Source organism: Haliotis rubra, unplaced genomic scaffold, assembly GCF_003918875.1.
Source record: "Haliotis rubra isolate DU_JTF1 unplaced genomic scaffold, ASM391887v1 Scf829, whole genome shotgun sequence".
NCBI classification, from domain to species: domain Eukaryota; kingdom Metazoa; phylum Mollusca; class Gastropoda; order Lepetellida; family Haliotidae; genus Haliotis; species Haliotis rubra.
In genome coordinates, this window is record NW_025767556.1 from 56,139 (window position 1) to 128,227 (window position 72,089).

At 40.7% G+C, this 72,089-nt stretch overlaps 3 protein-coding genes and 2 long non-coding RNA genes across 5 annotated transcripts in view; 4 read left to right on the forward strand and 1 right to left on the reverse strand.

Moving 5' to 3' along the window:
- The window catches only part of LOC124262237, an 11,646-nt gene extending 2,511 nt beyond the window's left edge, over positions 1–9,135 (reverse strand). Inside the window, exons 1-2 of the long non-coding RNA XR_006894528.1 lie at positions 9,041–9,135; positions 5,775–5,953 (exon numbers count right to left, since the gene is read on the reverse strand). This is a non-coding gene — a long non-coding RNA (uncharacterized LOC124262237). The remainder of the gene's footprint in view (positions 1–5,774; positions 5,954–9,040) is intronic.
- A 3,998-nt stretch (positions 9,136–13,133) lies between these two features.
- Positions 13,134–39,436, forward strand: LOC124262235. Its single transcript, XM_046696716.1, has 10 exons — positions 13,134–13,272; positions 22,106–22,134; positions 22,167–22,276; positions 26,574–26,693; positions 27,419–27,629; positions 27,986–28,124; positions 28,994–29,196; positions 34,696–34,858; positions 35,323–36,737; positions 37,208–39,436. Exons 1-10 carry the CDS (start codon positions 13,134–13,136, stop codon positions 37,406–37,408), a joined length of 2,730 nt encoding a protein of 909 aa, XP_046552672.1. The 3' UTR covers positions 37,409–39,436.
- A 1,605-nt stretch (positions 39,437–41,041) lies between these two features.
- LOC124262236 lies at positions 41,042–41,920 on the forward strand. The gene is made up of 2 exons (XR_006894527.1): positions 41,042–41,638; positions 41,675–41,920. It is a non-coding gene; the product is annotated as an uncharacterized LOC124262236 (long non-coding RNA).
- A 4,622-nt stretch (positions 41,921–46,542) lies between these two features.
- LOC124262240 (E3 ubiquitin-protein ligase RNF130-like) lies at positions 46,543–49,592 on the forward strand. Its single transcript, XM_046696722.1, has 2 exons — positions 46,543–46,924; positions 49,264–49,592. Exons 1-2 carry the CDS (start codon positions 46,543–46,545, stop codon positions 49,590–49,592), a joined length of 711 nt encoding a protein of 236 aa, XP_046552678.1.
- A 13,714-nt stretch (positions 49,593–63,306) lies between these two features.
- LOC124262241 (tubulin beta chain-like) overlaps positions 63,307–72,089 on the forward strand; it is a 20,763-nt gene continuing 11,980 nt past the window's right edge. Inside the window, exon 1 of the mRNA XM_046696723.1 lies at positions 63,307–63,443. Coding sequence (XP_046552679.1) covers positions 63,387–63,443 — 57 coding nt within the window. The 5' untranslated portion in view covers positions 63,307–63,386. The remainder of the gene's footprint in view (positions 63,444–72,089) is intronic.

The following is a 72,089-nucleotide window of genomic DNA, read 5'->3' on the forward strand; positions in this document are numbered from 1 at the left end:
GATCCGGGTTCTTCAGCAACCCATGCTTGTCGTAAGAGGCGACTAACAGAATCGAGTGGTCAGGCTCTCTGACTTGTTGACACAAGTCATCATATCCCATTTGCATAGATTGATGTTCATGCTATTGATCACTGGATTGTCTGGTCCAGACACAGTTATTTACAGACCGCTGCCATATAGCTGGAATATTGCAGCGTAAAACAACAAACCAAATCACAGGAAAGATGTTACCTTCGTATGACTGGAGAAAGCAAAGCCAGTCTCTGATATATGCCTTGAGTTGGACGTGTTAGAATCAACAAGGTGTTCAACGATCTTCCCCCACAATGATCTTCGTGCTTCAGCAGGCATGAGTTAATCTTGAGTATGAATTCCCGTCATGTAAGTATGAAGATTGCTTTTTGGACCAAGGCTATTTCTACCAAGCAATTTTACCACTGTAAGTGTTGTAATGAACAGGGCCCTGGATGGTAGGAGGTAATTTGGTGTGGAAACCGGTTAATAATTAGCAGTTCAATGTAGGGATGATCATTTAAGTATAGAGAGTACAAATTGTTTCGACTGTGTTGTTTGCAAACAATTATTTAAAGCCAGTCTGTCTTCCAATTCCATTACTGCTGGGCGTGCATAAATTTTCAACTGGGATTAGGTGATGGAGACAATTGCTAGCTGCTGGGGCCAGTTTATTGAAGGTGGATATGGTTTACTGAAGGAAAGAGGTGGGTTACTGAAATTAGGGGCTGGTTTATTGAAGGTGGATATGGTTTACTGAAGGAAAGGGGTGGGTTACTGAAATTAGAGGCTGGTTTATTGAAGGTAGATATGATTTACTGAAGGAAAGGGGTGGGTTACTGGAATTAGGGGCTGGTTTATTGAAGGTGGATATGGTTTACTGAAGGAAAGGGATGGGTTACTGGAATTAGGGGCTGGTTTATTGAAGGTGGATATGGTTTACTGAAGGAAAGGGATGGGTTACTGGAATTAGGGGCTGAATGAAGGTTGGCGATGAATTTACTCTAGATGGGCGAAGACATTACTCAAGGTTGGGGATGATGTAACTGAAGATGTTGGATGACTTACTGAAGGTCGGGGATGACTTACTGAAGGTAGGGAATGACTTACAGCAGGTGGGGGATGACTTACTGAAGGTTGGGGATGACTTACTGAAGGTAGGGGATGACTTACAGCAGGTGGGGGATGACTTAGTGAAGGTTGGGGATGACTTGCTGAAGGTGGGAAATGACTTACAGAAGGTAGGGAATGACTTACAGCAGGTGGGGGATGACTTACTGAAGGTGGGAAATGACTTACTGAAGGTAGGGAATGACTTACGGCAGGTGGGGGATGACTTACTGAAGGTGGGAAATGACTTACTAAAGGTGTGGGATGACTTACTGAAGATGGGAGATCACTTACTGAAGGTGGGAGATGACTTAATGACTTACTGAAGATGAGAGATGACTTACTGAAGATGGGGGATGACTTACTGAAGGTGGGGGATGACTTACTGAAGATGGGGCATGACTTACTGAAGGTGGGAGATGACTTGCTGAAGGTGGAAGATGACTTGCTGAAGGTGGGAGATGACTTGAAGGTGGGAGATGACTTACTGAAGGTCGGGATGACTTTCTGAAGGTGGGAGATGACTTATTGAAGGTCGGGATGACTTTCTGAAGGTGGGGGATGACTTACTGAAGGTGGGAGATGAAGGTGGGAGATGACTCGCTGAAGGTGGGAGATGACTTGCTGAAGGTGGGAGATGACTTACTGAAGGTGGGAGAACTGGTACTGAAGGTGGGAGATGACTTACTGAAGGTGGGGGATGACTTGCTGAAGGTGGGAGATGACTTACTGAAGGTGGAAGATGACTTGCTGAAGGTCGGGACGACTTGCAGAAGGTGGGAGATGACTTACTGAAGGTGGGAGATGACTTACTGAAGGTGGGAGATGACTTACTGAAGGTCGGGAGGACTTTCTGAAGGTGGGGGATGACTTACTGAAAATGGGAGATGACTTACTGAAGGTGGGGGATGACTTTCTGAAGGTGGGGGAAGACTTACTGAAAGTGGGGGATGACTTACTGAAGGTGGAGGATGACTTACTGAAGGTGGGTGATGACTTACTGAAGGTGGGAGAAGACTTGTTACTTCCAGTATTGATCGTAGAGTAGAGTGGTTATTTCCAGTGTTCACTTGTCACACCAACAGCCCAGGTTTGATTCCTCACATGGCTGCAGTGGCCCATATTCAATTACTGACATGCAACCATGTTGCAGCTGCAACATTGATGACTACAGCTCAAGACAACGAACCAACCAACCATTGCTACAGGAAACTGTTGAGATGGCCCCCAGCTTTGTTGAGATGGATCAGTATTTGTCATGTAGTAAGATGCCACCTTGGTAACTCTACGACATTCCTCAGCTAACCATGTGTTATTCCATACCAGTAATTCCACGCCATGTCATTATATTGTTTTTCAGAAGCAGAATGAGCTTTTACAAATGTTAAAGGTCACATAGGTTTCAGGTTTCTCTGAAATAAATGGTATTGGTGATATGAAAATGGTTATTTTTAATGGAATCCTCAGTTTGAATGGTTTGTCTTTAGGTGTTCAGGCATTTTAACACAGCTGTGCATTTTTTCTTTGTACTTTTGTCATCGCAGTTGGTTTTCCTTTCAGTGGATTTCTGCTGAAAATGTCATGATGCCAGGATGAATAGATTGTTTTTGTTTATTGACTGTTGTGGAAATAAAGAGGTTGTTGTGTAAAGGTGCCTACCACAGGTTGGAAGAGGTAGTGAATGTTTACAAACAAATTGATGAATAATTTGTGTAAGGCAAGGTAATAGTAGTGTTCCGATTAATAGAAATAATAAAAGATTAATAGAAATAATCAAACGACCAAGCAATCTATGACATTTTCTCATAATCGAACACAAACGATTTTGGAACCACTGTAATAGAGTCTGAAATACTTGACGATGGAACATATCTAGGATGTTGTCAGGGCCTGAAAATGTGTTTAATTCTTAGAAAACTCACTTCACTTACTGAAAAGTCATGACTGAATATTTCTTGAGGACTGTTGGAAGTTTTTTTCATGATATACTAGTCATCACTTTAAAGTTGCTTCTTTTCCATCATTTTACATTGGATATGAAATTTGCAAATGCAGTTTGCACGGTTTCTAAATAAAACAAATAACAACCGAGAACCGAATGTTTTTCTTTATACTTATATGCAAAAACAACCTAAAGAGGAAAATTTAAAAAATGACGCTAACTAATTTTGTTTGAAGATTCTTTGTTGGTATTGAACCAGTCATCAACTGTGAGATTTCAGCCTATTCCCAACACTTAGCTAAGTAAAATATTACTGTTGTAAACACGGGCTAACTAGGCTGTTGTGGAGTAGGTCTGAGGTAAGGATAAGCGATGTCTTAGTTAATAATGTCATAGTAAAACAAGTATATGTTGACTGTGACATTGTTGTGGTATTGCTCGGTAGCACTGCGGTGGTGTTGCAGGGATGTAGCTTGCTGTGATGTTGCTGTAATATTGCTAGCTGTGGTATTGCTGTGATATTGCTAGCTGTGGTATTGCTGTGATATTGCTAGCTGTGGTATTGCTGTAATATTGCTAGCTGTGGTACCACTATTGTATTGCTGTACTATCGCTAGCTGTGGTACCGCTGTGATGTTATATTGCTGTCCCCGATGTTGCAATAATATTGCTGACTGTGATGTTGCTGTAAAGATTACCGACTGCTGTGCCTCATTCCGCTCACACCTCACCGTATTCCAGACTCTCTGCGGGGCGGCTTGAATACAAATCTGCTGGACAAGTTGTAAGTGGATAAAGCTTGCATGGATTATGAGTAAGTTAGGAAACTCCACCAGTAGGTCAAGTAACATTAACTGGTGTTCAAATTAGACAAAAGGATAGTCACCTTTATTCCTCACTATCTGGGCGCCAAAATTGTCAATATTTCGGTTATCTCAAAAGGTATCTTGTCAAGTGACATATTCAGTGAAGTGGGACAAATATAGTTGTCTGTATCTACAGTCGAGATCCTTATCACATCCTAGATATGCTAGTCTGGTGTGTTCCTCGCTGGGTCTGAAAACTTGTTGACATGAGGTGTACTTGAATCAGGTAACTTTTTCTTGCTTGTGTGCACCAGTTGTGTAGCTTAGTGGTTAAGGTGTTCGCTCATCATGCCGAAGATCCGGGTTTGATTCCCCACATGGGTACAATTTATGAAGCCTGTTACTGGTGTCCCCTGCTGTGATATTGCTGGAATATTGCTAAAAGCAGTATAAGTCAAAACTCATGCACTCACTCACTATGAAAGTACTATTGTAGAGGAGAAACTTTTTGGGGTTATCCCAATCGATTGAATAGTTAAGCATAGCGAAACAATATTTGACCAACCAGCACTGTAAGCCAAGCTGTGACATTCAATGGATCTTAATCTCAAAATAGGTCAGGTCTGTAACATGTGGTGTGGAGATAAATAAGACACTGTTTAGAAGTAAGCCTGGTTTATGCATCGCAAGTAAATAGCATAAAAGCTTAGATTTGATTTTCCTTGAACCTCTACAGATTTTAACACCTATGTTAAGCATATCTAGCACCTCTATAACTGTAAGGAACTACATGTACTATGACTACAGCTCTGGGCCCAAATTGTATAATATGCTGAAACTTTGCTGCAATAGTATAAACGGAAACAGTTTCTCAAGTTGTATGGTAGCAGTGAATCGGATAATTAAGTAATAAGTTTTCAAAAAATGCAAGTTAATATAGTAATCATACAGGTGGCAGTCAACAGCTAATTAAGATATACAGTGAAAAATAAGTGGTGATATGTTAACATATATATATTTTTCACAGTTAATGTACAATAGTTTCGGTGGTAATGGTTGTTAATGTTTCAGTACAGAAGATAGTGATTGCTAAAGAAAAATGCTACGATGCATAAAGATGTGAGCACTTTGGGTAACAAACCACCCATTCACTTTTGTCACACACCGCAACAAAATAAATACATAGGTTCGAAGAGGCAACTGCCCTTTTCCATTGTCCCTGCAATGATATTGATGGAATATTGCTAAAAACTGTGTGAACTTTCCTCTCTCACTCATTAGGCGAGCTTACCGATCTAGCCCCACCCACTTGAGAAGGAATGCACTCAAGCTCTTTTCAACCAGTTTCATTCAAGGCATTGAACCAATTGGGATTTATCAGATTTGTTCATATGACTGTCATAAATCAGTTATGGCCCTGACAGATTAACCATAGTCATGTAAAAGAGTCAGGTGTTCTCGAAGTTCTGTTAGCTAGTATATTAGTCAATACATCAAATAATTACAGGTCACCAACTGAAATGTGTCTTCAAGTTCCTCCCAGTATAAATGAGAGGTAAATGCATCTATTCTGTGGCAGTATGAATACTACTTGTATGGCGACAGCTGCAAGCAGTGAGTTCCAGGCTCCACACACCTGGACATTCACAATATCCATGTCAGTATTTGAGTTGTATATCAATAGATTGTAGACATTTATGATCTTCATAATAATAATCCCTAAAAAGTATTACTCCCAGATAAAAGCAAATCATTTTTAGCTGAATAGAATCTCATGTCATATTACACTCTGTTTCTCAGTAAATAATAGCATTGAAGAATAATTCCGTCATTCATAGCAAGCGTCACAGATCAGGCCAATGAACTCAATAGGCTAAGAATAGTGTTTACTGCGTGAATACGACCTTAGACACTGTGGGTCCGATCCGCACAGCAAACACTCTCTACAGTCAACTCAGACGAGGAAACGACACTGGTTTGTTGGTGGATGTGTCATGTGATGGACAGGGAGCGTGTAGCTGCTGCTGCTCATCTCATTGACTCCTAAGACCATGTTGATCTCCAGCTTGTGACGGTCATTGATCTGTTGACAAGACAGAGGCAATGATTAGATCTTGTTTGTGACCCCTGGGTCAGTCCAACTGTCACGTGGGCAGTCTGTGGGTAAGGAAGTGGGGAATCGGTAAGCTATGTATGTCAGTTGGGCACTGCAGGGTATGTCAGTTGGGCGCTGCAGGGTATGTCAGACTTTACCGGGATACCTTGGATACCTGTCAAAGACAGACTGTTGATATTACAGTAAGTCAATCACATTGGTACCTGTGTCTTGATCTTGTCAGTGTTAGGTTTTAGGTCATTTCTTTGGGTTTGAGGTTTGTGTCTCTCACATAATTCATCCATTAGAAGGTTTGTTTTTCACATGTATTTTTTCGCATTGTAGTCGTTTTGTTAGGGATACATATGAAAATAACATTTACCGTTGTGTTTGTTAGGCCGAACACACACACACACACACACACACACACACACACACACACACACACACACACACTCACTCACTCACTCACTCACTCACTCACTCACTCACTCATCACTCACTCACTCACTCACTCACTCACTCACTCACTCACTCACTCACTCACTCACCACTCTCACTCACTCACTCACTCACTCACTCACTCACTCACTCACTCACTCACTCACTCACTCACTCACTCACTCACTCACTCACCTCACCACTCACTCACTCACTCACCACACTCACTCACTCACTCACTCACTCACTCACTCCACTCACTCACTCACTCACTCACTCATCACTCACTCACTCACTCACTCACTCACTCACTCACTCACTCACTCACTCACTCACTCACTCACTCACTCACTCACTCACTCACACTGCCAAATGATGTGCTGTCAACCATATTTGGTATTCCAGATACCACTGTGGACCATACCTGAGTGAGAACCCCATAGTAAACAGTATTTATTGGCAATTTATTATGTATTCCGAGTAAGGTAAAGTGGACTCTATGGAACAGAGTTCACAGCAGAGATAACTGTTGGAGGGACACACAACTTTGCTAAAACTAATGTAAACATATATCAAAATGTCATAGGTTTAGTCTTTTAAATATACAATTTGTATTCAAATTTTCAATTATTTCATAAAATAAATAAAATTGATTAAAAACATTCTGTTTACATTATTCCCATCAACCACAATCCTATTGCCACTATTCACACGTAACTAACTAGTTGACAGGGAAAATGGATACGTATCTATACTTATCTCTTTAAATGTCACTTATCTCATAGCTGGATGATCACTGTTTTCGCAATGGAAGTAACAAGATCACACGAAACCACAGAGATGACAGGTCAAATATACATGTTCAAAATGTGTAGGGTAAAACCTGCAATAAAAATATCGTAATGCTAAACTATGTTTCTCTTGATAAAATAATAGTTCATGATGCTATTCTTCCAAAAACTGAGGGGCAAAAACTAGGGTAGCCTAGTGGTTAAAGCGTTGGCTCGTCACGCCGAAGACCCGGGTTCGATTCCCCACATGGGCACAATGTGTTAAGCCCATTTCTGGTGTCCCCCGCCGTGATATTGCTGGAATATTGCTAAAAAGCGGCGTAAAACTAAACTCAGTCAGTCAGTCAGTCCAAAAACTGCATTAAAATTTCTGTTATGCTATTGGGTATGTTTTAAGTAAATACCTATTAGAAGGGGATAAACGCGTGCACAGCTCATTGCTACTTCCGTCTCTGTTTACAAGACAAATACACACGGTAATCTTAATCCCTGCATACGATAAAATGCCTAGAAAAAAAAAATAGCCCTGAAAAGGTAAATCATCATGACTAGACGATGTTTAATTGCAAGTCTGACAGCTTCACTGACAAAGTTATTTTCTCTTCTTCATTCACAAGAAGCGATACGTAGTTATTGTACCACTGGGAAAAAAAGTTTGATGAAAGTGTCAGCTTTAGATAAGCCGACCTCTGTCTACAGAATACTTTTTTAGTCCTTTGGCTTATCTGCAGTCATACATGAACTCTTGTTTCCAGGTTGTGTAACAACAGGGTTAACTTTCCAGATTGGCTGATATTCTATATTTGATGAAGGATCAAGACAAGAAGATATAGGTATTTTGGCTTATATATAGGACATACTATTTTGATACAGATTTAAAGGATCAAGGTAATGCTTTGGCTTAACTATGTAATTGATTTGTCTACAGACATATACGCTTGCACCTACATAAACCTGTGACATGCCGCAGTGTGATAACACTATTGAAAACAGTATTTGCTTGCAAGTTATATCCAGGTCGGGTGGAGATCTCGCCCAGTACACTGAAGTAATAACAAGTGCATTTATTATGAGCTTTTTTCCATCCATTGCGGTTGCTCAGAGCACAGACAATCTGATCATTATGACCCTCGGATAACCCAAGCTGTCTGTGAGGCGATAGAAGATTAATAGTCACATGACTTTTCTCACTGGGTACCCATTTTCTGCTGGGTGAACAGAGACCATTTTGAACATACTCACTTGCCTTAGGTGAGACCACATGTATCACATGTGCTTCTATGATGAGAGATCATTTGTGTTTGTGTACAAGTTGTGAATAGTATGATACCAGAAGGAAAAGATCTGGGTTGGAATTGGTTTTCAGCAACCAATGTAAGAGGCGACTATAGGGATCGGGTAGTCAGGCTCGCTGTCTTGGTTGACACATGTCATCATATCCCAATTGCCTTGATCGATGCTCATGCTGTTGATCACTAGTTTGCCTGGTCCAGACTCGATTATTTACATATTGCTGACCAAACCAGAAGGAAAAACTAGCCCCAGGCAACAGTGTAGACTCTTCTGAGTAAATTAGGCCTACCTTTCCATTTAAAATCATAATTCCTAGGTTATGTAAACAAGAAAGGACTGTTGTCCTTGTCTGGTTGTGTGGATGCCTTGTATAAGAACAGAACTACTGTATAAGCCTGGACTTTACACTCAGTATAGACTTGAGTTGCACATAATTAGGAGATACACCGACTCACAGTGTTTTGAAATTGAAGGTAATATTACAGAATTATAATAGCTGTGAGTTTCATATAATAGTTCAAGCTGTATGTGCTAAACACAGTAGGTTTACCTCCATTCTACCATGACTGCTTTATGAACAATATCAGTTGGAACTCTTTCTTCTTAACATATCAATACTTGATGAGGTCTCGCATTCCAATCTCAAGTGGTATCGCCCGAAATGGGGTGATGGTAGATTAAACCGTCAATAACTCACATCCGGTTCAGTAATAATAAATAACGTTTTCTTTATTCACTGTATTAATCACCCATCATTAACTGAATTTTCAAAAAAACTTGGTGCACAGTTTAAAATTCATACATAAACCATTACTTACGCGAATAATGGCAGCGACTTATGACCTTGACCTAGTTTTGGAAGTAATTGTTTACCGTGACGTGGCAATTGGAAATTTGAAAAGGTGCAACAGGAGAGGTTCTGACAGTTTGTACGAGGGTACCCTGGTGGTATGACTTGAGACATCTGATAATTGGCACCTTGCAAAATTGAAGAATAGAGGCGCTTTTGATGTGATGAGGAGTCTCTGTGGTATGAATTTAGAGGCTGCATTTTTGTGTCCTCTCAACTTTACGATTTCACATGCTTCTTCATCTGCACGCAACAGAAGGTTCACTGTGGTGGCTCTTACACGGTGATTTGTGCTCAAAGTTGATTCTACGGATATCATTTTTCATCATTTTGAAAAGTGTGTTGCGACCTTGTGGCTTCTCAAGGCTTTCCTTCGGTGTTCGATGTTAATGCGTGCTCCGTTACTCGGTCAGGGTCAGTGTCATCACTAATATCTGACAAAACACTTAAATGGAAATTATGTAACAAATAATAGCCTGATCAATTTTGGCATAATATGGAATCAACGTAAACATATTTGTCTTGCTGAATTTTATTTTTGGAAAGCAGAAGATGTTTTAGGATTGTTCAACTGAATATTTGTTTCTATGCTCGAGAAGTAATTTTGTATGTTTTTCACCTGTTTATCTGATTAACACAAGTTTGGGCTCATCATTGTTAAGTCTATCTGCATTAGCAGATGTGTAATTTCTGACAGCAAAATCGCCATAAGCTATCGATGTATCTGTTGTTTGTTTTGTTTCCGCCATGCTGGTGGGCAGACGAAAATAGGGCATCACTGTAAACCATGTATAATTGCACACGGAAAATCAGAGACCTGTATAACGTGATTATATACCTCTGAATGACTTTAATTAGACAATCACAATCAAGTATTTACTTAAGTCATGGTAGAAGTTTACTTGTCACTTTATTTTTATTTTTACAGCCTTTATTTTTTACGGTGACATCAGATATTATAATGAAGGTTATGATGAATGACTAAAAGCTGGCTGAACATTTTGTCGTGACAGTACTTATGAAGCTTCTGATACTAGAATTGGAAAGTTGGTAATAAGTTTTTGAATTTATACTTGAATATGAAATATAATTGTTATTAAATTTGAATGGGATCATTTTTATCTAACTGACAGTGAATTTGTTGCCTGGCTCTATTAAGTCTTATCTCAATTTAAACTTGATGCCAACTTTAGAGCTCTTGCAAGATTGGTGCCACCTTGCGACAGTCAGGAAGTAGATGTGAAGCTGTTTACAATCACAGTATTTCATGTATTGAATTGTGGGGATTGACATTATTGGACTTGTTTCTTTATGTTGTACATGGCCTTGAAATATGTCTGGACTTACAGCTGACAGTTTGCAGGGACGCACCAAGAATGATGGTGGAGTGTGAGTCATCACTGTTCTTGCTACAACTCACTTTTCATAGTATAAAGATGACCAACCACATCCACAGACTTTGATAAATATATGTCTGTCCCTGCTGTTCAGTGTTTGTAAGAAAACTCTAAAATGATATTTACTATTATATTGGCCTGTTAATATGGTTGCTGTTTGCGCTACGACCAGTTTACCATCACACTGATTAAAGAGAATTGGGTTCGGCTGTCCGAGTGTACAGGAGGCTTGTTGTTCATGGCTGATTTATGGACCTGAGGGTGCTATCAGGATGAAATCTTAAAGACAGATGGTGTATCACTCTGTGTAGAAGGAATTTCTCACTGAAGATTATGTGGTCGATGTTGTCGAACTGTTATTGAACAGTTCTGGAAAGATTCATGAACTGTACAGGTTCTTATTTTACTAGCAGGTCATGAAATAATGAACACAAAAAGGTCATGAGAAAATTGTTAACATTGTGAAAATGTTCATAAAAAGTTTTACTGTCAATAGAGTTGGCAAACTCTCCTTTAAATGAACTTAAACACCAAATCAACAAACACTGATTGATATACTTTTTTTCAAAGAGGATGTTCATTTTGACAAATTCAGTGGTTTTTTTACATGTTTATTGAGTGAACCACTGTATGTAATACAACGTGACTTCTTCCCGATCATATAACATCAAGAGTGTATGTGCAAGATCTCATGTGTCTCAAGTGACTCCTTGAGACAGTTGGCAGGAACACCTCCACCTGTCAAATCCTCGGTCCCTTCGACACATCTGGTGTTCTAGGCTGAACACGATAACTGAGGACTGCTCTTGTAAAAATACAGTAAAAGATTAAACATAATCTTTTTTGGGTAACCCATGCAAAAATGCTCATCATTATTTCTTAGAGTGTTTATTATACAACCAACATAGAAAGATCACAGAAAGAAAACGATTCCATTTGTCTTCTCTCTATACACCTTTTGTATTATAGCATTTCCCTTAAACTGTCAATATTCCTCTGTGTCTGCTTCCCACGATTGCTTGTGCAGAAATTTGTTATTATAGATATTTTTGGAGAAGGGTAATAACAGTTTTGTTGTGTTGTTTGTTTTTGTTTTGTTTGTTTGTTGTTTTGTGTGGGGTTTATTTTGGGGGGGGGGTATTCATATATTTTTTAGGTACAAAACCATGACATCAAATAGCAGTCAAATATAACCATGAGTCTGTATACAGAGTATGGCAAGCATATTATAACAAATGACATTGTAGGAAAAAATGGGTTGGTTGTACGTTAGTATCAATCAAAAAATTGATGAAAATCTGACCAAACTCCAACAAATTTGTTGAAATTGCAAGAAGAGATGGCATGTGTTCTCTCGATATTGTAAACTTTACATAGTTCATTTCTGATCATATCAAAAATTGGTGTACAAGTATATGTTCTTATTTTAACGAGAGTAAATTTGACAACTGTTATCAGGAGATTTAAGGACATCGTTCCTTTTTTCAGAGAATCCAAATATGATTTTCTTCTTATCAATATTCAATGTGATATCTGTTTTTGGTTTTATCAAATTAGAAAATTGATTCCATATGTGTCTAGATTTCGGACAGGTTATAAATGTTGTAAGAACTAGTTCCTGATCCTTTTCACTTTGTGAATAAATATGTTTACATGAAACTACCTCTTTGAAATGTGTGGTACCTGAGTCCCATACATGCTTGCAAGATGCCAGTAGGTTGCATCAATTATACATGATGATGAAGAGGAGGAGGATAGACATGTACATTGGACTGCTTTCGTTGTCAGCTGTGTATATTATGAATGTGTGTATAAAACAATTCCTGTTTACGGGCTTGACTGATAGGTAGGTTGTTGGCCATACGAGGCTGCTTGTGCTTATATCATCACTTCAGTTTTTATATATTTTTTGTTCTCATGACAACAACTTTATTGAAAATGAGGGTAGTGCTTGTTCCAGAAGCATTGCTTGGAGACCGTAAAGTATTTCTTGATGAAACTTGCTGTACAGATCAGCCTTCCCTTGAACTGGTGCCATTGGAAGATCATTAGTTTTTAATGAACTGTAGGTATAATTCAATGTGATGTACCAAACGTAGGGTATAAGTATGAATACACGACATGTTTGATGGATAACAACTTCTTTTTTTATTCTTTACACAATGTTTCAGAGCTAATTCTTGCTCCTTCATCAGGTAAATGCTGAGTCAGTACAGTGAGTGAATATATATAGATAAATGCCTTCCAAAAACTTCAGGGTATAAGTAGCCAAGTTCAATTTCCAAATTGCACCAGATAGGGAGGACATGTCCTCTACTGATGACTTTTGTTTGTGAAGACCATGTTCGGGTTGTTTTTTGTCGCTTTTATTTATTAGTGATGTTGTGTTTGGCATCATGAAAATTCATCTGAACAATGACAGCATGGACTACGCCATACAGATGGAAATATGGAAGGGGAACATTGGGGGCGCTCTGCAGATCGCCACAGACAGAGAGGAGCTGTCCGACTGGCTGGTGGGCCTGGCGCCTCTTGGTAAGTTTTGTCTGCTTACTTTCCAGTCCTGGGTTTGGTCTCAAGCTCATTTAGGGCAGTGGGTAGCCTAGTGGTTAAGGCTCGCCATCACACCAAGGACCTGCTAGATTCCCACATGGGGTCAATGCTAAGCCCATTTCTGGTGTTTCGCTTTCTCTCTCTTCCTCTCTCTCTTTCCCCCCCACCTCACACACACACCGTGATATTGCTGGAATATTGCTAGAAGAGGCGTAAACTAAACTTACTCACTCAAGGTCATTAGGGATTCTACTAACTTGATAGATTCAAGAATCCCAGGTCTTGATACTTCACGAACATTCATGAGTAGAATCACTCCTTGACAATTTGTTTTGCTCATGGTATCAACCACTGCTTATGACTTGATTTGTCTTGGGGTGGTGGGCTAGCCTAGTGGTTAAAGCGTTCGCTTGTCGAACCAGGGACCCAGGTTTGATTCCCCACATGGGTACAATGTGTGAAGCCCTCGGTGACCCTTGCTGTGATGTTGTTGGAATATTGCTGAAAGCGGCGTAAAACTAAACTCACTCACTGATTAGTATCACAGCTGTCATTATAAAGCTTGATACTGCTGACCGAGGCATAAGACAATCATTATCCAATTTTTCCAGAAATGAAAAATATAGTTTCTTTATGCCCATTTGTTTTCATTGAATACTGTGCACAGGCATGACATAGGTTCACTGGGATGGACATTACTAGTGCCAGAAGTGTCAGTTGGTCTATTTTCCAATTTTCATATACAATTGTCAGAACATTTTCCACTGAAATAAAGCTCATTGGATTCTATCTCTCAGAATTCCTGGATGCTCCTTTATTCAACTCTGAGCATACAACCTTTGTTAATAAAATCTCAAGAATTTGTCAACAAATTGTTTTGCCCTTGTCAAACCAAAATATGTATCAGTTGTTGTCAACAGTTACTGTGATAAACTGTTGACATCTTGTCATCAATATTTTCACTATTTCAAACTTGTTTTTGACCCTGTCTGATCATGCCATCCATTTGTTTACCTTTCTCTACCAATGTAGGGGGCAGTGGGGAAGCCTAGTGATTAAAGTGTTCGTTCATAACGCCGTCACCTGGGGACAACTTGTGAAGCCCATTTCTGGTGTCCCCTGGCGGGATATTGCTGCATTATTGTTAACAGCGGCGTATAAAACCATACTCACTCATTCACCCACCCTACCAATATGAGACACTGGGGATTCTCACCTGGAATCCTTCAACCCACTTGGAATACTTGCAATCTCAATAATTTGTTAATGAATTGTTTTGGCCTTGCCAAACCATAATATTTATCAGTTGTTGTCAACAGTTAGTTGATACACTGTTGACATCTTGTCATTTCCTATTTCAAACTTGTTTTGGCCTTGTCTGTTTAGTTGACAAGACAGTCAAGTCTGTGTTTTGAGTAGCAGTTGAAGTATATTTGGTGTTTAGCTCAGCACTTTGCACATAGAATTCAACATTATTCCAGTTGTATGACTTCAGTCTGGACCAGACAATCCAGTGATTGATACTGTTATGTGCAACAACCCGAGCCAATGGGACTGGATGTCATGTCATACAAGTGTAGCAACAAATAAACCCATTATAATTGAAAAGGAGCCCCAGTAAGATGTGAAGTTCAGAACCTGAACCTGAGGAAATCTAGACTTGCTTCATTTACAGTCCATTTCATTTCAGTTGAGACCAGTGAAATGCTGACTACCACAAAATCTAATAATTGCAACAAAACCAAATTTTGCACAGTCACATGAAATCGACAGGTACAAATCCAAAATTTGAAGCGAAAGTTTCCTGATATGTTGACAAAGACACAACCAATATTATTGTTTGTATGGGCTTACTTGTATTGTTATGATGTCATGAATCATGAAGAATGAGGGAGAGACTTTAATCTCCAATGCAAGGTTAAACCACATCTCAACTTGAGATAATCAGAATTTTAATAAATTCTCTACTTTAAACACAATAACAATCATGTTTCAGTTTGCCTGCCAAGGGCACTGTGAACACAAATCCTGGTGTTATTATCCACTTTCCCTAGATATTGCCATGTGCACCATGGGATTGTGTGGTGCAGTCTGATTGGTCGTAAAATATTATAGGGGATTTAAAGTTCGTAAACAGTATGACTTTTCTATATGAAATAATTCATTTTGTATCATCTGTTTTGTTCTCGATGCAATTTTTTAAACTTGCATTCCTCATGGCAATCTGAATATTATTTTATGGAAACCTTTCAAATTTGATTTGATTAATATTGATCTGAACATTTTATGGGTTGATTCCCCCTGCCTTCTGTTAACCAGGTACTTCTGTTGTTGTGGGAACATTTTACCTTATTTATTGTATGCTAGGGCGGGGGATGAACCTATTGGCTATAGCGTTCCCACGTCACACTGGAGACCCGGGTTCGATTCCCCACATGGGTACAATGTGTGAAGCCCATTTCTGGTGTCACCTGGTGTGATATTGCTGGAATATTGCTGAAAGCGGCGTAAAACTAAACTCTCTGTTGTATGTTAACTCATTGATGCTGTGGCAAATCAGCAACAATCCAGAGAAGAGAGTCCTGTTACATTTACTGAGGACAGGTTTTGTTCAATGTTTATAGACATTGTTTTCAGATTTGCTTGAGACTTTGGCTGTATGGATATTTAAACATTTGAAATTTCCAAGCTTCAAATGCTCCATCAACCCATGTAAGAGGCAACTAATGGGATCAGATGGTCAGGCTTGCTGACTTGGTTGACACATGTCATCATATCCCTACTGCGTAGATCCATGCTCATGATGTTGATCACTGGATTGTCTGGCCCAGCCTTGATTATGTACAGACCGTCGCCATATAGCTGGAATATTGTTGAGTGCAGCTTTAGACAACAAACAAACAAACAAACAACCCTAAACATGTCATAAAAATATTTGCAAATTAAACTATGTTGAAATTGTAGCTGTTTCAAATGTAAATACAATAATCTGTTACGTAAAGTACAACGAAATGAACAAGACCCATTTATGTTTGTGGTACGTCCGTCACAGAGGATGTAATAGGTATGTACTGGCCTTGAGCCATCTGAAGACTCTGATGAAGTACTTCAATGACCTGTATATTGATTCTGAAGGTCTGATAACATGATGCTCTTGGATGAGTGCATTCAGGAAGATTGTGTCTTTTGAAGCTGTAAACGAGCCTAATACAGATCTAGCCATGCAGTGTACACTTACTGTTTCATTTTCTTAATTCTGCTAATCTGAGGAAGTATCACCGTCTCTTTTCATGATGTCCAGTCCTTTAGCTGGAGTACACAAAGGTGTGTGTTTCGTGAATATGTTTGAAAGAACAAATGAGTACAATGATTGTCAATCAAAGAATATATATGCAGTGATGAACTATAGACATGATTATTTGGTGTTCTTGATTACCCCATATGATACACAATATACAACATGCAAGTCATCAAAAGATTAAACTTTTCTAGAGACTTTTCTAACTTCAAGAAACCCTTTAATTTAAAATACAACACAAGTAAAATATATTAATGACAGTGTGGTGTTTGGTTCTCATTCAGATATCTATTAGACTCACTGCTCAATGTTAAGTTTCTTAAAGTGTGATAATTTCCCAGTCAAGTTTAGAGGTATTGGGGTAGCCGATTGGTTGTACTCTTTGCTCGCCACATCGGAAGGTAGCTGTGGGGTAGCCGATCGAAGGTTGTACTGTTGTCTTTGCTCATCACATCGAAGGGGCTGTGGGTAGCCGAATCGGTTGTACTCTTTGCTCACTCACATCGTAGGGGCGGTGGGGTAGCCGATTGGTTGTACTCTTTTCTCGTCACATCGAAAGGGGCAGTGGGGTAGCCGATTGGTTGTACTCTTTGCTCATCACATCGAAGGGTAGCCGATTGGTTGTACTCTTTGCTCATCACATCGAAGGGGGTGGTGGGGTAGCCGATGGGTTGTACTCTTTGCTCATCATATCGAAGGGGTAGCAGATGGGTTGTACTCTTTGCTCATCACATCGAAGGGGTAGCCGATTGGTTGTACTCTTTGCTCATCACATCGAAGGGGTAGCCGATTAGTTGTACTCTTTGCTCATCACATCGAAGGGGTAGCCGATTGGTTGTACTCTTTGCTCATCACATCGAAGGGGTAGCCGATTGGTTGTACTCTTTGCTCATCACATCGAAGGGGTAGCCGATTGGTTGTACTCTTTGCTCATCACATCAAAGGGGTAGTAGCCTAGTGGTTAAAGAGTTCGCTCGTCATGCAGAAGACATTGGTTCAATTCCCTTCATAAGTGCAATGTATGAAGCCCATGTCAGGTGTCCCCGATGTGATATTGCTTGAATATTGCTAAAAGCTGCATAAAACGATATCTATTTTCTCACTCACTCGTCACATCGAGGACCTGGGGTCGATTCTCCACATGGGTACAATGTGTGTGATACAATGTGTGTGATACACCTGAGATATTGTTGATGATCACCAACATTCACTGGCACACTTCTAGATACATGTTTGCTCTCTCTATTGGATTTGTTTGATAAGTTGGACTTGCAACTAAGGAGAAAGGTGATTGTACCACTTGCTCCTCGTTACACTTGAAGCTGATCGTGAAAATCCGAGTTAGAATTGGTCTTAAGCAACCCCTGCTTGTCGTAAAAGGCGACAAACGGGATCGGGTGGTCAGGCTCATGTAGTTGTATCGTAATTGCATAGATCGATGCTCATGCTGTTGATCACTGGATTATGTACAGATCGCTGCCATTTAGCTGAAATATGGCTGAGTGAGGCGTTAAACAGCAAACCAAAAAGCCAACTTGAAGCTAACAGAACAGTCACACCCCTTTAACACCCTTGCCTTGATCCACCAGTGTGCGGGGCGGTGGGGTAGCCTAATGGTTAAAGCGTTGGCTCATCACGCCAAAGACCCGGGTTCGAATCCTCACATGGGCACAATGCGTGAAGCCCATTTCTGGTGTCCCCCGCCATGATGTTGCTGGAATATTGCTAAAAGTGGCGTAAAACCAAACTCAGTCAGTCAGTCCACCAGTGTGCATTCCTACATCACTTCAGGCTTCACATCACACACACGTTCAAGACTGTTAAATCAGGCTTAAACCTAGCTCACTCACTCACTTCAGAACACAAAACTGAATCAACTCACAAAACATGAAGAACATGAAACAATAACACTTAGAGAGAATCTCATCCCAGAACTGACTAATTCTTGTTCATTCATTCCTCTTTAGGGAGTTTTTGTTCCATCTGACATTCTTCAACAATCCTTTTGTCAATAGTTTCTTGTGCCAACAGGTTTCAAGAACTCCTTTTAAACATCCGCACAGCGTTTGCACATGTGTTGTATTTTAGCTGACTCTATATTCCCATCGTGTGTGTTATACAGAATCAACATGAAATATATTGATATGCTTGTTTGGCTTTGTGTGTGGAAGTAAAACACAGTTTATTGTGTGTGTTTTTAAACATCACACAAAAAGGTGATTGTTGTGAAAATGTATTATTTTTTGCTGTTGCCATGGGAACAGGGAAGAATATAACCTGATATGCACGATAGGCTGATTGTTCTCAAAGAAGAACTCCGTTTGACTTGAAGTATTTACATACATCTCCTGGCATAATGCCTTTGACTTTCAGAAATCTTTAAAATCCATTTTTAGGACAATCAAGCAAACATGTATAAATGTGAACAAAAGCAATCTTTTCCATCACATATCGTATTTTTGTATAAAAATTCCCAAAATTCTTTGTTTAAAAAACTAGAATGTATTTTGAATTTATTTACAATTTTGGCATTGTGTGGGGTTATTAGAAATATTTTGGGAATTTGGGGGATATGGAATGGAAAGTACCCAGATGAATCCTTTGAAATAGGTGAAATTACTAATTTCTAGTATGCAGTCACAGAGATAATACCCCAAGGATTTCATACCATATTAGATTTCCACACACTCTTTTGAGATTATTGACCAGGGTCTGATGTTTTGACAGATTTCATACTGTTAAGTTGTTTTTTCAACAGATCTTGAAGTTTATGGGGCTACCGATGACCACTGGCATTAGTCTCAGTGGACAGCTCCCATTTGTTTTATGGAGTGTTACAGCAATCAGCTTTCCCACTCAGAAGGGATTTGGGGTGATATCAAACTCAATTTAGATAATGAGAAATGTTGAGGAAAGATGGAATTCATCAGAGTGTCACCAAACTGGGCTTGGGGTGGTCCTGGAAGCCAAAGGCACTGGAGTCACCCTTGAAAGTTGTGTCCCTTTGTAGTTTCAGGATAAACTGATCATCAGTCAAGTGGATCCCTTGTTTGTTATCGATATACCTAAGAGTACCCAACAATGTCTGCAGTTGTGTCATCTTACAGGCGCGTAGGTAGCCAATTATTTCGTGTAAGCCCATAGGTTGCAAAGTTTTATATTTAGATATTAATGAGGGCTTGCCCAACCTTTTTAGCAACAATCATGTGTAAGACCTGACTTTTTTTTATAATGGTAGTATGCCTTCCACGGGTACTCAAGTACTCGAGCACAAGTCGGGTTCAGCTGGGTTCGAGTTCATTTTCTAGGACTCGAGGACTCGATTTCCCGGAGGAAATTCTTATGCATCCAAACGTTCTCAAAATGAATATATACACAATTCGCAAAAATATACACAATAATTACATGCACAAAACGAATGCTGGTTACACACATATACACAATAAAACTGACATGATACAATACAGTTAACCACATAGGTAAAGAGGCTGAATAATTCTAGTAGTAATCATGATGATGATTCAAAATTCACGAATATTTGATGGTATGAAAGACTGTCAAACTCTGTTTGTTTTGAGGCAAGGTAATCAAAAGCGTCTAGAAGGAAGTAGTTCAAAATGGTGAGATAAGTTATAAGAAGTATCAAATCTAATTTTAGCTGCCTTTTTGACAATATGGCGCTCATAGGTAAAGGGAATATACTCAAAAGAGTCTCCAGCAATTTTGCTGGCAGTATTAACAATTTTGAAAAAAGGTGTATTTTTCGTTGCGAGCAAAACATAGCAACACACCAACAAAGAAAATTGTAGGTCAACACCCTTTTAATAAAGGTTTGATTAAAAAAAACAACGGTCATTATGGTTTTGTCACTAGAAACGTTACCTAAGCAGCGAAGGAAATATGTCGTGTTGCACCTTTTTTGTAAATGTGATGGATATGTTTTGAAAATGGAAGTTTTCAATCTGAAATGACGTGACCCGTGAAGATCGGGGTAGAATAGGTCTTCAGCAACCCATGCTTGCCACAAAAGGCGACTATGCTTGTCGTAAGAGGCGACTAACGGGATCGGGTGGTCAGGCTCGCAGACTTGGTTGACACATGTCATCGGTTCCCAATTACGCAGATTGATGCTCATGCTGTTGATCACTGGATTGTCTGGTCCAGACTTGATTATTTCCAGACTGCCGCCATATAGCTGGAATATTGCTGAGTGCGGCGTAAAAGTAAACTCACTCACTCACTGAAGTGACGTCGACATATTTGTTTATGGCCCACAACCATCAGGAACATCCTCAGTCATGAGCTCTGATAACTCCACTCTACTCACTGATCGTGAGAAGATCTTGGAAAGATGGGAAGAGCACTTCAACTCCGTCCTCAACAGACCTTCATTCATCAATGATGAAGCCATAGCTCGCCTTCCGCAAATCACTATAAATGAGACCATGGACACAACACCCTCCACTGGAGAAGTAAGAAGGAAATCAAGCATCTTTCATGTGGCAAATGCCCAAGCTCAGATGCTATCCCAGCAGAAATATACAAAGCTGGTGGAGAAACTCTGATACAACAACTACTGGAACTGAGTGCATCTTGCTGGAGCAAGGGTGAACTACCGCAAGAATTCAAGGACGCATCAGTTGTTCACATATACAAGAGAAAGGGAAACACACATGTCTGTGACAATCACAGGGGCATCTCCCCTTCTGAGCATAGCGGGAAAGATTCTCACAAGAGTCCTACTAAACCATCTCATCCTGCACCTCGAAGATGGCCTGTTACCAGAAAGCCAATGTGGTTTCCGAGCTAATAGAAGTACTGCAAACATGGTGTTTGCAGCCCGACAATTACAGGAAAAGTGCCAAGAACAGTACCAAGACTTATACACAACATTTGTGGGCCTGACAAAAGCATTCCACACTGTCAGCCCGGGCTTTTTTATATAATGGTAGCTACCTGTTTCTCGCGCCTGCCTTAGTACCTCCTCCCACATCTGACAAACCATTAGAGTCGAGTACTGTCGAAAACAGCATTTAGCACACTTCATTACTACTCACAAACTTATTCAAAGGCCTTATGAGGCTGTGAAATGCTTCTAGTTACTTATGTGGTATCTGACAGGGTTAGAAACTGTGATCTGATTGTTCCAGCTGTACGTCTGTATGGCATCTGTAGAGGCTATGGACCCCAACATTCTGGCATCCATGGAGGCTACAGACTGTGATGGATCTCTTTATCCCAGCTGTACTTCTGTATGGTATCTGTTGAGACTCTAGACCATGACTTGTTTATTCCAGCTGTACTTCTGTATGGTATCTGTTGAGACTCTAGACCATGACTTGTTTATTCCAGCTGTACTTCTGTATGGTATCTGTTGAGACTCTAGACCATGACTTGTTTGTTCCAGCTGTACTTCTGTATGGTATCTGTTGAGACTCTAGACCATGACTTGTTTGTTCCAGCTGTACTTCTGTATGGTATCTGTGGACACTGTAGACCATGACTTGTTTGTTCCAGCTTCCTACGACACGTGGCTGGGGATGTTGTGAGGAGTAATCGCATGACTTGTTTGTTCCAGCAGCTGGAAGGCGAGGGCGACGGTCAGTATCACAAGGCCACCTCCTACCTGCTGGCCTGTCACAAGGTGTACGAAGCCATCGACCTCTTCAAGCGGCACCGACTCTTCAAGTAAGTCAATCACACCTATAGTACTTTGACAAGTGTCTATGACTAGGCCTTTAGTGATTCTGGAGTACTGTAGTTTAGTGTGGGATATGATTGCCTATCTTGGTCATAGAGTTCAGACCAATCGTAGGACTTTTTCAATAGGGATTGAGAGGCGAATGTGTGTGCAAAGTTTCCTTGTCATTAGAGCCAGTGTTTTTATGTCCAAAGTCCATCTTCATCAGAGGGTTCCCAATACATTGAGTTTGCTGTGTGAGGATTGACTCATATTGACATTAGGTTCAGGACCTTTATGAGGTGTCTCAGGATTGTTGAATGAGTTACCTATGGCCGTATTTGTGTCATTTAGCCTTTCAAGATGCTGTGATCCATGATTTGAGATTGGAGCACCATCATTACCCTCAGTTCCAACATTTTCATCATTATATCACTGAACGGATCATAGATTCAAATCATTGTTCTCCTCTGTGTCCACCATAGTTGTTCAGCACTATCTCCAGGCTCCTAAACCAAAAATGCATTCAATGTCTCAGACCAGTATCACCTCGTCTTCCTAAAGGAAGGAAGCTCACTCTTTCACTTTCCGTTCATACACTCACATACCCACACACGCATGCATGCACACACAATCAAACAGAAGGCAGACTTCTTCCTGTATGTTTCATATTTATGGTTCTGAAATGCCTTTTGATAGTTCCATGTGCCCTTTAACAGACCCAGAGGACATCTTTATGCTTACATGTTCCATGCATCAGCCAAAGCACAACTCTTTGATGCTTTGACATTATTCTTGCTTTGCTTCCGTTTTTAAAAAAGAGCAAACATGACTGGAGATTGATTTGACTGTGGGCCCTGCTGTATCTGCCCGATCAACTTCCACCATACATGAGCCTGTCTTATCATATTACAGTATTGTGTTGTGTAGATTGCCAGGCTTGTGTAATCACCTTGATGGACGAGGTGTTATCTGTCTGTGTCAACACAAGTAATCTGGTCACCCAGTATGTGGGGCATTATCTGCCCTACTTAGGATAATCCTCCACAGTCTCTGTGTCAACAACAGGCACATGACGCCTCACGACAGCCACACGAACAAAAGGAATATTTTCCATATTTAATTATAATTTATTTTTAAGAAAGCATATATTCAGTGATTGATACATTTATTCATTCAGCTCACATGCTCACTCATTGGTTCAATCTTCATTCATTCATCTTTGTATTCCATGCAAGCAATTATTGGTTCAGTCCTCTGTGGTTGCATCTGTTCATTCATTCATTTATTTATTTAGTCATTCATTCATTCTATGCATTCAGTGATTGGTTTATTCCTCTGTGGTTCCATCTGTTCTTTCATTCAATCATTTATTCATTTATCTGTGTATTCCATGCACTCAATTATTAGTATAATCCTCCTCATCCACATAAGGGGACGGTGGGGTAGCCTAATGGTTAAAGCGTTGTCTCGTCATTCATTCATTCATTCATTCATTCAAGTATCCATGCACTCAATCATTGGTTCAATTCTCTGGGTGGTCAAATTCAATCATTCCATTATTCCATTCACTCAGTCATTGGTTCAGTTGTCTTCATGGTTATATTCATTCATTCAACCCTCTGTGGTGTGAGGATAGACTAGTTCCTTTTCATCCATATTCTTCTATGAGAACTGTTGCAATGTGGATGTGAGCAAGTTGACTGTGTCAGGGTCGTTGCGTGTTGCTTGTTGCACATACCCTAGCTTGCATGGCTGATGACAGTCTTCTGTGATATGGGTGCAATATTAATGTCTGGTGCAGTCACTCACTAACTTATGCCTTCATTCGTTAATTTGTGTTGTGGTGGGTTGGCCAACTGGTGAAAGAGTTTCTTCATCATGCTGAAGACCCAGGTTCAATTGCCCCGGATACAATGTTTGAATCCCATTTCTGGGGTCCCTCAGCTAGAATATTGTTAAAAGAGATGTAAAACCTGACTCACTCATTATTTTTTTGTTTATTCCTGAATTCTTTCATTTTTAGGATCAGAAATTCATATTAACGCTCAAGTTCAATTAGTGTTGTTTTGAATGTAAAACCCTGATACACTGTAGAAACAATTTATGTGATCTTTTCTCAAGGACAGATTCCAGAATTGTGTCGATAGATTGATATTGTCCTGACAACTTGCAGAGATGTGTGTCACTTTGGCAACAAAAACAACACAAATTAGGTTAATACCACCCACAGTGCATTGATACGCTCAATACAGACTTCCTGTTAAGCTAGACTTGAAAAACAATTTGCTTCAGTGTCAACAATGTGAACATTTGTTAGTTAAGAAGGATGATAATTTTATGGATATACAACTTCTTTATTCTGTTAAAGGCGACATTTCGACATAGATTCTGACAACGACATTAGAATCTATGTCGGAATGTCACCTTTCACGGAATAAAGAAGTTGCATATCCAAAAAATTATCATTCTTCATCACCTCAACAACCCGTGAAGATCCAGGGTAGAATAGGTCTTCAGCAACCCATGCTTGCCGCAAAAGGCTGGATGTAACTATGCTTGCCGTCAAGAGTCCTATTAACGGGATCGGGTGGTCAGGCTCCTGACTTGGTGCAGGACACATGTCATCACTTCCCAATTGTGGAGCCTCATGGGGATCAATGCTCATGCTGTTGATCAGATGGATTGTCTGGTCCAGACTCGATTATTTCCAGACTGCCTCCATAGAGCAGCAGGAATATTGCTGAGCCTCAGGGCTTAAAGAAACTAAACTCTCACTGGATTGGATGATGACCCATTCTGGAGCCTCAGGGATAGATGCCCCATACAAATGAGTGTGTTGAGGATTGGGCAGCTGATGTGGATTGGATGATGACCCATTGTGGAGCCTCAGGATAGATGCCCTTACAATGAGTGTGAGGATGTGGGCAGCTAGATGTGGATTGGATGATGACCCATTGTGGAGCCTCAGGGATAGATGCCCCTTACAATGAGTGTTGAGGATGTGGGCAGCTAGATGTGGATTGGATGATGACCCATTGTGGAGCCTCAGGGATAGATGCCCCTTACAATGAGTGTGAGGATGTGGGCAGCTAGATGTGGATTGGATGATGACCCATTGTGGAGCCTCAGGGATAGATGCCCCTTACAATGAGTGTGAGGATGTGGGCAGCTAGATGTGGATTGGATGATGACCCATTGTGGAGCTTCAGGGATAGATGCCCCTTACAATGAGTGTTGAGGATGTGGGCAGCTAGATGTGGATTGGATGGCCACAGCAGTTAATGGGCATTATTGGGATGAGTGTCAAATGTTGTTTGATAAATTAGTTTGTTTCAGGGATGATCAGTGTTAATATTTGGCGCATCACTACATGCATCAAGACTCCTGTGATGTTCCATTGAGATTAAGAAGCAATTTAGGTGACTGGGTGTCAAGGTCTGTGAGTTAGTTCATACATGTCCTTGGAACCACTGTGGCAGACATCAATGCTCATTATGTCAGATTGGTATATGTTTTTGCTTGTCAAGATCATGATCAGATTATCAAGACAGCTTCCATAGGTTATGACAGTAGACCTTGTAAGGTTATGGTTGCCTGATAAGAAGATTTTTCTGGAGGTTTCTCATCTAATGATGAGGGCTTCCTAAGGTTGTCATGGTCTAATCAAGAAGAGTTCTTTATGATATGGTTGTAAAACAAATGAGTTCGTAAGGTTATGGTGGTATTGTCAAAAATACTTCTCACGGATATCGGTTGGTCTAATCAAGAATTCTTCTTAGGATATGGGCCTCCTTTCACAAAGCACTAAGGTGATCGTAAGTCACTAAGGTAACCTTAGTGCAATGTGAAAGAATGGGAGTTAAGGTTAACCTTTAGTAAAGGTTGCTTCATGAAAGGAGCCCCTGGTAGTCTAATCAAGAATTCTTATGGATATGGGGGCATTGGGGTAGCCTAGTGGTTACAGCGTTTGTTTGTCTTGCTGAATACCCGGGTTTGATTCCCCACATGGGTACAATGCGTGAAGCCCATTTTCTAGTGTCCCCCGCCGTGATATTGCTGGAATCTTGCTGAAAGCAGCGTAAAACTAAACTCACTCACTCTTACGGCTTCTTACGGATATGGTGGTCAAATCAAGAAGATTACTTATGATGTGATACAATAATCAAGGTGACCTCACTCACTGTTTAATGAGAGATGACTTAATAATGAAAATTAATCAAACAATATTTGTAAAGTTGTTTGTGCAGATATGTTTACTATATATTGTCTCATGACTGTGTGTCGTGAACTTTATCTTGGCAGGGAGGCTGTGGCACTAGCTCGTATGAGGTTGTCTCCCCTTGACCCAGTGTTGGAGGACCTGTACATGGAGTGGGCTCAGATGTTGATGAAGGACGGCAACTACGAACAGGCTGCCAAGTGGTGAGGGTGAAGTGTTGTCAAAGGACTTAAGGGGATCTGGCAAAGTAGCCACATTTGTCCATTAAATCTGCAAGGGGGCCATTTTTACGTTCTCTGTATTCATTAGCATCCTTGATCTGTTCATCTGTTTGATACCTTGGGGAGATTCTGTGTAGAATCAGTCTCGTGTACTAGATGTATATAAATGCATGTGTACATGTTAATTGTTTTGGGAGATGCAGCAGCTGGACTGTGTACAAACCCTCAGTAATGAGGCTTTGAATACTGTGTTGCTTAGAAAGTGTAGAACCTCATAGAATCCATTATTATCGTATTTGTTAGATGGAATTGACCAGTTGTCAAAGTTTCCAAAATTAAATGATAAGAATTTTATCCCATTTCTTTCTACCCATGTCCACCAGTGAAGATCTGGGTTAGAATTGATCTTCAGTAACCCATGCTTGTCATAAGAGGTGACTAACGGGATCGGGTGGTCATGCTAGCTGACTTGGTGGACACATGTCATCATATCACAATTGCATAGATCGATGCTCATGCTGTTGATCACTGGATTGTCTGGTCCAGACACAATTATTTACAGATCACCACCATGTAGCTGGAATATTGTGTGGCGTAGAACTGAACTCACTCACTCACTCACTCACCCTCTCACTGAACCAATGTCAAATCATCCATGATATAAATGAAATTCCTACCTCTCTCCAATTCTTAATCTTTGGTTTCAGCTACCTAGCTATGAAACAGATCCAGGATGCTGCCAATCTGTTGACCAAGAGAACTGACCAATCGTCTCTCAAGACAGCCACTCACATGACTCTGTTAGCCAATGAAAAGCCTCAGGGATTTCTGTATGCCCATAGATTGGTTCATCAGTTCATTGCCAAGGATGACTGGAAGCAGGGCTACAAGTTCCTGAAGGAACATGAAACACTGAAGGTTGGTACAGCACCATCACCAGCATTGTCCCCATCCTCTGTGATGGTGAATCATTGTTACAAATAGTTGTGTTGTGGGAATAAACTTACCATACACTCCGTCTCAAAACTTGCTGAGTATTATTGATACTGTCCTGTTGATTGAATTCCTTTCGCTGACAGTAAAGTCCAACTGACAAAGTCTCAGCATCCAAAATAGTTTGCTGACATCTTCATCCAATAAAGACGTGGTATCACTATGAAAAATTGATATTTGTGCACTTTCAACCAAGCAACTTGAGATTACCTGATCTGTATATGTCCTGTGCTGATTAGTAGCATGCTGTGTTGTATGTTTGATCTACATTCTGCCGCTAGATGTTGCTGCCGTTCCTCAGCATGCACGAGTTGCTGGTCCGGGAGCTGCAGTCCGTCACGCCGGGGACGCTGAAGGAGGTGGACCCCACCTGCTTCACAGAGTGGGGGGAGGTGCAAGCTGGGAAGGGTTTCATTCCAGGTGAGATATTCAGACATACCTTCACCAAACTGCAAATCATTACTGGGAAGTCTATTATAAGTATAACTGTAGGACTGACTGTCTTCATCTCAAGACATGCATAAGACTTGTCTTATATTAACTAATTATGAATGTGTGTGGACAGTAGTATCTGAACTGGTACTTTTCCTATGTATCATTACACCCGTGAAGATCTGGTTACAATTGGTCTTCAGTAACCCATGCTTGTCATAAGAGGCGACTAACAAGATCGGGTGGTCAGGCTCGCTGACTTGGTTGACACATGTCATCGTATCCCAATTGTGTAGAACAGTGCTCATGCTGTTGATCGCTGGATTGTCTGGTCCAGACTTGATTATTTACAGACCGCCACCATACAGCTGGAATATTGCTGATTGTGGCGTTAAACAACAAACAAACCAACCAACCCATGTATCATTAGATCAGAGACTCTCAACTTCTGCTGTGACCTGACCATGTATGTTTGAACCATGTTGTGGGTGATTGTTCACTCTATCAACCACTTGTTTATGTGATCCTGGCTCAATTGCTGCTTGCTGGTATATAGTTAGGGCTGGGAATGTTAAACCAGCACTTCCATCATTAATTATAATTATGGTTGACCATAAACTAATGTCTCCAGAGATTTATGTATTTCAAAGAAGAGACTCTAAAATCATTTTTCAAAAGCTCTGCTGTCAACAGTTATGGCTGTTTGATTTACTGAAATGAAATGGAAAAAAACTCATCGATTTTCATCAGCGCCTTTCATTAGACAGCTCATGGAATATAAACAAACTGATCTGAAAATAATGTTGACCTTTAATTGTTCTTGTTTAAAATAAAATGAATTTTTCAATGATTTTCAGATTTCATCCTTGATGTAGCTGAATGTGATCCTGTGTTGCCATGGAAGCCCTACATGGTTGGAGAGCACTCATTCCCACACCACGTACTGAAGGTCTGGTCCGGTAACCTTGACATTGGCATGGACTCTGAGAGCCTCACTCTGACATACAGGACTCTCCAGCAACTGCAGTCAGGGAGACAGAGTCACATCGACCCCCAGCAGGTAACGGAGGATGTCCAGCTGCATGCTCATACTGAAATGAAAAACTTCCCGTTTTTTTTTAAACAAATGTTCATTTCTAGACTTGCTTCCTATACTTCATGAGTGATGAAGATTACTTAGGGATAGAAGGTGGATCAGTAGTGTGTTGGTTGAAGAGGAAGATAACGTGGATCAGGCTCTTTGATCTGGCCGCTGTAATTAATGGTAATCAGGCCCCAGTGACCTGGATCTTAACTCATTGATGCAGTCATCATCAGTCACAGTGGACTTATTCTTTGTCTCTTGGACAGAGCCAGATAACTCCATATAAATGGTCCCATTGAGGTGGCAGATGCAGCCTGAACCTGAGGAAACTCTAGACATGCTTCATGTAGGGGTCGTGGTGTAGTCTAGTGGTGAAAGTGTTTGCTGAAGACCCGGGTTTGATCCCCTACATGGGTGCAATATGCCCACTTCTGGTGTCCCCCACCGTGATATTGCTGGAATATTGCTAAAAGCTGCATAAAAACTAAACTCACTCACTCATTAACTCATTAAGGATTTTAGCAGTGCAGATGGATGAAAGGGGAAATTTCTGTCCCAATGTGAATCTGAGAAGGGAAATATGATGACATCGGCAATATATTAGCAGACTGGTTTTTGTGACTGTGTACAATGTAATATGACTGAGAAAACCAGGACCTCATTTCACAAAGCGATCAAACTATCGATCTGCAACTATTATCTTACCTTCATGTAAAATACTTAGTTTAATTTCATTGGTCAATGACGCTTTAACAAGTTTCTGTGTCCTCCCCTCCCAGGAGGGTGACAACTGGAAAAAATATTATCTGCTGCCACGGTAACCGCAAAACTCTCCGCCGGGAAGCTATTGCTAATAATGGTATGACGTCATAATATGACGCATGCAGTGCACAGAGTTAAAAAAAACATTCGATTAGCTGTTTTTGAGTTCACTATGTACACATTTATTTTACCAACTTTCACTGCTTTGTTTAAACTATTATATACATTGAATCGTTTGCACACTCAACTTAAACATAATAAACCATGTTTACTGCAGTTTTAAGCTTATGAGAATATGTTTCACTGATTTTAAAAATCCAGTCGAGAGGCAGACAAAATGGCTGTAGTACCCTCGAGAGAAGCATACAACTTATATTGTAACTCATATACTTTAACATATATTTATGATGGTCGTAGCAACTCAAAACAGGGACCTGCCCTCAGAGACTACATCAGTTTCCACTTACTCCAGTGACCTGACTGATGGTTTGCTGGAAAATGAAATCATTGACAAAATTATTCTGACGGAATTACCTTGAAAAATTACGAAATTTCTTTTTTTTCCTCTATGGTAGTTCAGCCTGTTACTGGTCTCATGTTATCTATCTGAAGAGAATCTGGTTCAGTTCAAAGATAGCGACACTATCTGTTTCATGACATGAAAAGTCAGAAAATGTTAATAAAAGTCAGGATTAATAATCAGAATCAGAATTTCCCATGACTGATGATGTCTGTTTTGACACAAAATCTGCTGTAACTTCTCCAGCCTTCCTAGACTGTGTGTGTTGGGGGCACCGTGGCCCTGTTGTTGAAGGTACAATGATTTCACTGATTCGCTGTGCATACTTGTGTCCCTTGGGCTCACAAGATACCCACGATTCAGTGCTGCAGCCAGACTGTGTAATTGCGGGATTCCTGCTAATTGTACTTACCATGGCACTTCATTGTATGCGCAAAAATGGTGCAAATTTATTATTTTTAGCGCCTTTTCGTATATTGGGAGCGTAATTAATTTCAAAATACGACTATTTTCTTTGAAAGCTGTGTCAAACATTCGGAAATCAGAATCAAAATATTGAACTTCTGGAATTCTATACGAGGCTTCCTAAACTCTGCACATTGCTAGTATGTCTATTTGCATACGAAACTGTAATATGAATGACTGTAAAGAGCTCGTTTCCCTGTATGAAGCTCATGAGTTTATCATCAAATCTTTTGGGCTGTCAAAATGTCAAAGAGAAGGATGACCGAAAGAAAGAAATACCACACGTCAGCAACAATGAACACTTTTGGTAAGTGGCCAACATTATCTAAAGGTAGGCTCTATATCCTGGCTGCACCACTGATGATTGAAGGTTTGAATGTTATTTTTTAGGTTTGTCCAAGCCATATCAGTGCTTGGTGGTAACTGGTTAAGACCTGAATCATTTGGGGTTTTCTTCCCACAGTGACGCCCATTTCTGGTAGCAATGCCCATTTTTGGTGTCCCCCGCCGTGATGTTGCTGGAATATTGCTAAAAGCGGCGTAAAACCAAACTCACTCACTCACTCCCACAGTGACCCCTCATTCAGAAACTGTCAATGTCAGAAACCATTAAATTGTCAGTGTGTTCAGATTTGACCTGTAGAGTAGCTCTGTGTTGATCAAACATGTGATCCTGAGGTTTCCAATCAGCTGTTTCAACCAGTGTCAGAATTAAATTGGTTAAAGTTTCAGCAACTGCACTACCTAATATAGGAAATCAAGGACAAATGTTTCCAGTTTCGCCATCAGAAACACCATCAATGATAACTGAGTCACAACATCCCAGTACTTGACAGGATGATTTGATGAAATCTATTATCCACAACTTCATCATTGACTATCCAATCATGACCTTGAAACCCTCACCCTGAGGAAGCACAAATAACAATGGTGAACTAAATCTGTCAAATCAATCTGCAAGCGGGTTGTTTTAACCTGCTAGCCAATCCAGGATATGCCAGGATCCTGGATCCTGGTAACATCTCTGTACTTGGCACAGCAGGGCCAATCCATACAAAGCCCCATCAGTTCCATGTTACAATTACCTTGCCAGGGGAGAGGAGCGATCAATTCCATCCCCCTCAGAACTCTTGACCTGTCTGTGATTGAACATGGTCACACTACTAGGTTGTAATTACAGATAACCGACAAGTGTTGCTGCTGAGTTTTCAGACCCCTAGGCAGTAACAGTGACAGTGTAGGGCTTTGATGGAAACTCATATTTCTTGTCCGTCAGTGTATGGAGATTAATGTGTTGCCACGTCATGGTGGTCATGCTGGTCAGTTTGTTGGGGCAGGGAATCAAGGCCATTGGTTTCCGTTTGAACTGTGCGAATGATCTCCATTTGTTTTTAATTATAGCACAAGGCATCATTTTGTCATGCTGTGTGGTTGAATGTGTAGAAAGGATGTGATTATTTAGACTTTGTACCTTTGTGACTTGTTGTGATGGTCTGGCTGTAGAGGATCGTTATATGCTGTAAGATTAGTTTGTGTTTTTGTCAACTTTCTGAAGAGAATGCTGAGTGTGGCATAAAACTAAACTCACTCACTCACTCACTCACTCACTCACTCCTCCTCCACTCACTCCTCCTCACTCACTCACTCACTCACTCACTCACTCCCAAAACTCAACTCACTCACTCCTCACTCACTCACTCACTCACCCACTCTGAAGAGAAGTGCGGTGGGGCCTTAACTCACACGCTGAAGACCGGGGTTGAATCCCCACATGGGCACCAATTTCTGGTGTCCCCCCGCCCGTGATGTTGCTGGAATATTAAAAGCGTAGCGTGAAAACTAAAACTCAGTCAGTCAGTCAGTCTGAAGAGAAGTGAAAGCATTTTTATTTTGAGCCTGAGCAGATTTTGTAGTAAACAACTTAAGTCTCACTCACTCACTCACCCATTCACTCATGCATTCACTCACCCACCCACCCACATTCTCACTCACTCGTATAGGTTAATGCAGCTCAAGACAAATGAAGAGGCGGTGGGGTAGCCTAATGGTTAAAGCGTTGGCTCGTCATGCCGAAGACCCGGGTTCGAATCCCCACATGGGTACAATGTGTGAAGCCCATTTCTGGTGTCCCCCGCCGTGATGTTGCTGGAATATTGCTAAAAGCGCGTAAAACCAAACTCAGTCAGTCAGTCAAGACAAATGAGCCATGCCAACATAACCCAACTGTATGATTTATTGCAAGCCCTTTTTTTCTGACTTGATCAGTCAATCAATCATCTCTAATTTTTCAGTATTGTAGACCATTGGCCATGATATGATACCTGTACAAGGACTTAGGGTGCAAGTTTGTTTCCAATCCACATTTGCTTTATATGTGTACATAGATAATCTTTTTACGATGTAGTAGCTGGACTATAAACTTGTGTGATGTAGCATACATACGGTATTTTGGTGCCATAAATTGTGCGCCAAGATCACCATATGTTTTGAGGTTCTTGGGAGGCATTAGAAGTTGGTATTCAAGTATAAGACAAAATATTATGGACATCAACTTCTTGTTTATTGTAAGCATATATATCCTGTATATGTGCACATGTTAGTTAGCACTCACCTGATGAAGGAGCAAGGAAAAGCCCAGAAAGGTTGTGTATACAAATTAAAGAAGTTGACATCCATAATATTTTGTCTTATACCATATGTTCTGCAGTTCAAAATACATTGATAACCATCTTTCATGTAGTTCCTTTTCCAAATATAACTACTTCCATCATCTCTCTTTTCTTCAGTAAAGCTTTCTGGTTCAATTTAACAGTAATGGGAACTGCCTTTAAACAGTGCCATTACATTTCTAAGATTACATGTTAGAGCATGCATATAGTGCTCAGTAGTGAAGTATAATTTATACAGAGCACAACCACATGTGAGTCTGTGTTATCAGTTACCTGAACATGCCAATCCTGTTTGTATGATAGTTTCAATCTTAGAAAACATTCTGACAAAAATGTGTATTTGGAACCAAATGTTGTTCGCATAGATAACCAGAACCTGAAGATAATAATGACTGTGTAACTTTCAAGACCCAAGTTTACCTCTGTGCTGCATTAAGTAATTAAATTTTTAAACTTATCCTATCTCACGGTATGCACCTCTCTTGTTCTTGTACGAGGCTAAGTGTGTGTTGATTTTCCGAAACGTGCTGAGGCAAAGTTGAATCAAACTGGCCAGATTCTGGCCTCTGACCCCTGACCTCTGCCCCACTCCATAGCAGGACCTGTCAATCATCTCAATAAGCGTGCAGATCGCTTCGATGATCACCTGACAGTCTGCCCTTGTCATTCTCGTCTTGGAGCTTCCAGTAATCTGTGATGTGGGGCAGGTCTGTGGGTATCCATCGCGTGAGATAGGATAAGTATATAAATATACAATTTATGTTAAAATTTCCAAATTTTTAAACTCATCCTATCTCACGGTATGCATCATCCCATGGTTGGGGGGCGGGCCGCAGAATACACTGTGTCAACTCATTGTTTTTTTTATTTCTTATTTTGAATCAGAATGTTGACATGTTGCTTAATAGAAACAGTCTGCAAAAGTCTTGTATCGATCCACATGTTTTTGCTGGGGTTTTCAGACCACACAACTTAGTTTATGGGTGACAGAACTATTGTTTTGCACACCTATGCCCTTCATTCCTCTCCAGACTATCAGTATCCTTGTGGTTGTTACAGTTGATGTTCCAAGTGTGCATGGACCTGACGTTGTCGCTGCTGGCCGTGCTGCTGGGCGAGACCTCCTCTGCCATCAACCACCTACTACACGGAGTGTCCACTCTGCACACTGTGGGTCAGCTTGACCTCATGGAGGCTGTGTGTCAGCTGATGCTGCCCTTGGGTGAGTCCACATCATGGGTCCACACATCATGGGTCTACATCATGGTTCGCTCGACATCATGGGTCTTCTCATTATAGGTCCACATCATGGCACTGAAAATTGAAGACAATGATTAGCACTGTTAAGACCTTTTATGCCAGTTGTGTTTGAATTCAAACGTAGGTACAGTGACAGTAGTATATTGCTATGGGACAGCTTAATGTTCCATAGATCACCCTTGTGTATTACTGGCACATTGGGAGATGCTCACCTGACATCATTTACACGTGTCACCTCTGTTGCTACTGTTATGTTATGTTATATCTTCATTGACCAGACCTATGTGACAAAAATAAGGTTTATAAGATTTTTTTTCAGCATGATGTTGTATATCCAGATTGGTTACATATGGAGAAACCATGATTGCTGAAATGACTTTGTTATTGTTGAATGTCATCAGTGGTTTCTGTTGTTTCTCTGTCCAGGTCCCAAGTACCTGCTGAAGCTGCAGCAGGAAGCCACAGCACTGCGAGTCCTCATCAGCATGGAGGCCCACCTGGAGGTGGAGGGGTCGGGGAAGGCACCCTCACTCAAACGCTACCTCACCGAGATCAAGGAGGATGACAGTGTGTCCACCTCGGGGCTTCGCTGTCGAGAACTGGACTGCCTCCGTGCCTACTACTACCTTGCGATCCTGCATTACTTGAAGAACACCATCAGGGAGGATTCCCTGGCTCAGGGTCAGGCTGCCGAAGCATCAGTAGATGATGACTGCAAGGTCCAGGCAAATGTGGATCTTGAGCAGTTGACTGTTAAGGAGTCCGATAATCCACTTGAAGGTGAAGGTCAGTCTGTATCAGGTCAAGACAAAGACCAGTGTGTTGTTCCTTGTCAGAGTCAGGATTTATCCAATGTTAAAAGTGAAAGTGAACCAGCAATACCAAGTGATGATCAGGGTCAGTGTGTTGTGCAAGGTCAAGGTCAGTCGGTTTCAGTTGGTCAAGGTCAGACAGATATTCCAAGTGATTCCAAAGAGGTTTCTAATGAAGTAGGCAAGGCTGTGGCCAGCAGTGAGAAGGATGTAAGTGACTTGGAGCTAGCAAGTGGGACGGATGCTGAGGGTGCCCAAGGAGGGCAAAGTGCCTTGGATAAGGATTCCATTCCATCTGAAAGCGATGACCAAAGTAATGTATCCAAAAAGTGCCAAACTGCTGACACTGTTCAGTTGTTATCAATCACCAAACTTAAACAGATATCCAGAGGCCTACTGTGGGACATACAGGCCAAAAAACATTCTCTGACAGAGACTCTTGGCTACATCCATAAAGCCATCTCTAAACACCTGCTGGCAGATAAATCCAAGGACTACCAATCAAGTGGATTCAAACGAGTACCTCAACAAGCTGCTGGAGGAGAGAACAGTAACAGTCTCATCAACGGGTTCACCAGTGGAGGGGATGACACCGAGAACACAGGATCAAGTCAGGCTGTTGATGGAGCAAGTGCTCAGGCAGCATCGCCATCATCACCATCATCAGCACATTTCACTGTTCCTAATGGACTCAAGGATGGTCTTGCTGCAGCAGGTACTGTGGCCAGTCTCTGCAACCCTGTTGATCCATCAGACATTGAGTTAGTGTCCTTTTCTGGAACAGAAACTTTTGCCAAGTCTCGGAAGGTTCTCTGGGAAGATGAACCACACAGTTGTGAGAATGTTGACTCGCGACCGAGGAAGGCCAGCTGTGTGTTGAATCCAGCCAAGTACATCAATGTGCCAGATGAGTGGTATGGCATGCCCGTAGACGAGAAGTATTTCAGGCCCTATGTTACCATGGCAGTACTGAAGGAAGAGCAGGAGTATGTGATGCACGAACTGAAGCGGGTGCCAGACAGCTCTGTGGTGAGTACACTGAGATAAACTTCTCATATGATCTTGCTTTTTATTTTTGAGCAATGCTAAACTGAGTGTTACAAGCAACAGGCATCAGGAGTGATTGAGTTTAACCTGGGAGGGATATGTCTTCAACTTGATTTGTTTCTTGGAAAGGTTCATCAAACCAGTTGAAAAATCTGTTACAATGTCAGGTTTCAAGGACTATGAATTTGGTTTGATAGAAGTTTGATGATTATTAGAAAACATTTTCTCAACTGGCATTGCCTGCGTGGTCATCTTTGAATGATCATATCACGTTAATGTGTGTTGAGGATCAATTTGACTGTATGAGCATTTGATTGAGAGACTTGTTTTGTATCCTGATAAACACGTACCAGTAGGCAGCGAGAAATATATGTATGTTCAGGACTTTATAGTTCAGATTTCTATGGACCATGCTGTATGTTTTTCATGAACATCATTAATTTCTATTTCAGGTATCTTTTCCTAACCCATTTGACAGCGTGAAGGTGTTGTTGGACGTGTGTCGCCTTTGTCCGCACCTAGACGGAGACTCAAAGAATGCATTCAATAACCTGCTTGTCCTCTGGGCTCTGCACTTTGCCGTCACATCACATCAGCGTAGGGAGCTCAGCAAGCTCATCAAATGTTCGCCAGAAAAAGAGAGTCAAGTTTAAATTCAAGTTTTCTTATCAGTATCGACCAGTGTCACATTCTAACGAGACACCAATATCATGTGTGTGGTATAATGAGCATTATTTGTCAACATTGATGACTATTCAGAGCATGTATGTCAAGAAAACTTACCTTAATCCAAAATTGCAAAGGAATCTTAGACCTGATCCCAATAATGTCATGATATCTGTCATGATAAATGTCATGTGTTCTGTGATGAGAAATTATCAAACACACGATAAACATCAATGAAACAGTGAATGTACAGTGTCCTGGTGATCCGACCATACTAGAGGATTGCGGTCACATATCCACAGTGTAGGTAGCTGCCAGACGTACACAGAAGCTGGTACACGCTTGAACTGTTCTGTTTATCCTCAACTATCCAAGCATCTGTCCATTGTATTATGATAAATACCCGAGACCCATTCTCCACCTTAGCTTCAGAACTGACATTATCATTTTAGTTCCTTTGTCACTGACTTTGTCCAGAATTGATCTTGCTCTTTGGCTTCAAATTGAAAATAGATTGCCTCCTCTTAATACTTTTTTCAGCATATATCTACTTCCAAACGTGTGACCTTGTGCTTGCCCTCAATAAAATTGATGGAATCAGAAGAGATCTGAAGACTTCAAATCTGATTTAAATTGAGTTCAGGGTATTTATCGTAAGATTGGAAATACTCCAGATTTTCAAGGATGAGTTTTGTTCTAAGCATATACTGTTTCATGTAGGTCAGACCTTTCTTTTTTAATATCATCTGCTTCTAAATCCAGGAATGTAACCAAGCACCAGACTTTACATAATGTATTGAATGAAGTGGTCTGTATCGATATACAGATACACAGGTTGTCTTGTTTCGTGTAGCAGTCTAGAGCCCACAAGTCATAATGTGGTACATCTTTCATCTTTTGACCAAGCTAGCTGTGTTATGTTACCCCATATAGCCATAATAAGCCTCACTTCGATCTTCAACCTTGTAGTTGGCTTGATTGACACTGCAGTGAGCAATATTTCAGCAGCATCTCAACTGACTGTAGACACAGCAAACCAGTGGTTGAAAGCATAAGCACCAATCAGTGCTTTCTGAGTTTGATTACATGTAATCAGCTATGTCATCAGGGCCTGGCACCTGGTCCTGTTTAATCTGCTTGTACAACCAGTATGTAATACTATGGACCTCGGGGATCCAACAGCAAGGACAGGTAACTCTATATATCCCAACATTCTGTTTCATGGTCAGTCTGCTGCCATTGCTGTTGACCAAGAGACCCTTTTGTTCTTCTGTGTATCTAGTGTATTAGGTTTTATCAGGCAAACAAATTTCAGCACATCCAAACCTCGGGTAGGTAGGGTTTGTTTTTTACATGTTCATTTCTTTGAAAGATATTACTTGCAGGATATCCATGAAGCAGCTCCAAATTAAGATAATGACTGGCTTGTGCGTGGATAAGTGGAACACATTTGTGCTAGTGACTTTAAATACAAACAGAAAGTGTGAACTGGTCAGGGTCTACCGATTACAGTTTTGGTCTGGAAACAAACACATTGAGGAGGGACCTCAACAATGGCACCAGTACAAATGATTTCCCCCTGTTTCAGTTAAGAATGAATGACTTACAGAGTCCACTACTGTAGTGATCCACTATCCTACAGTACTGCGTCGGCGGGGATAATTCATGCACGAGAGACACACGGGTAATTTGGAGGATGACATTTGTTTGTTGTCGACCTGCCAAGGACACTACTGTCGTGCCTGATGTGAATGGCATTGTTGATTTGATTGTTTTATTGTTTGTTCTGTAATTATGAATGACATAATCATGAGATGTTCTTCCCTGTTGTCTCTGGGTCTGGCTGCCCTTGTGTAAATTCAGACCCAATAATGTGGGTAGTCACTCCACAGCTGCTTGTCTGATGTCCTCATGTCTCATTGCCTCAGTCGTTATCTCCCTATAATAGTATATTGACATTTTTCTGAGACATTGCCAGAATCAGCCAGTATTTAACTCTGAGAGTCTCACCAAAATTATAATAGTCGGTAAATAAGCACCATACCAAGTCTTAAAGTTTTCACCCAAGTCATTCACATCTCTCCTGTCTCTCTCAAAGCTGGCCTCTTATTTTAAATAGCAAAAAGTTACATTCAACTGACTTACTTACCTCCAGTGGGCCTAGTGGTTAAAGCATTTGCTCGTCACGCTGAAGACCCAGGTTTGATTCCTGACATGGGTGCAATGTGTGAAACTCATTTCTGGTGTCCCCCGCCGTGATGTTGCTGAAATATTGCTAAAAGCGGCGTAAAACCATACTCACTTACCTCCAATGAAGGTCTTTAGGATATCACAATCTCAGTGGTTTTCACAACTTTAGCTTGCTCTTGGGACAACAAAGACATTCAATATATGAACCATTAATGTAATTAGGTCAACCAAATTTTCATGAAATGTTTGTATTAAAGACATTTGTGATCAACAGGCTTGAGCATTGAGGGTGCCCAAGGGCACATTTTCCTATTCTAAGCCCATTTCAGTACATCAGTCCTTAGTGACATGTGGAAATTTCCAAGAACACATATTAAGCAAAAATTTTGTTTTAGACATGGATAGTAATATCGGGACACACATTCATTTTAGACCATTCTTGGAGCAACTGTCAGTAATAAATAGTACGAAAAGCATTCTTGCAAGTTTCAAGAGCAGACGTCCAATCTTTGACATGTTTTAGTGTGCTTCCTCTGCCCTGGTCAACAAACAAGGTGGACAGGAAATTGACTAGTTAGTATGCTTCTTCACCTTGAGCACAGACTTCCATTCTTGGTCATAAGTAGATAGACTTGTTCAATGGATCAAGCACAGCTGATTCTGTCCGGTTGATGGGAAAGACTATCTGCCATGGGTTTGACGCCTCAGTAAGCTCAGGTAAGCCATTTACTGCTGAGTGACCAACAGAGGATACATCTGATTTCAAGCAGGGGGCGATCTGCTGTATGTTCTCTGTTCATTAAAAACTAAATAATGTTTGTTTCTTAGATGTGTGTTTCTGAATATTTGACTGAGAGAAATAGTTTATTAAAGTGTCAGAAGTTTTTTTTTGTTTAAAAAACTGACATCCTTCCATCAGGTTTCTCACAAGATACTGAGCTGGTTTGTTGTTTAATGCCGTTACTCAGCAATATTCCAGCTATATGGCTGTACAAGACACTAAGACAGTTGGCACTAACACTAAAGTATACAATATGACTACATGTTTACTTGCCATATTTACAGTTGTCATTTATTACACATATTTGACAAAGTAAATGCTGGAAGTTTCAGAACGATGGAGTTCTAAAAATTCATGAGACTCAAATAGCTGTGGTAAAATAGCTGTTTGAAAAAATTCAAACTGAAGCCTAGCTACAGGTTTGTGAAAGCTGTAGAGCTTCTGCCTAGGTTATGAAAGCTGTGGTGTTGCAGCCTAGGTTTATGAAGACTCATCTACTATCAACTGCAGAACCACTGTGGCAGCCATATTTGAAACATTTAATGAAATATATGATGATGAAATAAATTAGACCGATTTAATCAACTATGGAAATAGAAGATTTCTGAATATTTGTTATCAAATCAAATTCCAAGGGACTGAGTGAAGAGCCATGTTGGTGTAAATCAAGGGAGACAACTCTTAAAGCCATGGAGAAGTAAATGATGAGATGCTGCCTCTAACAGCACCGAGGCCTTAAGAAAAGTGCACAATATGAGAGTCCTTAGAGGAACTGGGTGTACTAAGGATGTTTTTAAACATTGTACTTGATGTAAATATGTATGGTCCTCTACAGAAGGAATATATCAGGTGATTTTGTTCATTTTCATGTGAAAGAAGTGTTAAGCCTTTCTTGTGAAATTTATGTATGTATCCAAATTGTGTTTTGTTTCTTTTCAAATGTTTTGTTGATTTGTGCATCAAAGTGCTATGCTAGTTGTGATATTTTTTTGTGGAGATTACCTTTTTTGCCGTTTCCAACGTAGTGTTTCATGTGTTGACCTTGATGTGAAATTTGCTGACCTTGACATTGTCAGTTTGAGCTTCTGTCTACAGCTCTGTCTGTTCATTATCTGCCAGCACTGGATTTAACATTTCTTCTACCCTGCTGAGCGTATCAATAGATATTTACACATTTGGAATATGTATTGGTCAGGATTAGGAGGCAATAACTTTAACAAAAGTATCTGTGACCATTGGAAATGCTGTTTTGAAGTTTCTTTTCTTCAATTTCCAACCAAAGGTGACATGGTTTTCGGTTGGAAACTTAATATTGACACAATGTCTTTTTTGCCAGAAAATATTATGAAACTTGACTTCAGAACATTTTCACTTAAGTGTTAAACCACTCAGTGAAGGTGAACTTCTGTACCTGTTTTGGTTATGTTTATGCCAGTTTTGTTGAAAATATTCAATTCTGGAATAAAATATGTTTGAATTCAGTATGTGTTGCTTTCAAAAAAATTCATGAAGACAAAAGAAAAGATGACGATATAAATACATGATATTCATAGGGAACAAGTTTATCAAAATCAGTTTACTTTTTTTCACATGACATTATTTTGTATCCACCAAAGAGCTTGATCATTTCCGTGTTACAGATGCATTTCATAATTATTGTTTCATGTGTAGATTGTCAATCACAGCTCATGACTTAAATAGAGCAGAGCCAATGTTTCAAGGTCAAGAATGGGCAGGAAAACATCATTGTGTCATTGAAGGCATGTGCATTCACCTGTTGACATTTTCACCCAGCTTTGACTTTATGTAATCTTTGCCTCAAAATGTTTTGAAGAGATCAAAGCATTGCCTCCTGTTTTCTGCTTGTGTTGACATTGCATTGCCGATGAACATGAAATGGGAAAATATTTCTGTGTCACTGTTGTTTGAATAAGTAAAAATACAAGATTTATGATTGTTAAATTTGTGAATAAAGAAAATTACTGATAATGGGTTATTTTGTATTTGTTTAAGAAATTGATCTCTTTGTGTGCACATGTGAGGGATGGTAAAACCAGCTATATCACAGACACTTGTAGACAAGTGTAGAACAGACCAACCAGTGGGTGATAGCATGAGCATCATCCTACACTATTGAGGTACAACGACACACAGTCAACCAAGGCTGACCAGAGAATAGAATTAAGAAGCTTATAATGCAAGGCATAGGTTTCTAGGGATTCTTGGAGGTTTAGCAATGAAACTTCCTGTGGTTGTCGTGACAGGTAACAAGTGGGTTGTATTGATTAATCTGGGGTTTTGCTGTGCTTGTGTGTCATTTTATCATCCAAAACTGTTCCACAGGAGATATTGCCTGTGTGAGATCATACGATATCTCCTAGGAGATATCATTTTGACAGTAGATTTTGAACAATGCTATGACGTCATGAACTTGATGACATCACAATGCTATGACATCACTGCACTGCAAGTCTCATGGCAGAACCGTGTTCAGAGATATACATGTTTCATTGAAAACTAATGAAGAGTGATTTTGGATGATAAACATAGAATCTCACCCTCGTGTCTTCTGATATGAAATATATCAACACTGGTTGATAAAAGTAAAAATATCCTCGGCAATATACCCAAACAGCATGGATGTAAGTTGTTTGGTCAGGCCACTATCAGAATCAATGTGTACCCTCCCAGGCAGGATGAATGTTGTGAAGAGTCTACTCTCATCAGTCTGTTCCAGTGTATGTCCTGGATATTTTTGTGTGGGATACCATGCCATGACAGCTGTGTTTTGCTCACGCTGTCAATCACTTGTTTTCCTTGTCACAGTTACAGGCTGGTTCATGATAGCTTGACTTGTTGACTTCATCAACCAATGTGTACCACTACAGTCCATAAGGCTGTTATGATGAGATTATGCAACTGGTGAGTGAGTATGGTTTTACAAGGCGTTTAGCAATATTCAAGCAATATCACTGAGGGGCACACCAGAAACGGGTTTCACACATTGTACCCATGTGGGGAATCTAACCCAGGTCTTCAGCGTGAGGAGCGGATGCTTTAACCATTAGGCTACCCCACCGCCCCTACGCAACTGGACAAGCTGCCCAGGATGAATTACCAGATAGTGTCCTGAGCGTTTGGTCAAGCTGGTCCCTGAGGGATGCATCACGTCCTGGATGGGTGTTCTCTGATGCATCATTTGTCTTTATCATGAAATGAACATATGGCAAGAATTAAGTTCTGATGTTAATGAGATTGACAACGACTCAAAATGTCACCAGATCCACAGCAACCTGCACTGATCGAACGTCAGACTTCGTGTCATGACCGATACGTCAAGACCTAGACTAACGCGTAGTCTCTGAATATATATAATTTTGATAATAACAAACAAACCAATTTAAATTGAAAAGGAGTTTAGGGATACCAGAGATTCAGAACCTTAGGAAATCTAGACTCGCTTTATTAGGGCTTTAGCATTGCAGATAGGGCTTGGCAGTAGGGAAAATAATGTGGTTCAGGGACTGTGAGACAGACTACTCAAGACCGGGACAATGCTCGTAATACTATAGTTACTGGGTTCTCTGTCCCAGACTCGATTCCCGCTTTCATATTATATAGTTATACAATTAACAGAACAATCTGGCGTGATTATATCTATCTTTGTATCTACAAACATCTTACGCCTTGTTCAGTAAAGTATATATCTTTCAGGATACCACAAGCCACGGCATCCATTAACTATGACTTGATAGTTTGAGTTTTGAAATCAACTACAGACATGAAATGCTGCATATCCATCCTTATTCTCCCGTGGTTTCAGGAACACCCACATAACCCATTACCATTATCATTAGATGTGGGGGTCCGCACTTACCTGAATCAGATCTCATATTAGTCCACATCATCGTCCACAACCACTGATCCATTACAGCCGCGTGAAGCTACAAGTGCCTGGCTTCTGAACATTTTCGAGCCTAACTGCGTTGCGTGCTAAACGGGCTTACAAAAGGCAGACAGCAGGATTGTGTGGATGAATGGACTAGTAATTTGTCCAGCCAAGACGCGTTACATCAGGGAGTCCTTTATAAACTCCCTGGCTGTAGTCAGGCATTCAAGTGGGTTTAGTAATGATGCGAATAACACTTAAATTACGCATTTTATGTACCACCTGTAATTATGGGTCGTTAATACGTTATTTGCTATCAAGGCCCCGTGGTGATAGAGTTGTATAGGCACATCAAGCCGACACACCGTCATATTACAACTGAAATAGTGTCCATTAGCCAAACTCTCACTGATTCGCATACATCTTTATAACGTACAGTAGACCGCATTTATAACGGTCTATTTTTTTATTTTTTTTGTGTGTGTCGGTTTATTTTGAGTTCCAGCGACTACTGTATAGTTTAGTCGAAATTCGTATAACGAACTACGGTTAAAACGAACTAAACTTAGTTTTAGTTCGTTATAAGCTTAGTTTATTGTGTGTTGTAGCTTTATGACATATACTGTATCACATTCGCACGAAATCTTAAAAAACCTTTTATTTTATTACATAGCAACAGTTCGGCATGGAAGATGCAATGACTGTAAAGTGCAAATTAGGTTGGTTTGTTAGTTTACACCGCACTGCTAATTCGAGGGGAATAATCGCCAAGTGATCTTACCTGCCGCCATATGTTGGGATGCTGGTAACGCTACCAGCATCACCTTAGGTACAGTGACTACTGGCGAGAGATACCGACCACTCAGATGTGTAAGGGATCTTGGTGGTGAGACAGTCATTGTAAACTCACTCGTCTCCTTCCACACGTAGTAAGAGACCCGTGAAGATCCGGGCTAGAATTGATCTTCAGTAACCCATGCTTGTCTTAAGAGGCGACTAACGGGATCGGGTGGTCAGGCTCGCTGACTTGGTTGACACATGTCATCATATTCCCATTGCACAGAACGATACTCATGATGTTGATCATTTAATTTAATCAATTTTGAACATAAATATTTGTGCTTGCATATGGGAAGGAGTCGGGTCACTGATTTTGTACATGACATGCAGGGGAGTCACTTACTTTGTACATAAATATTATCGGGTGTTATTCACATTTACATTCACCGTTAAAATCATCATCCCCCAAGCCATAAATTATGAACGGTCCCTAATATACGTTGTAGCAAACCCACTTTCATTCAGTCACTCATGGAAAGCAGTAATGACTGTTCCTAGATGTTATCACCTGTCGTTTGTGTTAAGCTGTAATGCTTTGCTCGTGCCAGATTCGATCAGTTGCAAGCGTGTGAATCATTTCACCACTCCTCAGTTTTGACAAACTTTCTCTCAGTTACATTCCATTTGTCATTCGACTGTGTTGTTAGTCTTTTTCAGCTAAGCTGTTTCATTAAAAAGGTTGGATCCTTTGTAAAGTGAACATTAGGCATTGAAAACATCATCTGTATAGAAATAAAAGTGGATACAACCATGTTGAAGTTACACCCACATGTATGCCATTGTAAACGACGGGTGTTCAAATTCCGATTCAAGGTACGGTCGTGTTAACCCCTTTACAGAAAAGAAGAACTCTCTTCTAAAAACGGACAGTGCTGTATAGTTCTGAATAAAAGAATAAGTCTGTGAGTTAAGTGCAACAGTGTCCACATTAGCATGCGCATAAGCCGAACAAACCCCACCTGACGTCGCCTCACCTTCCCTGTGACCTTGCGCACATTACCGTTGTAAGGCAATGTCAATAGCGTGACGTCACACGACAACTCAACGTGGTTCGGGTCGTAGCGGCCCAAACTACATAATGTGTTCGATGTTAGACTGTTTAGAAGACTGGATTTAGTACTGTTTCAAGACACAACATCAAGTTTCGATGTGTTGTTGCAGATGGAATTCAATGCTAAAATCTGAAACACTGATTGTAAAGGTCATATGTCATAACGTTATGAATTACGATGACCAATGGTGTTTAAAATAGATCATACATTTACCTCACATGACAAGGAAAAGTGCAGAAGTCATTTTGTACTAACGCGGGGCTTGGAAACCCCACCAGTTATTGTAACAGAACGGACGCTGGTTTTAGAATTGTTCTAGAAATGTTCAAATATCCAATATGGCTACCAAAGACAAGTCTCTTCTCCAAGATGGCAATGGTGACAGTGTTAATGTCGCCGTTACTAGCGACGACGTTGGCGGAGACACAGTACAAGGTGTATTTCAATATAACTTACAAACAGGAGACAACCAATGACACGCTGTGGTATGAAAGCGACAAGGGGAGATTCGTAGATGGCGTTACGTCGACAAGGTTGGAACCTGTGACTGGTATTGTCGTCCACGTTAAGACTGATGGTTGCGACCATTACAGTATGGCAGCTCCAGGCGTGAAGTGGGTGGCTTTGGTAGCCCATGGCCAGTGCCCATTTTCAGGGATGAGAGCCAAAGCTGAGGAATACAATGCCTCCGCCATTGTTGTCTATGGTAGCGGACCTGCCTGGAAGGAGATGTATGCCGTGGAACATGACGGTTGGTAATTTGGATCTAGTTTGTATGTCTTAAGGTTTTGGTCTCATCTTGACATGTATACACATGACATACTCGTTGACTAGGTCGATGCATGGTATTATCTGCTTCGGACAGGCCGCCGTAAATGGGATATTGCCGAACACCAAGCAAATAGTAGTAGTAGTAGTAGCAGTAGTAGTAGTAGCAGCAGTAGTAGTAGTAGTAGTAGTAGCAGTAGTAGTAGCAGTAGTAGTAGTAGCAGCAAGTAGTAGTAGTAGTAGTAGTAGTAGTAGTAGTAGTAGTAGTAGTAGTAGTAGTAGTAGTAGTAGTAGTAGTAGTAGTAGTAGTAGTAGTAGTAGTAGTAGTAGTAGTAGTAGTAGTAGTAGTAGTAGTAGTAGTAGTAGTAGTAGTAGTAGCAGTAGTAGTAGTAGCAGCAGTAGTAGTAGCAGTAGTAGTAGTAATAGTAAACTGACGTACAAAAGAGAGTACACATCTGATGCTTTGGTAATGTTTATCTTAAACACAGCGTTAAAATTAGAAAAGTGTTTTGATTATGACTTACAAGTCACAAACATTGTGTACGTGTTGCAATAACACCAGATACTGTACCCAATTACAACGTTGCTAGCAAAATATTTGTTTATTTGGGAATAGTCCTGAAACACCAGGTGTGTACTTTCTTTTGTACGTCAGTATAGTAGTAGTCTGACTGACTGACTGACTGACTGACTGAGTTTGGTTTTACGCCGCTTTTAGCAATATTCCAGCAACATCACGGCGGGGGACACCAGAAATGGGTTCACACATTGTGCCCATGTGGGGATTCGAACCCGGGTCTTCGGCGTGACGAGCCAATAATATAATATATAATATAATAATTGATTTATAGGGCGCCTATTTCCAAAAGATATTGCTCAATGGCGCTATAAAGAGAAAAGATTGTAGACAATGTCTATGGAAGAGAGAGTTTGAACAGATGAGTTTTGAGGGCAATTTTGAAAGCTTTAACCACTAGGCTACCCCACCGCCCCGTATAGTAGTAGTAGTAACATCAGTAGTAGTAGAAGTAGAAGTGGTAGTAGTAGTAGTAGTAGTGGTAGTAGTAGTAGTAGTAGTAGTAGTAGTAGTAGTAGTAGTAGTAGTGGTAGTAGTAGTAGTAGTAGTAGTAGTAGTAGTAGTGGTAGTAGTAGTAGTAGTAGTAGTAGTAGTAGTGGTGGTAGTACCCCTTCTTGTGATTACAGGGAGACATTTGTGTTCTGGTAGCGTCTCACCAGTGCAGAAATGGTGTTCCGGTGGAGCAGAACCATTCAATAATGTGTGCGCTTTGAAAAGAATGTTTTTGCACCCCCCAAAAATAATCGTCAAATGCATACAGCTTGTTTCAAGTAGGCTCTTCCTTTCAGAGAAAGTTGTCTTGAAGCTTTGTTTGTCACAAAATGAATTTCAAACAGAAATCTCCTCCACCCACTCCATCGCCACACTACCTGAATATGAAATGATTGGTGTCCAAATAGACTTTAGTAGTAACGTTGTGTTGAGGTTTGGGTGAGGTGAGGTGAGGTGAGATGAAATTGGGTTTAACGACGTGCTTGAGAATATTTCGCTCATATGACGACGTGCATGCGTGTGTATGTGTATGTGCGGCTGCTTGTACTAGCCCAGACTGAAGCTGGTTTTATAGTGCTAGCCCACTGAGATACCATGCCGCATGAATACCCCACTCAGACACATTATACTGACTCCGAGCCGACCAGTCCTTGTTGTACCCATTAATGCCGAGCGCCAGGCAGGGACCAACAAGTACCATATTTTAACGTCTTTTGGTATGACGCGGTCGGGGATCGAACCCGCGACCTTCCGCTCTCCGGGCGGACGCTCTAACCACTACACCACGGAGGCGGTGGAGGTTTTGGTGAAGTCTTACCTGGTAATGAGTGGTCGTGATAGCAAGCTGCAATGAGGATCAGAGAGTAAGGCTCGGTGACCACCGAGTGTGTGTCTCCGTGGTCGATGACTCGTTTTATTGCTCATGCTTTCAGTCATTAGTTTGTCTGGTTGAGGTTTGATAGTTTTCAAGATACTCCCATATAGCTGGGGTAGTGCAAGCTGTAGCATTAACGACTCTATATATGTTTAGCTATACTTTTATCAGAATGATAAACAGAAGAAAAAGACACTCTCCAGCATTTAGATTCGAAACCATGATCATAGGTTTCTGGTGCAACCAAGGGGCGCAACTCCACAGAGCGAATTTCAGACCCTTATATATATATATATATCTTGGATGTCTGTGTCCTCCTTTAGAAAAAGAAAATAAATATCCTTGAGTAACTTATGTTCAATTTTTCTCCGTGTTACAGATAGCAGGATTGTTGCTATATCTGTTCCTGAGAGCGACGGTGCTCACATCGCCGACCTGGCAGACAAAGGGCTCACCGTTATGATGTACATCGCTGTGAACAAAATAATAAGAAAAAATGACACTCATCATATTTCTGTCAATAACGACAAATACGTCGTCAACAAAACATACGTGTCTGTCTCCTTCGCCGTGATCATCCTTCTGGCCATCATCGCTGCCGCGTGTCTGTTCAAGACCAAGGTTCAGCACCCACCACGTGTATACTTTGAGAGGAGTGCCGATTGGGAGGCAATACCCGAACGAGAACGCATGCGAATTATGCATTAGAGATGCAGATTGTGCATCTTAATCTGTGAGTGAGTGAGTGAGTTCAATTTTACATGCTGTAACAATATTATTATATGTTATAATATCCCGGCGGGGTGCACCAGAAATGGGTTTCACACATTGTACCCATGTGGAGAATCGAGCCAGGATCTTCGGCGTGACGAGCGAAGGCTTTAACCACTAGGCTTCCCCGCTGACCCTATTAATCTGTGACCTGTGACCAATACGTTAGATTCTTGTGAGAAATACACTGCATGGTATGTTTGACCTTACATTAAATCAATTCCATTGATTAGATGGTGCCGGAGACCTGTGAAGGTCCGGATTAGAATCGGTCTTCAGCAACCCATGGTTGTTTTAAGAGGCGACTAACGGATCGGGTGGTCAGGCTCGCTGACTTGGTTGACACATGTCATAGTATCCCAGTTGCGTAGATCTATGTTCATGATTTCAATCAATGGATTGTCTTGTCCAGACTCGATTATTTACAGACCGCCGTCATATAGCTGGAATATTGCAGAGTGAGACGTTAAATATCAAACAAACGAAAGCTGGTGCTGGCAGTCTTGACGTTTCGCTGTGGGTTCAGTCTCCCGACAGCGACATTTTCTACCATGTCTGGAGTTCACGAATGTGTTACGCGCTGCAGTGAACTCTTACAAAAACTTGATGATTATTTTAAGATGTCTATCAATGTCACATTCCGTTTTACACGGGTTGTTGGAATATATTAGAAAGATTTTACAAATATGAACTTACATATATACCAGTTTAACATTATAGTATGGCGCTCCAGACTTATCGACATTGTGATTACTAACTACTAACCCTTCATCAGGCAGTAGGTCTATGGTAACCCAGATAAAGCTAAATATTAGTTTGGCCACAATGGCGCCAGAAATGGGTATTTTTTAAGGGGTGACATTAAGTAGTACAGTTCTACACGGTGACTACTGTAATGATGTTGTATAACCTGATCATGTTACAACCGTCTCAGACTAATCTGGGGACATTGTTGTTTTTGTACGTACTTTAAATAAACAAACTTAGCCTCTCGTTCATTGAGTCGTCTTTTTGACTTTAAACCGTGCACAGCCTCAGTGGAATATGTCAACACACACACGTGCATTGCCTTGATTGCATCCGCATACAAGGTACCGTTAATAATTTATGGCTAGGGGTTGATGATTTTAAAAATTTGTTTGTGTGCGCGCGCGAGGTGTGTGTGAGTTTGTTTGAGCATTTTGTCCCTTAGGGAAGGAGGGTAATAAATATTGTACACATGTACTGGGGTGAGGCAGCTGCTTGGTACACACAAATATTAATTAATCATGCTTAAAATGTAAGGAAAGGTGTGTGGGTGTGGGTGTGTTTGTAATCGATGTTGTACATAACATGCAGGGGGGTCACATAGATTGTACAAAACATTTTTTATATTTCTTTTGTTGGGGGGTGGGGGTGGGTGGCATCCCCATTGCACATGCTTCTCGTTATACTTGAGTCTCTGATTAGCATGAGCGTGTATCGTTTTACGTCTATTCACTTCCTTAACATTTTCTGAAAGTTTTGCCAAATTATTTAATAATGCAGGTCTCCTTGACCAGAGGGTGCCATTTTCCCACTTTAGGGTTTGGCAACGTTCCAGCAACGCCAACACCGACAGTCACGTCGTCACTGTTGTATTTGCTTCCACAGTCAGCTGACGCGCCCTGGTATAAACATTATGTCCAAAGTGTCCACTGTTCTTACTCCCGTGTTACAATTACAACATGACCTACTCGCAACACGGAGTTGCCTCAATTCTCAACATTACCCCACGCAGGACAGGTAATCTACGATTCCAACAATCGGTAGCCAATCAGAAAAAAGCTGAAATCATAACGGCTCAATGAGAATGTATGAGCCTGACTTCACTTAGAAGGCTATAAATAACGTATAAATGATTTTGTGGCATTTGATTGGCCAGCCAAGAAAGTTTTGTTTTTGTTTTCATGTTACCATACATTGGAAAACGGTTTCCTTTTGTTTAATTACTGGCCATGATTTAAATAGTGTGTTTTTCATGAAGGTACCTGCGTGAACAGTGTCACAGAATTCGAATTTTGTTTCAACAGTTCCGTTTATGTCAAAGAATATAAGCTACCTTTGAAGGTATTGTCGTTTGACATATGTTTTATAAGACTTGATTTCAATATATATTTGGTGTGTTTTAGAAATACAACTGTAAAATCCGATGTGTTCCTCAAAGTGTTCACATCGGATATAATGTCTAAGCTTAAAGAATGAAAAACAAACCCAATTAAAGTCAGTTCTTAAATGTCCCAAAATTATCATTGGCAATATGTATAAGGAGTACTTCCAATGCCCGGAATAGTTATTGCTGAAAAAGTCTTATCAGCACAGAGATTTGATGTTATTACCGTCGTAAACACTCTTACTCTGTCAACCTAAGCTCCACTATACATATCATATACATTCCTTCATATGCTACTAAGATATTCCCTAGTGGAAATTAATCAAAAGTGTAGTCTGGGGCTTGGCTGGTAATACCTAATGTCACACACCAAGATCTGGACGTGTCGTATCTTACAGAGCCATTAATCGCTGAAGCAAGCTTCTCAACATTGTGGCCTGTGTATTTAACTGTGAGCATTATCAGTGAGTTGTGAGTCTAGCTGAGCGAGGTTAAGTTCAGCGTTGGGTAGCTAAGTGGTTAAAGTGTTTCTTGGGGCCTTGTTTGTGTACCTCGTCGTGGTAGTAGTCCAACTGTGTTGAACGTTATCTGTTCGGGATAGCAGAAACAGTGCTGAATTACAGAGGTCAGACCCGTGAAGATCCGGTCTTCAGGAATCGATGATTGTCGTAAGAGAAGAATAACGGGATCGGGTGGTCAGGCTCGTCAGGCTCGTATCTCAATTGCGTAGATCAATGCTCATGATGTTGATCAGTTGATTGTCTGGTCCAGACTCGACTATTTACAGACCGCCGTATAGCTGGAATACTGCTGAGTGTGGCGTTAAAAGAACAAACCAAAATAAAAACTGACGTCGTTTGGTCCAGAAGTGACCAATTTGCTGCAATGCTGAAGACCATTGCCCTTATGTATTCAACACTACTTCTTTTTAGGAAATGTGCGCAATATAACTCTCATTTTAAAAGTTGTACGACAGTACAGTTTTGTGTGGTCCAGATTTATTATGTGTGTTGATCGTGTATGTGATCTGTGTGCGTGCGTGCGTGCGTGCGTGTGGGATGTTGTTTTGATGAGCTGAATGTTGTGTAGGTTTGTCTGTAATATGTTGGCGAGTCGGTCTGCTTGATGGACACGCCTCGGACAATAACGTACAGTTATCTGTATAATGTATCGAGGACTTGAGAGTATGTCTCTCTACGGGTATTAAGTACAGGGTCTTACACCCGTAAATATATGAGCATAACCGTTACTAAACCTATAACAAACATGTCAGATAAACCCGCCTTTCTACACCAGATGTTGATGTATAATATGGACAATCTGTGCTTACTTGTAGCTTAAGCACGTACAAAGTTCAAGTCAAATATACACAAGAAACTTTAACGCTCTGACATAATCGATTGAGTAGCAAATATTCTGAACGATAATGACACTCACTGTGAGTTTGTGTCTACCACGGAAATATTGTTTCACAGATAAGACCGTCTGGCAGACTCAAGAGTGTAAAAAATCGTAGGTTTCTCAGAAGGATCACGAACCTGGGAGGTTTCTAACCAGGAGTCAAAATCCGTGGAATCCAGCGTTTGAAACATTGTCTTGGCTGATTCATTCAGAGTGTTGTCAGCTATGTCAGGTGTAATGCCTACTGTATAGTCCGTATGACGTGGAGTAAGTCGCAGATTACCCTTACTTATATCACAAATTATGTAAACATTTTTTTCTGAGTTGCAGTTGAAGGTCTTCCTTGTCTATGATCATCTTCAAGGTTTATCTTTAGTTTCCCTCCTCTTAGCGGTGGCATTGGGAACGTCATCATTTCCTCACGCTGGCACCGTGTCCGCTTGGAGGACTGACGCTTCAGCCCTTTCAGTTGGATGGCGTTTGTTTGTTTGTTTGTTTGGTTGGTTGTTGTTTAACGCCGCACTCAGCAATATTCCAGCTATATGGCGGCGGTCTGTAAATAATCGAGTCTGGACCAGCCAATCTAGCGATCAACAGCATGAGCATCGACCTACGCAGTTAGGATACGATAACATGTGTCAACCAGGTCAGCGAACCTGACCACCCGACCCCGTTAGTCGCCTCTTACGACAAGCATGGGTTACTGAAGATGACAGTTCTGTTGTCAGTTATGTCAGTATTTTGCTTCTTCGGAGAATGAATGCCTAGTGTAGTTACCTTGAAGTTTGCAGAAACATACTGTGCAGCTGTGTATTTGGATCAGATAAAGCATGTTAGCATGAGAAGTATTGTACTAGTATTTAAAACATACACGTTGTTGCGGAGTACTCTTAATCCTTGACAGGGAGGCTCAAAACTTTTTATAGTACGTTTAGTATGGGAGTTACGATCATCCTAGCCCTAAGATCATTTTGTGGAGCATGGTCCTAATTCAGTTAACGTAATATCACTTTACATTAGACACATTTTACCTAGCTCAATACAGAGATAACACCCCTGTACAACTGACAGGTATTATCTTATTGTACAAAGACATATTACCTACTGAAAGGTACTAGTGGTTGTATAAACAGATAATACCCAGATACAACTGACAGGTACTATACTAGCCACATAAAGAAACTGCATTGTCAAAATATTATCCCAGTTGATAAGTACGATAACAATGTCAAAGGTACATATAAACTTTAATGGAGGGATCATGAGACCATAACAAGTCGGGAGAATTTCAATTGAAAAGTCAATCACAATGACGTCACGAGTCCACAAGCGGGACAGGGGTCAAACGACCATGTCACAAGCTCAATAACGGGTATGTCCACCATCGGCATTGAGAACAGCAGTGCATCGACGACGCATAGAGCCTATCGAAGGCTTGTGGGATGTCACGCCAGATTCTCTAAAGTTCGGTTGCAAGGTCAAGGACGTTATCTGGCGGATTAGGAAGACGGCGTAGACGTCGATCCATCTCGTCCCAAACATGCTCTATCGGGGAGAGATCCGGTGAATTTGCAGGCCAAGGCAGTAAGTCAACGTTGTGGTGTTGCAAGAAATCCATAGCAACCCTTGCCGTATGAGGGCGGGCATTGTCCTGTTGGAATGTTAACCCAGGGCCATGACGTTGCAGAAAAGGAATTGCCACAGGTCGAAGAATCTGATCCCTGTAGCCCACACCAGTTAAGTTGCCCTGAACAATCACCAAAGGAGTTCTTTGGCGTGCTGTTATTCCACCCCAAATCATCACGGAACTACCACCAAAGCGATTCCTCTCCAAGACACAGGCCTGTGCATAACGTTCTCCTACGCGTCTATAGGCACGTTGACGTCCATCACTATGGGAAATGTTAAACCTGGACTCATCTGTAAAAACAACATTTCTCCACCAAAACAAGGGTCTGCGGACATGATTTCGGCACCACATTCGGCGAGCTTGTCGATGACGTTGTGTCAGGATAGGCCGTATGGCGGGACGTCGTGGTCTGATCCCGTGATGACGTAAACGTTGTCGAACTGTGTTGGGGTGGATACGGCGAAGTCCTGGGATGGTTCGGGCAGTCATCACTGCAGTCTGAACTCTGTGGCGAAGATGGGTCACCCTTATCCATCTGTCCTGTCTTGGCGTTGTTACACGTGGACGTCCAGAACGTGGCCGATCGATGACGTCATTTGTGTTCTGGTAGCGTCTCACCAGTGCAGAAATGGTGTCCTGGTGACAGTGGAAATGTGCAGCCACTTGTCGTTGAGACATTCCCCCACGGACCATCCCAATGTCCTCATGACGTTGTGCAGACGTGAGCCTTGGCATGCTATGCGTTTCAATAGCCGTTTAATTTTTTTGAACGATCGCAAGGGCAGGGGTTGAGCTTTCCAAAGTGACAGTATTGTGTGGCATTCATTTGCTCTGTTTCTCTTTCCCGGAATGCACGTGCAACAACGTATTGCACGTCTCAAGGACGAACCCACTGACGTCACGGAACGTGGCACGTGCATGCATGTTGGATACATGTCATACATGTCACTAATCTCTGAGTTTAAATCCTTATGTGTCTACACAGGTTCGATAAATTTAGATTTTAAATTTTTGTATGCACAGTTTCTTTATGTGCCTAGTTTATATGGTGGCATATGGCACATTCGTACAACTGCCAACCGCTACCGGGATCAAAAAACAATAAACAGGTTCAATAAAGAGATAAAAAATGTTGATCAGGTGCCTTACAGGTTGCAAGATGTACAATTTGGCAATACGATTACCTCCACGTAGTACTGGCCCTCAGACTTACACTGCCGTGTACAACACAGTTATACATCTCTGTATAAACAGACGGATAAAATATTTAAACAATGTTGATGGTTAATAAATTAATTGAACGTTCTCAAATCCAAAATAATATCGTCTCCACTAAATGTGTTTCATATTTACGCCACTCCGAGTAACTGTTATCATGTCGTATCGGTTTCATGTGGGAGTGGGGCGGTGTGGTAGCCTAGTGGTTGAAATGTTCGCTCGTCACGCCGAGGACCCGGGTCCGATTCCCCACATGGGTACAATGTGTCAAGCCCATTTCTGGTGTCCCCCGCCGTGATGTTGCTGGAATATTGCTAAAAGCGGCGTAAAACAGAACTCACTTGCTCATTTACTCATGTGGGAGTACATCCCCGAGTACTGGTAGACGTTTGCCATTTTCATAAACCCTGCGAGCACTGACATAGTGCTGAAAGACCAAGTCTCATAATCGTGTTCTATCGCAGATTCGAACCACCGCCCAGTTAAACCTCAATTACTGAGCCACCTTCCCATCTCCTTGACTGCTACCAACATAAACACAAGCTGCCTTCGAGATCTTAGGTATCGTATCATATTATAAGAAGTCATCGGAAAACCGTATAAACAAACAAAGTTTCATAAATTGCACTTAAAACCACCTTGATATCGTTCGCACAAATTATTCCACATTCACTCAATCAGCACGCTCGCGTTATAAGGTTACTTGACAGTACGTTTAATATCGACCCCACACTGAAGCCGAAAAGGCCTTTATCCGACCCTTAAAATTCCCTTGCTCTCAATGTGTGAAGCGTTTTGTATATCCACATGCGCGCTCCGGAGTATAAAAGCTGGTGTTAATCCCTCTACAAGCAGAGTCTGAATGGAAAACTGGCGGGGATTTCAATACACATGAGAACAGAGCTTCTCGGTTCTTCTACCAATGTGTTTCCGTGATTTTACATAAAGATTTCAATGATATATTCGGAGGCACTTGACATTTTAGAATTTGATTACATGTTTGGAAACGTTTGGAATAATTGCTCTTAATGTGTAAGTAAATTAGTTCAAGACAGATGAAAGTAACTATGAACGGGAGCCGCTGTGTCAAGAAGCTACGCGTATTCCAGTATGTGATTATCTCCCTTAGGAAGATAGTTTGATGTGAATATTCAAAAGCCCTTGCAAATAATTAATTAATGAGTTCTAGGGTAACTAATGCTTGATTTCGATATACAAAGATTAGAAATTAAGTATGAACATGGCGTGAAAATAATTAAAATTAAATAGTTTGAATATCAAATATGTACAAACTTAAGGCATATAATTGTTTCGCACTCCAAATGTGTATTTAACATCTAGGTTTTGTTCATCTTACTCAATTTTTGTATAAAACGCACTGTGATATTCTTTTGGAAACTAAGTTTCAAGGTATCTCTTCTGTTATTGTGATTCTTGTTTTTGGTATTCTCAGACAATACATGAAGAAAGAAGAAACTGGTTCATTCTAACACTTTGTCATCTCTCTGGTAATAGATTCTTGTGCCGAAGACCCGTGGAGATCCTGGTTAGAATTGGTCTTCAGTAACCCATACTTTTCGTAAGAGGCGACTAACTTGATCGGGTGGTCTGGCTTCCTGACTTGGTTGACACATGTCATCGTGTCCTAATTGCGTTGATTGATGCTCATAATGTTGATCACTCGATTGTCTGGTCCAGATTCGATTATTTATAGACCGCCGCCATATAGCTGAAATATTGCAGAGTGCGGCGTTAAACATCAAACCAACCAACCAATATTGTGCCGAATGTTTGTTTTCGAATCTCAGCGAACAGGTACCCGTTTGGCTAAATCATTTGACACATACCCCATCCGGCTATTCATTAAGTTAATAAGTTTGTTTCCCCGTGCGAAACGTCCCCTTCCACATAGCACCCCACAATGGCAACACCACCCCACCCCGCTAAATACCACCCATCAACACCCCAACCCTCAACACATATTAAACCTTACCCTGCCACCAGTTTAATGGTATTTCTATCATGTAAGCTCTTCCTAATGACAATTCTCAATATCCCCCTTCACGACCCATAAGAGTTGTTATCGCTAGTAACCACAGAGTCTCTTATTTCATTAGGAAATACCATAAAGTCATCTATTTATCCTAATTACCCTCTGATGCGTAAATAGACTCATTCAGATTTCTCTGCCCCATCGCCCCTCAAGAACATTAATAGACATCCTTCACTCGGAAGACTTACAACGATTGAGAACTACTGTAAACGTATATCACACTTTGACAGGTGATATGACTATATTGTACGGGGTCTATATATTGGGTAGAAAGAAATCGAAATCCACTATCGTGGCGATTTCCCCTCCTTTTTGAAGCCGAACAACGCTTTACAAAGATCGTAGAGTGCCTGAAGGTTGATTAAGAACCATAGATTTTGTGGTCGATAGAAAACCGATCAAGACGTCAACACTATTATGTGTCTGTCACACAACAGAAGCCTGGATTATTTCTTTAGTTCATCCATAGAACTTCCCTCGAAGTGATCAGTCATCTACACAACACTTAAGCCAGGTATCTATAACTTTACAAATTATATTACTAGTTTGGGATTAGCTTGTCGTGTCCGCATTGTTTAGGGTAGAAGAGTGACGGTACAGTTTGATGGGCAACCATGCGGCGTGTACTATGGTAACATGGCGTCTAACAACATGTGGAAGAACAAGTTATTTTATGGTATTTTTGCTAACTACAACTGACATATTTCAGAGTCTAAAATAAATATAAAATATTTGGACAATGTTTATATTACTTAAAATTCTCTCTGTTGTGAGTTGTAACAGTAAATGAACCTGAGTTATCGGTTTGACTGCCATGTGAAAATAGTCCATGCATGGGCATTATCGTACATTATCGTGAGTGAGTGAGTGTGATCTGTGAAGAAGATCTGAAGCCTCAGACGACGAGCCCATTTCATATAAAACCACGAGAATGTGTGGGGTGCTGAGAAACCAGTTAACATGATGGCGAATCTGGGATTCGAAGCTACAGTCAAAGCTTCTGGCACCCCTAAAGCACTCAACTTTGCAATTACGAACTTTACACCTGTATATAGTCAATTTGTTTTTAAGCCATTTTACCAATATTTCATAGCAATGTAACTGCGTCTCCCATATATGCAAGGAGGGGCTATGCAGGCGAAATCTGGTTCAAACTTGAAACGCAGGCATGTTATTTCCATTAATTGTCTTTTCTGCTAACTCTCAACCCTACTATTGATGTGTTGACAGCCCAACCGACCGTCACATATGCCATAATATACTATTCACACTTTGCTAAGGATCAAATCATGGATTCAACAGAAAACTATGATGTCGGGGTCAAACTTTGGTTTAAATATCTACCTCATTTTCAGCATGGTTCCTTGGTTTCAGTATGTCATTGCATCTTGTGGATCCCATACCTGCTATTGACAGGTGTTGTGTACTTGTCAATGACTCGTTCCAAGATTTCCAAATGGTTGATTGGTGCCATGAAAACCATTGTATGGTTACTCATGTTTACACAGTATCAAGCGCATAAGGTTAGAATAAAGTGGCTGTCTGCCTAAAGAAGGGTTACCATATTATTATTTATCCAGGTTTAAATGGATACAATTTCATATTATTCATATATAAATCTACGTTTAAGTAAAGTTGTGAGTATTTGTGATCCTTATCAAAGTGTGAGTAGTATGTCTTGCAAGGCTGACAACGTTTGAAATTCCCGAATGAAAATAACTATCCTCTGTCGTATCCCATCTCTGTCTCTTTTGGGCCTAATTGAGCATCGATACAAAGTTAGTTAAAGTTAACTTACAGTATGTTGCTATGAAGTGACGACAACGGGTTCGCGTGAGTACCAGATCTCTTATGTCAATCGTGTCAGATCAACTTCTGTTGTTATTGTTGTATAATGGACGTGGTGAGTTCATTGCGGTAAATGGCTGTCTGTTTTGTTTGATAAAAAACACATCTTCTTTAAATCATAAAACGATCAAGCAACTTCAAGAATGAAACCTTTTCATGTTCCTGTCCATCTGCTAAGGAATGATAATTCGACCAGGTTGGTGAACGCTATGAAAAGATTGACAAGTAAACGTTTCATAAGCAGTTTCCTTACATGTGTCGAGGGTCTAACCTTAACATGCGTGTCCCTGTTGAACATTTATCACCAGTTTTCAACACACCCTACGAGAAGAGCCACTCAAACTAGCAGTGAAGTTTAATTTAAACTAACAACGCTTAAGATGCCCTTCAGAGTAGCCACACACAGGGGGAATGCATGTTTAGACGCCCCCATACCCTCTTCATGGTTTCTGTAGGGAGGGTGCAGTCATATCTACACATAGGTCATTTCTCTTATGGAGGACATTATTACTCACGTGGTGTGGACTTGGTGAGCGTCCTCGCTACCTGGGTGAGACACTTGTGTGTCTCATCCGTCTCTCGGAGATGTGTCCCCCAAGGGGTGAAGGGGGTCTGCAGGAACGCTGTCAGATCCTTCTAATCCCCACGTTCTTATGATGATCGTGGAAACTATCTAGAGCTGGGTTCAACTCAAAATACGGGAGGAAAATCGTGTTTAAACTGCGTTTGTTGTTAATTTGTTTATGTCGTTGTACTTTGAGTGTTCATACTGTTTATGTTTATTTTGACAACCGATAATAGTGAGTCCATAGTAATACCATAATGTTATCAAGTTGTTACATTTTAGCAGTTGTAGTTGTTGTTTCGTCGCCCTTACATCTTGATGATTTCATTCACGTGTTCGCTCATTTAATCACTCACTTAAACAACTACCATCCCCATCCATCCATCCATCGATAGATAACTGTTCCTTCATCCATTTATCGATATTTATTCATTCATCGATATATATCTATTCATTCACCGATATCTATACATTCATTCATACATCGCTATCTATTCATTTATTCATATATATCTATTCATTCATTCATCGATATCCTATATTCATTCATTCATCGATATCTATCTATTCATTCATCGATATCTATTCATCCATTTATCGATATGTATTCATTCATCGATATATATTCTTTCATCCATTAATCGATATTTTTTCATTCATCGATACATATCTGTTCATTCATTCACCGATATCTATCATTTATTCATAGATATACTAGCGAACAAAAGAAAGTATAACACCTAATAATGTGTGACATTATTAGGTGTTATACTTTCTTTGCTCGCTAATATAGATAGATATTCATTCATTCATATATATATATATATATATCTATTCCTTCATTCACAGATATCTATTCATTTATTCATATATATAAAATATTCATTCTTTCGTTCATTGATCAATATCTGTTTATTCATTCATTCATTCATCGACATCTATTCTTTCATCCATTTATCGATATTTATTCATTCATCGATACATATCTATTGATTCATTCACCGATATCTATTAATCCATTCAAATATATCTAATATTCGTTCATTCATCGATATCCGTTTATTCATTCATATTATTTGATATCTTTATCTAGCGATTCATCCTTATTCCATCCGCAATATCACAATATCACACAACACACACACACACACACACACACACACACACACACACACACACATCAACTTTCCATATCCCGTGTTACAAATAACATATCAACCGTTCATATATTTACTATCGACATAAATTGTCAGTATCACATTCATTTCAGTATCACGACATGTATACACATCGAGCCAGTGGTATAATGATGTTAATTACATGTCTATAGCCAGGCCGTCAGTCACTGCCGTCACATCATAGGAAGGCCATGTTTGATTAGTTCCAGCGTTTGTACATGTAATCCAGACATATAGTATATGGACCTCATTACCTTTACAGGCGAGGTCTCCGCGTTTTGGCATTGGTTATTAACTGTCATCACCGGAATATATGAGCTTAATCATGTTCTAATAAAATGTCCTCTTTCTGTGTGATGTGAGGTTTAATGGTTTTTAATGATAGAAAGACCGCCTCCGTGGTGTAGTGGTTAGAGCGTCCGCCCGGAGAGCGGAAGGTCGCAGGTTCGATCTTCGACCGCGTCATACCCAAAAGACGTTCAAATTTGGTACTTGTTGGTCCGTGTCTGGCGTTCGGCATTAATGGGTACGACAAAGACTGGTCGGCTCGGAGTCAGTATAATGTGTCTGAGTGGGGTATTCATGCTTCACTGCGGCAGCGTCTCTCAGTGGGCTAGCACTATAAAACCAACTTAAGTCTGAGCTAGTACCAGCAGCTGCACATACACATACATACCCTTGCACGTCGTCATATGAGCGAAATATTCTCAAGTACGACGTTAAACCCAATTTCACCTCACCTCACCTCATGATAGAAAAATGTACACAGAGGCAGGAAATAACACACTAATACAAGACATTCCAAATATGGATAGAGTCATTAATTGATAAAAACTATCAGGACGAGGTAGAAAGAAATAGACTTCAAACGATGTGGAGAATCGAACTCGTCTCGACGAGCGAACACTTTAACAACTTGACCACCCCATAGACCTTACTGATTATGATAACTGTTGATGTAAAAACAGCTATATGTTTCATGGATGAATTAAACGGGATAAACCAGTGGTAACATGGTAAATACAGACATTCTACTTAAATTGAATGATATCGATCATTCATTGAGATCATATTTTATATCAATCATAGAGATTTTTTTAATATGCAGTTCTGTTAACATGATATACGTCTAACTGTATATGTGTATTTACATTCGAACATTATTAAACTCTAAAGGGAAAAAATAGAAATTATCAACCGGCAAAAAGATTAGAAAACGTGTCCTGAAAGGTTAAGTCCTCTTGAACGAAATCACGGAATGATATTTCAAAATTTCATTATTTGGCCATCGGACGCTAGAAACCCATAACATGCCCAAACAGTGTCACCTGTTTACAGTAGCAACCGTCCAACCGCTTCCTACATGTCCCATTCCAACATTTGTCAATAACCCCTCTTCGATATATTCCTGCGCCACAAAAGTGTACCTCCTCATCGAAGGGTATCTACTGTCTTCACACCAAAGCAATTTGAAAACAGCCGAAAGACATATTCTGTTCTTATGTAGGAAATGTATTGACTATGTGTAAAAAAGTAAACGGTAACGGTATTTTTAAAACTGGGACTATTTCTTTACGGGTAGTTAAGCCGCTGGTGATTTGAGCGGGTAGTGGCGGGTATAAAACACGGGTATCAACTAACACGAACTGTGGTTGAGGAGATTTGACATTTACATCTGAGGCGTGTGCTTGCAACACAACAGCAGTCATGAGGGAAATCGTACATATGCAAGCTGGACAGTGTGGCAACCAAATTGGTGCAAAGGTAAACAGTACTTTCTTAATTGTTTGTTAATAACTGATATTTCCAGACAAAAAGGAAAAAAATTCAAAGTACACTTTCTTGAACATACAATTTCGCTCAATAACAGTATATGATAAGATCATTACTGATATCCTGGCTTAAAGACTGTTATAACAAAACATGATATTATGAATACATTAATTTTAATTTAGAACCTGATAAATGTCAGTCACAATACCTTGATTTGGGAAATAATCGTAAAACTATCTTTATGTGAACACATCTCATATGATTCAGAGGTTATAACGAAATAACAGTATAATAGAGAATATTTTTTTTAAGAAATATTTTTTTTTGCAATCAACGGTTGAAAAAGTTCTCATTCAATTTAACTTTCTAACTCCTTGTATTAAGCTTTCTTCATTGAAATACACCGGATCCAGTATGACAGTTTCCTCGCTAATACGGACAATGCCATTTAAAAAATGTACCTAAATGAATGTCTCCGTCACAAATCCATGGGTCTAATTGTAAATATGTTCCTCATAAACTGTAGCAGTTCCAACCAAGCGATAAATATTGTTTTCAATGGATTGATTGTGTTAACAAGCTGTATTGTTATATTATTGCCATAGTTATTATAAATCGAAAAAATAATTCCGACAGATTATGTCTTAGTTGTATCATATAATACAATGCTTAATATTCCACAAAAATATCGATAGCGTGCTAGGGATAAATCCATTCAGCCAAATATCAGATCGTAATGAACTCGTCAATCAACGGAGAACTGTTGTTGAGCAAAATTGATTAGTTGTTGATTGCATACAAGTGAACAACTATGGGAACTAGGGCAAGTGGGCTGGGCTTTTTAAAATTTTTTTTATAATAATCTGTACTATTGTATCAATCGGTTATTTTGTTGCTGTATATTTTGATCAGATCGTGCGTGGATACCATATAATTTTAATCACACAGGCCATCAATTCTGCTTTGGTTCTTGCTGAGAATGTTGAGATTCTGGTTTCTGTGTTTAGATGTCGATGTTTCACATCACAATGAATATACAGCGATGTTAGAGTTTGAGGTATTTGATAAATAGGAATTCAATCCGTGAGTAAAGTTCATTTAAAACGTCAGTACCGTTTCAGGATAATAGAATACGTTGATTGCATTTGTAGGTGATCGAATCTTGACACGACGAACCAGTGATCAATATTATGAGAGCACTTTTACTCCCAATAAGCCATGGCATTCAGGCATTGCAACCATTCGATCATTAATTAAACGTTGTTGGTGACGTGGCAATTCTCCAGCCAGGAATCCCCAAGCACATTTTGAATACAGAAATCTTTATTACATCATCAATACTAGAGTGAGCATGCGCGGTCCCGGGTTAGAATACAGAAGATCATCCTTGTCGTAAGAGTAGACTAAATTGGGGATTGGTTGGTCAGACAGTGTCATTATCCCGATGTGGAATGGCTCATACTTCCAGCCTGTGATTGCCAGGCTCCGTGGTACTGTTGGAATGTTGCGATTGCGGCGTAAAAGAACATTCTTCGAATTGTCGGAGTCATTTTTTACTGGTTACTTTACAACCCTCACACTGCACTCAAGCAACGGTTATCAAAGGTAGTCCTTTCTAAAGTTCTTTATCAAATTACCCTTTCAGCATTATCTCCGGGTAATCAAACATGTTTCATAAAACTTGCTTTTAAACACACAGAGAGACAGCAACATGTGTGTCCTTATCTATAACCGTCACTTCAAAGAAGCAGCGAAACAAACAAAAAGTCAATATATCCTTCAAGTAAACTGTAAAGATATCCTTCATGTGTGACCATAAGCTCAGGGGGTCTCGCTGTTCCGTTCAAACACAATGGAAATGTTAATGCATGGTTCATTTGTCTCGTAATGACCCTAAGCTTCACACATCTTTGCCAGTGTAAGGAGTTTACACCTCCAAACGAAATCACTTTTGTTATCATAAATAGTTTAATATATTCAGATGAAAAGGTGAAGATTTTAAGTTGTATTATTGCTGAAGTGTCGAATAATTATCGATGTTTTATTGAAAATGATTTAATTTAGTGTTTGCCTGTTAACACATGTCATAACAAGGGCACTCGAGTCAACTAGACGTGCTGATTTCATCTGTCACTCAAATAGTTCCTTTCAAAGAGCCAGACAGTTGAGAAGGACAGATAAACGAAACAGCTCTCTTATTCAAACATTTGACAAGTAACGGCTGGCATTTGTCATGTGACGCAGCGTGAACAAGGAACGAAAGTGTAAACTATCGGAAACGTAGATAAACGTTGTGAACCACTCTTGCATTGTCTGGTGACGGCAGTCTTAGCGGGGTAGCTTTCACCCGTAACCAACCTCGTGGGTAGATCTTCAACAAACCGGAGTCGGGTGGACAGAAATGGAAATTTAAGCCCCTGGAATGGGTAAAGGTTGTCTGGTGTCTGACAGTCCTTGTGGGTCTTTAGGGGTTTGTTTTTCGCAGCTTGTGAAATTTCGGTTGTAGAAGTCTCCCGGAGACCGTGAAGTGGTAACGAGGTTGAGGAAGTCATAGGCCATGCGTTCAGTAGGTGTGTTGGTGTGTGAGTGGTCTAATTGGGCTTAGGCCAAACACTCATGAGTTCTGTGTTTCGTCTTGATTCCCACCATCTCTTCTGTCTGGGTATTTCTGGGGTCCTGAGACCCGTGAGGGGTGGAGAAGGAGAGAAGTGTTGTTCACAGAATGACTTAACCGTTAGGTATTTGTGTTACGGTCAAACTTGGTTTTATATTCGACCTAACGCGTGGCATTTTTGGGAAGATTAATACAAGACAGCTGATCAAGTTTTAATCCTTCTTCTTCTACTACTACTACTACTACTGCTGCTGCTGCTACTGCTACTGCTACTGCTACTGCTACTGCTACTGCTACTACTACTACAGCCGCCTCCGTGGTGTAGTGGTTAGAGCGTCCGCCCGGAGAGCGGAAGGTCGCGGGTTCGATCCCCGGCCGCGTCATACCAAAAGACGTTAAAATATGGTACTTGTTGGTCCTGCCTGGCGCTCGGCATTAATGGGTACAACGAGGACTGGTCGGCTCGGAGTCAGTATAATGTGTCTGAGTAGGGTATTCATGCTTCACTGCGGCATGGTATCTCAGTGGGCTAGCACTATAAAACCAGCTTAAGTCTGGGCTAGTACAAGCAGCCGCACATACACATACACACGCATGCACGTCGTCATATGAGCGAAATATTCTCAAGCACGACGTTAAACCCAATTTCACCTCATCTCACTACTGCTACTGCTAGAGAAGGACTACTACTACTTCAGTCATGAACTTGTTGAACTTAAACGAGGCGTCTCGGTTTGGTCAAGAATGCAATTTCCTTGCAACCAGTAGAATCAGGAAGCCTTCCCTAAAAATGTAACTGAAGCATATTAGGAAGTGGTAACGATGTGCGCACGACATGCTCAACATTTCAGTTTTGTCGCTTTACAATTCATGATCAGCTACGTAACTAATGTATACCTGGAAGACTTCGTCGAATCGTGGAGCACCCATTATTCAGATAACTTCGCCCAGCAATAACAGATGCCTGCTCGTGAGAATATACCGCCCCATGGAAGCGTGTCAAGCTGAGAACATGTTCTGTCAATGGGGACGAGTGTGCACCTAGTTCGTGTTGCAGACTACGGGTAATGGCCTCTCTCCCACACCTAGAACACTTCAGGTGATTAACACCAATACGCCATCCAGCAGACACACGTCACAATCAGCGTTAACCCTGCCATTGAGAAGTCTCACAGAGAATGATAGATGCTTTGGCGACTGCCAAACGAGTACCTCAGTTTTAAGCCTTAATCACTTGATATCTGACACAAATAATTTTTGTTTTTGAACGTGTGAATCCGAATGACTATTTTTACCAAGCAATGACTGGGTACCTGGTAGGATTAGGAGGTGAATGGGTTTAAGGATTAAATGCCACGGCTCGAAGCTAATGCGGGTCAATCAGAATGATGATTTTGATTATTATTGTTGGTGTTATTGTCAAATACAATATTTATCGTCATGACGTAACAAGTGAGTGAGTGAGTTTAGTTTTACGCCGCTTTTAGCAATATTTCAGCAACATCACGACGGGGGACACCAGAAATTGGCTTCACACATTGTACCCATGTGGGGAAGCGAACCCGGGTCTTCAGCGTGACGAGCGAACGCTTTAACCACTAGGCTACCACACCGCCCCTGACGTAAATAAAAGAAAACATACTAAAGTGAAGCTCTATATATAATCCCACAGTTAGTTCAACTTGTGAAAACAAAGGAAGCATATTTCCTATTGTTCCACACAATCCGTACTTGCCATGCGGCCTGTGGGTTCCCAGATAGAATCTCACAGAGGTGAGACAATAGTATCTCACATGGAGCTTGACACGGTATATCTCTCCATTACATCTCGCGGCGCTGTTCTGCACATATCTAGAATCTACCTGTTGTATATATGGTTACCTGTAATTACTTAATCAAAGGATACAGCGGTGTTTGTGTTAAGCTCTCTTTGAAGCAGTTTAGACCCGAGAGAGGACGGTAATAATTTGAACTTTGCACGATATGTGCTCAACTGATTTAAGCTAAGACTTGTTATGGAAACACCAGCCGTACATTCGAACCGTTTGTACAATATTTCAGAATAAGTTAGTCATGTTTTTTCTGTTAATGGCATTACATGAATCCATCGTCTTCTTGGAATACACAACGTATATTTGAAGCCAGTTGCAGGACCATTGTCATCTATTCGAAGTCCTGGGTGCCGTTGTACAAAACAACCTTAGCGCTACAACTGTCTAGATGTTAAAGTATGGGAGTTACGATCACCTTAGCGCTAAAACTGTCGTAAGTCTAGATGTTAAAGTATGGGAGTTACGATCACCTTAGCACCAAAAATGTCGTAGGTCTAGATGTTAAAGTATGGGAGTTATGATCCCCTTAGCGCTAAAACTGTCGTAAGTCTAGATGTTAAAGTATGGGAGTTATGATCACCTTAGCACCAAAAATGTCGTAGGTCTAGATGTTAAAGTATGGGAGTTACGATCACCTGAGCGCTAAGGTTGTTTTGTTCAACGGCCCAGTGCCCCGTTCCACAAAGCGATCGAAGCGCTACGGCCGTCGTAAGTCTTTGTTAAAGTATGGGTCTTACGATTTCCTTAGCGTTACGATCCCTTCGTGAAACGAGGCCCTGGGCCCCGTTTCACAAAGCTCTCGTAAGCACAAGATCTCGTAACCTTTCTCGTATCATTCGTACTCCCTATGTTACAGTACAGGAGGTACGAATGCTACCAGAAAAGTTACGAGATCTTGGGCTTACGAGAGCTTTGTGAAACGGGGTCCTGCTAGTCCACGCACGCTTGTTTGTATCTCAAGGTCATCCAGCTGATGGACGTTTGAACGGAAAGAATCCACCCCCTCACACCTATAAATCCGATCGTGTGGTTGAAACACTTTGAGTCACCCGTTGTGATAAAATACAACATTGTTTATAAACTGATATGTCGTTTTGACTTTCGGGGTCAGTCATGGATTTTTCTCAAATAATTCTTCTCAGTGAGTCGCTGATCAAATTCGGCAGCTTGTGGATGTTAGAAGTGGTTCATCAAGAATATCATGTGTTGTGGAACATTCATGTCTAACCCTTGGGTCATTCTCCAATCAGCGCCGCCATATAGTTGGAATATTGCTGAGCGCGGCGTAAAACAAAACTCATTCACTCACTCACTCATTCTCCAGTCAGTTTAAATTATGCATATGTGTTACATTTCGATTCACCACCCATTAAACTTAAAAATGGCAATGCATGCGAGTAACTCCGCTCTTGGCTGGACAAGTATAGCTCTTCTTGACGGTGAATTCTCCATGCTGTAAACCATCGCACTCTTTAATTCATCTTTATGCATGAGGGGACCTGATGAGAGAGTGTTTTTCAGTTTATAGCAATATTCCAGGACGGGAGACACCAGAAATGGGCTTCACACATTGTGCCCATGTGGGGAATCGAAACCGTGTCTTCGGCGTGACGAGTTAACCACCAGGCTGCCCCATCGCCCTTAATGTGACCTGAACATTCATGTTATTAGCATTCGCGCCCGACTAAAGTTTCATTTTTGCATTCATGCTGTCAACCTGTGACCTGTGCATTCATGCTATAACCCATCGCACTATCTGAGTGAGGTTCGTGCAGTCATGTATTGGGCGTGTTAGATCCCCTGCTGGTATGGTTATGGGCCGGGAAAGCGACATTTCAAATTATATAGGTAGAATACAGAAGGGTTTTTCCGGCAATATTTTTGGTTCAGTGATTTTTTATTGGGGCTTTCCCGGCTCTGAGTAAGAACATCAGAGACAAAAGAATTTGAATGATTTAGAGTTTTATTGAACCGTACCGTAGTTAATATAAATAAATTAATACTGATGATACAGCATATATTTGAACTGATATATTTGATATATGACAAAACATATCACTGCAAATCATGTTCATTGTCACTGTAATCAACCTTGCCAATCTGGTTGCTGATGAGGTCATTCTTCAAGGACTGGAGTGTTTACCGCCTCTGACCGTCTCCACGAATGTAATTCGAACCTGTGTATTAGCCATTTTAGTAACGATCATTCCTTCACTTCAGGGGCGGTGGGGATGAAACTACGCCGAAGAGGATGAACTCAATGCCAATGTTATATGTTGCTGGAATATTGCTAAAAGCGGCGTAAAACTAAACTCAGTCAGTCAGTCAGTCCTTCACTTCATATTTATAAGGGATGAAACTATAAGGATGAACTCAATGTCAATTTATAGTTTACACAACAAAGTAACAAAATATTAAGCTGTCTGATCTATTTGGTCAAACTGTTTGTTTTTAAAATCTTTCTTTACTTATAACATGGCTTCTCACATTTTAATAGGATTAATCTAGATCAAACAGAACTTCTCACATGTTTGTTTAACATACCAAACACATGGACGCTCAACTCATTTACCGTAATCTGATGTTTTCTTTGCAACTATCATGTTGACGTTTTCCCGGCAATACCCCACAGAACCTGGTTTGACGCTTTACCGGGTATACTAAAAATTGAAATATCGCTTTCACGGGCCGACACCGCTGGTGTCCCTTCTACTGACTAGCTGACCAGCGGTCACAACAACTTGACAGGATTGTGGCGGATTAGTCACCTGTCCTTATCTTGACTTCATCGGATTGAAGATTACCACAAATCCCCGTATTCTATAGGCTAGCTATCGGCATGTCCGACATCGTGACAGATACGTTAGTTCTCAGCCTTAAACTTCATTTGACCAAAGAAATTACCTGGATTACGGCAAATCTAGGCAGCCACCAATACCAATAATACTGTATATTATCGTGTGTATACTTGATGCTTCATTAAAGAGTGCCGTACACAAGCAGAGGTTGTTAGCTCTGTTAAGTCATAGATTTATAATTGACCACGGTGCTCCAAGTGGGCCACTTAAACCGCGAATACGTGTGAAATACGTACTAGGTTATGTTTTTTACGGATATCAAGGGTGAGTGAGTGAGTTTAGTTTTGTGCCGATTTTAGCAATAGTCCAGAAATATCACGGCGGGGGACACCAGAAATGGGCTTCACACACTGCGCTCTTGTGGGAAATCGAACCCGGTTCTTCGCCATGACGAGCGAACGCTTTAACCACTAGGTCACCCCCCACCGCTCCCGGATATCAAGAGCTTCACAGTACTTGCATGTTATTAGTTGAACATTGCGCATGCATGTGCAGCAATTTCAGAAATATCACGCGTAGCGCATTGAAATATTGGAGCTAAAAGCTCACTCAGCGGTAGGGTAGCCAAGCGGTTCTAATGCATCCGCTAGTCACGACCAGCCCCTGTTCGATTCTTCACATGTGAAGCCCATTTCTGTCGGACAATAGAACCAGGGTCTTCAGTGTCACCTTCAAAAGTTTCAACGACGACCACAGTGCCAGAAGTTATCAGGGTTTTGTCACGGGTCAGGTCAATTTCATCTGTGCATGGTGTGGATGACCTGACGCATGGTGTGGATGACCAGACCAAGATTAAGAAAGCAGTTCTACTTCCCAACCTAAACGGTGTATCTTAATGTTAGGGATTAGCACTTTTCTTGGACAGACTATTGACAATTTCCCGTCCGGCGGGGTGTAATGATTTGGAAATATAGAAGAAAGAGCGGACTATCTCGAGCTATTAATCACGGGCAGAGGGATTAGTTGTCAAGAAACTTACGTTAATGTTCTTCTTGGGCCGTAAAGCAAAATAGTCCATGATGAAAAGAAGGTAGGTGGGTAATGTCGGGGATCAGAGAGTGAGAGACAGCTAATAGAGTATTTTCTGCCCTCGTAGGTCAAATGAGCTAACGCTGATTGACGGATATTTTTGAAACATGCATGGTTCGTTAGTCCGACCCAGCCGAAAAGGATTCGAGCATCCTTTCAGTGTGGTGCCATTTGATTTTGTCTTCGAATATAGATTGTCTTCTTGGTGCACAGACGACCACGTTTGTATTTGGCTTGCGGAGCAGACGATGCCATTACTCAGCAGACGACAACTGTCGAGATGAGAATTAGAAAAACGAGTTTG

Bases quoted from the DNA above. Each gene is read 5' to 3' on its own strand.
- LOC124262235 (XM_046696716.1), top strand. From the start codon at position 13,134: ATGAAAATTCATCTGAACAATGACAGCATGGACTACGCCATACAGATG. The intron at 22,135-22,166 runs TGAGGAGTAATC...TGTTTGTTCCAG, and splicing joins ACACGTGGCTGGGGATGTTG to CAGCTGGAAGGCGAGGGCGA. The intron at 36,738-37,207 runs GTGAGTACACTG...TTTCTATTTCAG, and splicing joins GGGTGCCAGACAGCTCTGTG to GTATCTTTTCCTAACCCATT.
- LOC124262240 (XM_046696722.1), top strand. From the start codon at position 46,543: ATGGCAATGGTGACAGTGTTAATGTCGCCGTTACTAGCGACGACGTTG. The intron at 46,925-49,263 runs GTTGGTAATTTG...TCCGTGTTACAG, and splicing joins GTATGCCGTGGAACATGACG to ATAGCAGGATTGTTGCTATA.